Source organism: Fistularia commersonii, chromosome 3 (assembly GCF_037954325.1).
Source record: "Fistularia commersonii isolate RoL2024-O1a breed Wild chromosome 3, RoL_Fcom_v1.0, whole genome shotgun sequence".
Lineage (NCBI taxonomy): Eukaryota > Metazoa > Chordata > Actinopteri > Syngnathiformes > Fistulariidae > Fistularia > Fistularia commersonii.
In genome coordinates, this window is record NC_141286.1 from 3,746,829 (window position 1) to 3,799,649 (window position 52,821).

At 39.9% G+C, this 52,821-nt stretch overlaps 1 protein-coding gene across 1 annotated transcript; it reads right to left on the reverse strand.

Moving 5' to 3' along the window:
- Positions 1–21,368: 21,368 nt before the first annotated feature.
- abhd15a (abhydrolase domain containing 15a) lies at positions 21,369–36,330 on the reverse strand. The gene is made up of 3 exons (XM_086141921.1): positions 35,684–36,330; positions 25,440–25,792; positions 21,369–23,758 (listed from the first exon to the last, which is right to left on the reverse strand). The coding sequence occupies exons 1-3, from the start codon at positions 36,125–36,127 to the stop codon at positions 23,122–23,124; spliced, it is 1,434 nt and encodes a 477-aa protein (XP_085998047.1). The 5' UTR covers positions 36,128–36,330; the 3' UTR covers positions 21,369–23,121.
- Positions 36,331–52,821: the final 16,491 nt, after the last annotated feature.

Sequence of the window (52,821 nt, forward strand, 5' to 3'; positions counted from 1 at the left end):
CTTCATAAAATGATCTTGTTTTACAGCATATCATTTCTGCAACCGGCCAAAGTACTTGTTTCCTCCTCTTGTGTTCCTCTGGGTTTACTTTGTGTCATTTTGTCTTATTTTGAACTTTGACATATTTTGGACTTGGTTCTCCATTTGCTATGTACACGCACATATACATGTGATGTATACTTCTTGTAATATGAGTTCGAAAATGTAATTGAAAGGAAGATATAAAATATGGAAAAAAAAAAAAACATTAAAATTGTACTTGGGGAAACAGGATTTGGATCATTCCTTCACTGACACCAATTAAATCACTTGATCTTATTGATTTGAAAATTGGCTTAATGCTGACATGGATAATTTGTGTTTATAAAGTGGTGACTTTTCCTTTTTCATATTACTAAAAAGCTAAAAAGCTATGTATATGTATATGTATATGTATATGTATATGTATATGTATATGTATATGTATATGTATATGTATATGTATATGTACGCATCTCGCTTTCCAAGTTGGACATTGACTAATATGAAGACAAGAAAATATAAGTATCCTTTAGTGACACTAATATCTATTCTGTCGGCTAAACATGGACTCCTGGCTTTAGCTGACACAGATTTTAAGCCCTTATATTTGTGCTGAAGCGTGAATATCGGTGTTCTATTGCACAAGTGATTGACTCCTGAGTAGGATAAGAGGTAGACAATGGATGGATGGATTAATTCATCCATTAATTATCGCTATACTTCCACACATAAAGAGACAAACAAGAATTCACTTCCTCATCCACATCATCGAGAGACATACAACCCTTCGCATGTCATATACAGAAATAGAACCGTTCACAAATCTGGGAAAAACACTTTGACCTGCAACATATTTTCGGACTGCGGTAGGAAACTGAAGAACCCCACACAGGGAGGCCTTCTGTCGGAATAAAATCAGGGATCTTCCTTTTGCTGCGAGGTGGAAGCGCTAACCACTGCGCCACCGTGCTGCTCCTGCATAAAGATGTGCTAATCGGCTTGATCCATGGTTGTAATAAGGGAACATAAGGAATGACATGTACTGGAAAGTGAAGCGGTGTTTTGGGACAAACTATGAAAAAAAGACGGCAAAATATTGTTTGAAGAAGAACCAAAATATTATTCCACTTGAACACTCATTATGAAAATGTCTTTAAAATAAATGCCCTCTCATAATTAAATAATAACCAGTAATTTATCACTTTTTGTCCTTGGAACTGCCGGGCAGGAGGCCTGGAGGAATACCGAAAGGAGATTTATGGACGGAGTAAAAGAGGACATGAAGTTAGTTTGTGTGAGAGAAAAGGATGCTGAGATGTGGGCAAGATGGAGGACGATGATTGGCTGTGGCGACCCCCTTAGGGGCGCAGCAGAGAGGGTATAAAAAAAATCCCTTTGTTTGCTTAACATTTTTGAAGCTGTCGAGAACATGATACATCCATGGGTCAGGTATTAGCAAGAAAGCGAAGGTTAAGATGTGTTAGATTTCACGCTGATTATGCTTATGGTATTGTAGTGCAGTGAACAGGCGATCGGGGTATTTTTTGCCATTTTACTGTACCAAGCATGGGTAGATCATTACAGCATCAGCGGGAGCTGTCCTTACATCCCCTGAATGACATATTGACAGAGCAATGAACAGCTGCTGGAACTGGAGAGGTTTTGACTTTCGGACTCTCTCTCGTCCCTCGGTCGGCCCAAGAAAATGGCTTCTTGTTGTTCTTTTAGGGAGATAAATTTGTGACAACCGGAGGGGGTGCATTCGTGACTGACCTCCTCTTCTGCAAATAGACTTAAATATATAAAAAAATAAACACAAAATAAATTGTACATTAGAAAAGTGTACACAGCGTAAATGTATTTCATGGATTCACAGGTAGCTTGTTTTCCGGCAACCTAAGTAATGAGTTCTACTTCTCCGCAAAGAAGATTGAAAAATTATGGTGTGAAATTCAGTTATGTTTGATGGCTTCTATGAAATAATTCGTGAAACCTGAGGAAGCCTGAGAACACCTGAGGCCAAAGAAAAAGTTGTTTTATAAAGTTGGTATCAAGTAAACTTGTCTTAAAAATGTAAAATAGTACCGTTCTGTGGTTTGACATTTTGAACAGTTACATCTTGAGGCCAGATTCCTCAAGAATACGAAAAGACCAGAGGGATCAGGGCGCTCATGTGCTTGGGTGCAACCGTACAGGGAGATCCAAAAAGGGTTTCCAGTTTAGCTTAAACGCAACGTATGAGTTCTTACTTTACAGACTCCATATGCAGCTGCATAAATCTCGTCATATACCAGAATCCTATCTTAGATCCAGTGATGTGCGGTGAGGTTCATGACTGGTGAGGCACTGACGTCATCAGTCAGATTTACAAACATATGAACCCTACAGAGTAGCTTATTCACCATTTCATTGGCAGCAATTGACGTGTTTTGTTTGAAATATCATATCAGCATTCTTTACACATACAAACTGTAGCATGGAAAAAAAAGCACATTTAAAAAAAAAAAAACATTGTTATCTCTTACCTTTACTTATAAAATAATGTTTACAGTAGTTTGCTATTGCAAATTCTATTATTCTTTAGCCGAGTAGTAAAAAGGCTCCCTGGGATCACCAGCGCCCCCTACCATGAGGCACCGTCACTGCGTGCCTCACTTGGTGTGTCTTCGCTGCCGCTTTACGATCGCTCGGCACGAGAAACACGTTACAGTTGTTGACGAAAAAAATTACACATCAGCTAAAGTATGGAAATTTAGTTCATATATTAGTGCTTGAATTGTTTGGAAATTTTAATAGCCACATAGCATGGCAGCGCAGTTAGCAGAATCATTGCGCAATCCATAGTGGGCTCCGCTGGCTGCCGTGTCACCGCACGTCTCTTCTTCATATATAAACGCTAAATGTTTAAACGCTAAAAATGGTGAAGTTAGGTGGAAAATAAAACAGAATATTTGGAAAAATGCTTTGAAAAATGAGATAATATAAGATTGTAAAAAGTATTCCTCTGTCTCTTGTTTTCCTGTATCTTGCATCTTCTAAGTGCCTCGCCGACCCCGAACCTCATCGCGCACCGCTGGCCTTTGGCGAATTTTTGATCGAACTATTTCGGCACACTCTACGCACATTCGCGGCGGCGTGAGGATGCTTGTTGGCTACCGTTCGCACTCACGCGCAACTCGATACTACGGTCCAGGCATTTGAAGTTTAGAGATAAATGGCTTCGAGCGCGGAAAAGCGCTATAGAACGGTCACTCGAATTAGAATGGCCAAGCTCTACCCGGCCCAAGTGGCCCGCGCTGCCGACTCAATCGCCCCATTTTCTTTTACAAAACCGCTTATATTCCTCTCCGATCCGGCTCGCCCGCGCTTCCATTTCCCTACGTTTTGTTCCTCGTCTTTCCTTTTCACCTTCTACACCCACCACCTTGCATTTATTTTTGTTCATTATTTTCAGTTTCTTACCTCTGCCCTCCCTCTTGCATCATGTCTCTCCTACCCAGCTGCCTTTCAGTTCCCCAGCTGAGGCTTCTTTCAAAAGCAGAATGGCACCAAAACCGGAGAAACGTGTCAACAACCGTTGTAAGAATGGACCAGTCTATAAAAAAAAAGATTTTTTTATCTTCATACATCTCTGTGTGTGTTAATGCTCCCCGCGAGTGTTTGCGCGCGCATATGTCCATATGCTTTGCGCGTTAGAATACCGGAATAGATTTTAAAAGCAGCCGGCAGACGCTCCCGGCCTGTCGACTAATGTACGTCTGGACCGAACACCGGGACGAGAACCAGCTTCCCGGGCGAAGGCCGTCGACTCCGCCGCCCTTTCCGACAGACGCGAGAGTCTTACATCTCAGAGACACAAAAGGAAAATGACAAAATAGACACAAGGGGGGGAAGACAAAACGTCCTCGGGAGATTAAGGGACTGAAAGGTCATACTGTCCAGGACTGGTGTGCTGCAGATGAGGAGAGAGATGAGCCCTGCGGTGCCCTGGCAGAACACCTGCTGCTCTCCAGCCCTCATCCACTGCTGCTCTGTCATACGACGCACTGCCTGGCAAAAAGACTCCGAGGGCCGTTCAAGGAGAGGCAAGGGGACAGAAGTGTAACTGGGCTGGGGGTGGGTTTATCCGTAAAACATTACGGGTAAAGCCCGGAGGTAAAAAGAAACACAAAAAAATATCCAAATATGGACATACCCTGATCTATAGAAGTACCATTAAATTATTTATTCATTTATTTTTTTCATAGCTTTCGTTTAAGCTACATTGATCTGAAATATTCCAAACCCTTGTCATGCACAGAGGTGTGTTTTTGCGCTACACATATATATATATATATATATATATATATATTTTTTTTTGTGTCTTATTCAAGAGAGATTTTTCTGAATGGTAACGCAGATTACTGGAAAGAACAAAATAGAACCGTGTTGGTGAGTCTTGTCTTGTACTCTTCTCTTCATGCTTCGCTTTTTGTCACAAAGGGTATTTGGTGTTTGTGCAGAGACAGTTGGGAGGACCGGGCTAACTGTCATGTTGCATTAGATCCTCCTGTATTAGCTGACTCTTATTTTCCCCGAAGGTGAAGTGGCTACCTACCAGCAACCTCGAATTGTGCAGGACATGCACACACATGCAATGATTCCCCACACGCACACTCCTATCCTGCACCCAGATGCATGTACCTCAACCAGGTTAACACTTGTAAAACGTTAATACAAGGGTTCACTGTGTAACGTACACAACAAAATAGGAACATGTTTCTATTGGCAGGAAGGGAGAAAAATTACTAAAATGCGATAGACAGAAAAACGTTCACCTCAACATACTACAAATACGAAATGAATTTATGTAATTTGTTCACACATTCCCTATAATGCTTATTCTCCAGTCAATCACAGCACCACATATTGAGACATAAAATCATTCGATCTTCGATAAACCTATCGCGTGTTTTTTGGACGGTGGGAGGAAATAAAAGAAACTGCAGACTCCCTGCAGAAAAGCTTCCTGTCGGATTTGAACCGGGAACCTTCGTGCTGTGAGGCGGAAGCGCTCACTGCTGTGAAAAAAAAGAAATTTAAACAAAAAGTTGATGACTTCAGCTTTGGGGTTAACAGAGCCGTGGACTGCGGAGGGCTCAAGTGTTATTTAAAATAAGGGAAGTAAAATAAAACAGAAAGCAACCATTGAAACGTCTATCACACCAGGTGTGCACCAATACGTCGAACGCGATCTATCGGTCGATCGCAAAGATAGTGTGCGTAGATCGCATGGCGTTAAAACGTAGACGTCAGCCTATCGTCCTCGATATGAAATTTGTCACTTGACTGACAGTCGTTCTGTCCAATCTGACCTTTTCTGACACAGGCGTCACATGTGCACATAACGGCGCGTTCGAGCAAGCTAGCGAGTTAGCCTTCGATTTATGTCTTCTAAACTTATAAAAATGAGTGGGTGAGCTGGACAGAGTAAAAAGACTAAAACGTATCACTTCCATACGGAATAGGAGGACATTTTTTTTTTTTTACGATGTCATTTTCAAAGTGTGTTTGCCTCATCTGCCGGTCTGCCACTGCTATACCGAAAAAGGGAAATGCGGGGCGGCGTTTTCAGAGCGTTCATAAAAACTACGACGCCGACTTCCCTCCGAAAAGTGAGCTGAGAAGGAGAAAGGAGAAGGAACTAAAATCCCAGCACTAATTTTTCTCACAGCTAACTTCAACTGTGCTACTGACTCCATTCAAGTCGTCATAATATAGTATTTACCAAAAAAGCCCTCAGTTGTAGTGTGCCATAAGGGTTCATGCAGTTATGCAAGATCCACAAACATTTATTGTGTTACGTATACTCAGTAGATATATCAATAAATATATATTTAGCATATTTAGTGGAGGTAGATCATTTTCACATGGTCATTTGAAAAGTAGCTCACAAGGCGAAAAAGCGTGGGCACCCCTGTATTACAACTTAATAATTAAAAGGTACTTTACCACTAACTGCAAAAAAGTGTAACGTACAATATGTTTCTATTTCCATCATCCATATCTCTGCCTTTTATTGCAGATTGTGATTACTCCCTCTTGCACGCCAGGCAGCCAGGCTTTCCGGCACGTGAGATCCGCGGAGAAAAGACAAAGGGTGACTATTGTGTTCGTGGCAGCCAATCAGTGACGGCTCTTCCCCGTCATTCTTTGTGAGCCGCCTCACAGGGATGACTTCAAAATCTACGAGAGGAAGCTCAAAGGTATCCAGGGTGGCAACTGAACTCCTCTGCATTTCGAGCTGCACTCTCTCAGCACGACTTTCTTTGGTTGGATGTACAACCGCCTCTGTTAACTTTTGACTTGAATTAATGGTTAATGGTCTACTCTTATATAACGCTTTCACACCTTGACCTAGATTGCATTCACGCTGCCGTGCGAGGGTCTAACCGGGCCGTCGGTAGCCTGGCGAGCGACGCCGGTCATGAAGACATCGGCGTCTTGTCCGAGGCCGTTGTGACGTGCGGACAGAAGGAGCCGGGAATCTAACCGCCGACCTTGCAATTGGAGGTCGTCTGCCGCGCCAACGCGATGCAACGATTTTTTTCCAGTAGGAGAAATCAGCAAGAAAATGTTTCTATTTATTCTTCTTTCATTCATCATCTAACGTTTATCCAGAGGGTCACCCTGATCGGTCGATCACAGGACCACATACAGAGACGTGCTACTTTTTACGGTTCCATTATTTAGCGGGCAATTTTTTCCAATAACCCTCTGCACACGAAGGAGAACACGCAAACTCCACACAAAAAGGCCGCACCACCATGCCTCTCTGTGTGCCTATTTAGTGAAAGGCAATATTTTTCTGTAATATATTTCTGTAATGTACAGAAATCGTGCAGCTTTGGTACTTCGGATGGCATCAAATCCGTCCTTTTGTTGTCAACCCATAAATCATTGACGGAATAGGAAACAATAGCATCTTTCAGGCTGTAGGATCCTTTTCAGGATATGGGCCGCCTCTTGGTGCATTTAGAGAGAATAGCAACTTGGGGCGATGGACTATTTTCGCGCCTACTTTGATGCCGGACCTTTTTTTTTGTAACTTTTCTGCACAGGAACTGATATGATGTAGACGCCCAGTGATTGGTAGTCAGCTGTTTTTCTTGCTACTTTCAGGCATAATGGACAGAACCTGCAAGAAACAGAACAACAAAGAGGTCCAAGCTCTTCTGAAAGAACATAAACAGTTTCACCCCAACGAAGCATGGAGTTAGCTTAAGGCAGAGTATTTCACGTGAAGCAGTGCAAGGAGAAAATACACTTTTACCCATTTTAAAGCGCGTGGTTACTGCGGAACACAAATGGCGTAACAACTTTATTTTTTCTTTGAGTGTGGCGCTTGAACTAACTTGACAGATGCTGGCGTCACCGCGGTCCCTACCGCGCTCCCTTACCGCCAAACTAAAAAGTTCCCCTGAGAAAAAGTAGTTCCTAGACAGAAATTCAAATGTTCATATGTTCTTAGAGCCGACTGATGCGTAAGACACATAGGCACTGCGTAAAAATGAAACAATCCCGAGATTTTTCTCACCCTGTCACACCAACACGCCCAATACATCAACAGCAGTGGTCCGTTGACGCGCAGTAGAACTCGTAAATTCCTTTTCGTGTTGTTTTTTTTTTTTATCCCCGTCCCGCCCATGCCTGCTCCGTCGTTCCTGCCACAGGTAACAAGATGATAGATGCAAGAAGCCAAAGTGCTCCGTGCACGTAGAAAGTGGCCCCACCTGGTTTGTAACATGACAGCTGAGAAATTTGCTGCAGGCAAACCACAAATACTTGCCGCCTCAGCCCAACATATTTGAACATTACTCATGGAGTGAATTATGGGAATACGGTGAGCCAGAGATGTCAGGATGCTCAGGACGGTTGTCAGCATGTTTAGCCTGGCGAGTGCTCAAATAAATGTTTCTAATTTCTCAAATAGTTTGGCATCAATTTAAACATTTATACACATGTCTTGGGTTGGGCTGTTTTCCATTTGAATTCAAAACAAAATCGACCAAACAGGAAATTCCGTGAACGGTACAAAAGGAAATAGAAACGAGTCTCCGGCTGCCTATAAGTAGTTTTAAGCCTCTGCGACCAATTGTGAAGGAAATAAAATAAAGTTTAACCAGGAGTTGAACCCGTTTAGAAAGGAAAGAAATGTAAATGAAAAAGTTGTTTCTAGGATACTCTGGCTGGTTTCCCAATCAATTTTTGGACACCATAATAAGTCAAGCCTGTGGACATCCCAGAGGCGAAAACTGGACTTCTCACACGCCGTTAAAGAAATGGAAAAATCAGTCATTGAGATTCCGCAATCTTTGCGGTCTTATTTTGGGACGCAAACGTCCGTAAGAATTTTTGAGTGCGTGCCTCCGCCGAGGGCGGTGTTTGTGGAATGGACGGGTTTCATAATTTAATATAATGCCGTTTTTGGCTCATGCTCCACCCCTTCCCGCGGGATTAATTTAAATCGACAGGTAGATGAAACTCGCTGACAGACAATCGAAAAAGTGGCGGTTAAAAAAATAGAGGTTAGATGGGAAATGTTTTTTTTACCCAGCGGCATGGCGGCGCACCGGTTAGCGCTTCCGCCTCCCTGCGAGAAGGTTCAAACGTGTAGCGTTTGCACATTTTCCCCGTGTCTGCGTGGCTTTCTATCGCTACAGAACGAACGAAAACCTTGAATGACAGACTTTTTCCAGTTTAGTAGACCCATGTTCTGCAATTAACTTAAAATGTTAACAGAGAACACAATACCACACATGAGATTTTCCCCTCCCGTGCCATTAACTGATACTTGTTTAATAATTTACATCATATTACTGCCACATTTTCCCAATGATGGGAACTCAGCACGACATGTGTTTTTCATTTGAGAGTCATGGATTCATTTATTGGAGCGATACTGCTTTTACACACATGGCTTTATTCAGGCCGTCATCCGCGTATTGATTTTCTGGCCCGAACACAGACACAATATGAGTAATTCCGATAAAATGCCGTTTTTACGCTCATTCAAATATGAGGAGTTCATACATCATTAAACGCAACGTAGGGGACTCGAGCGCGGGGGGAATTTGCTGAATTCTAAAAAGGCAGGAGTTTCTTTGTCTCGGTCGAGCAGGGGCCGAGGTCGGGCAAAGGGGCCGAGATGACCGGGGTTTGGGAAACGGAGAAGAAGGGGGGAAGTTGCAGATTCAGAAGCTTTCCTCTTGGCAGGCCGGGGACGGAGTGGAGGTAGGAGTCAGGCCAGGGATGGAGGAGATGAAGTCCAGCTGAAGTGATTGTGATTCCATTCCTGCAAAGAAAGCACACACATCCCCTTTTCCCACCGGTGGGGAGCCGCGTCCGCAGCCTCAGCGTTTATGCCTCAAAGTAAATAGATATGAATCAGAAGGACTTTTTGACAATTGCAAGAGATTCGGTCACTCCCGTGCTTTATAAAAAAAAGATAAAACTCCGTTTGTCCGTTGTGCATTGTGCATAAGATGACACGGCAGCCAAGATTCTACGAATTCTTAACATGAACCAGCACAAATTTGCTAAGAAAACAGCTGCCAAGGGACAGGAGGGGGAGAGGAAACAGTCACTTGTTGAGACTCAACTCTTAAAGGAAAAGAGTGTTTCTGGTACGTGAGCGCATGAGCGGCAAAGAGAGCTCACAATAACCTTTGAATAAACCCAAAATAAGCTGTCATCGGGTTTTCATGGGAGCTTCAAGACACCGGGGCCTTGAGAAATTTAAATGAAGCCAAATGAGCAGTATGGAGGCATTTCATCTTTGTCACTAAGGTTTTTGTAATTAAAATGAGCTCCCGTCTGCCTTACGTACTCTGGAGGAAACTTCAGTGTTGCTTTTCATGTATAGTAGGTTTTGTAGATGCCTTCTCGGCGTGAATGAGATGAGCGCAATCAAATATGTTTTCCAAGGCTTTCTGCAAAGAATAAAAAAAAGGAAAAAAAAGAAAAAAAATGTCATAATTTTAAAGACAGATGCAAACGGTAAAAAACATATTTTTATTTTTATTTTTATTTTTATTTTTATTTTTATTTTTATTTTTATTTTTATTTTTATTTTTATTTTTATTTTTATTTAATTTTATTTTTATTTTTATTTTTATAAAATATATAAAATATTTATGTTTAAAGAATGTAAGCCATTCATACCATGGCATTAGCTGATAAACCTTATCTCTTACCCAATTATCCGAAGGCGTTTCAGACGTCCAACGGGAGTTTCAGGTCTTTGTATCCTGAGAGGAAATTGATTGTAAAGAAACATGATTCCAGGAGTCATTAACACCTGGAGGAGCAGGTTTGGTCACCTGGGTGAGGGTTTGACCGGGAGTCGTCAGGGTCGCCGCAGTCGTTGACCCTCCCCGTCGTCATGTGGGTTGTTCAGGTCACAAGGGGTCAAAGGGCAAGTAGTTGTTAATCTGCTTTGGAAGTGATCTAAGAACCGCGCTGCATGGTGGTGCGGAAGAATGTCTGCTTTGTGGAGCAACGGCATTTCCAGTTTGACAAATATTCGGAAAAATGTTTTGCTAAAAACTATTAATGAAACAAGCCTCTCTGCATGTTGTGCCGTTTTATGTTTCAGAACTTTGAATAAACCAAACATCAGTGAAAGTTGTGACAATTAACATCTCAGTTGCATTTACTGACACGAAGCTCAAAGAAATCGATGACCAAGGCTTGATAGCCACCTAATTTCTCAGCCAATCAGGTGACGTATGGAGTTTTCCATTATCATATCTGTAACCGATCATTAAGCTGGTTGAATTCCTAATACAACTTAAAATCAATTTTAGCAAATGGTGCGCTCACCCAAAAGTATAAAACATATATATTTAAAATCAAATGAGCGTGTGTGTATATTAGGTGTTATATACGTGTATAGCTGTATTAATACCTGTTGTTTTTTTTTTTTTGTTTGTTTTTTTTTGTTTTTAAACAAACAAACGCATCTGTCAATGCAGATTAAATTTGTGTGCTTTGAAAACCATTTTGTATCAACTTCTTCCAAAAATGCTACAAAGAAACTGCTGACTCATGGTTAACATATGACTTACCGTCAACATTTTGACTTGCTCCCAATGTGCAAGGAATCAGTTCAGGACACAGTAATAAGGATATAATATGAGGGGGAAAATGCCAAATTATTTACCATAATTCAAAAATTCATACTGAATGCATTAATTCACACGCACATATCACGTTGGCTTTCTCAAATACTTTTATTTGACTCGCAGTCGGTGGCTGGTTTTCGTCATTCCTTCACAGTCAGTAGAAGAAATTGCAATGCAATTTGCAGCTCACTCACCTATAATGCTTCGATTGCTTTATATTTTCCTTTATTTGAAATATGAATAAAGAAATATATCAAGTAGAGCGAGATGTATTTGTCTAACGTGATGCATATTGAATAATTCGGACTTTATGGAAAAGAGCCGTAGAGAATGAAATAGCTGGACTGACTTGAACATGACACAGATAAATACATAAAAAACATCAAAATATGCACTGTTTGTGGGTACCAGATTACATTGCATGCATTCATAGCATTCATTCATTCCTCCATTCATTATCTTTACCGCTTATCTTGCACTCGTTGTTGCAGGGATGCTGGAAACTATCCCGGCTGTCGTCGGCGTTAGCGAGATACACTTCGGACCCGTCGCCAATCGATCCCAGGGCCGAGCGGCGAGACATTTAACCGTGCACTTTCTCATCGACACGTTTGGGCAATTTGGGGTCTTGATTTAGACTTTTGTTTTCTGACTATGGGAGGAAACCCTTGCAGACATAGGCAGAGCACGCAAACTCCGCACAGAATAACCTTCCCGCTGGAAACGAGCCAGGAACCTTCTTGCTGTGAGATGGAAGCGCTAACACTGCACCAGCGTGCACCAGCGTGCACCAGCGTGCACCAGCGTGCACCAGCGTGCACCAGCGTGCACGGCTCGCTTATAGCTGATATAGTATAAGCTTGCAGAGCAGGCAGATGCAAGGAAGGATGCAAGGAAATGAATTATGGTGTGAAATTACTGCTTTGGACTTCTCAGGTGTCTTTAAAAGAGGACGTGATTCTCTACATCATCAAGCAGACTTGGGGAAAACTGTTATCATGCAATGCATTCACCAGTTATTCAGCGGACGAATGTCGCTCCATGATAAGATAAAGGGATATCAACAACATCTGCTATCGCTGCTGAGTTTTCCACGGCCCAAGGTGTGCTACGGTTTGTATTGCCACATGTCAAATATTTGGGGTTATCTAAAAAGTCAGCTGCAGAAAAGGACAACCAGCTTGAGCAAAGTTCCAAAGCCCGTGTCGGTGATGGGGCGGGGCGTGTCGTTTGCACCCGCGCCGGAAAAGCACTATTAATGCTGAAAAGAACAACCGGGATTTGGAACGATCTGTTCTGCCGTTCAGACAGAGTCTCTCTCGGGGATGTCCTTGCTCATTCCAGCAAGGAGTGCCAAGCAACGCTCTGCATTACGGCTATTGGTTTGGCCCTCCCTGCATTGTAGATGTGTCGCTTGCTGAAAATGTATGGCTTCTTATGAAACAGCGAAGGATAGCGCGAGACTGCTGAGCAGCTGGAGTCAAAAATAAAACTAGAATGAGGAAGAACTCCGCTTTCCCCAAGTCTTTTTAATTCCTCTTCCTTCAGCCGAAGGGAATATTCAAATCTTTGTACTTTTTAAGACCTTAAAACACTATATAGCCTTGACTTTGACACTTAATAGTTTTATATGTATTTCTGATTCTCCCTCCCTCCTACTATTATTTATTATTGTTATGTTTTACTTGAAACTCTGGCACAACGATTTCCTTCGGGATAAATAAAGTTGTTCTTATTCTTATTCTTATTCTTATTCTTATTCTTATTCTTATTCTTATTCTTATTCTCATTCTTATTCTTATTCTTATTCTTATTCTTATTCTTATTCTTATTCTTATTCTTATTCTTATTCTTATTCTTATTCTTATTCTTATTCTTATTCTTATTCTTATTCTTATTCTTATTCAAAGCTCCAACAGTCATCTTTTGCTGCTCAAATATTTCCTTATTTTGTGTGTGAGAACTAAGGAGAAAACATAACACGGCATACAACTAATGTAATCTCTGACTTTTTCGGAAACTTAAGATTCAGAATGGCTGTATTTTTAAAATAAAATAAAATAAAATAAAATAAAATAAAATAAAATAAAACAACAACAAAAATAATGATGATAATAATAACAACAGTGACAGCAGCAACAAAAATAAAAACTTGTATTAGTATTATTATTACACTATATCTTTTAAAATATAAGCAAATACATAAAAAAGGACACAGCGCAGTAGAGGCTGAAATTCTATCTCACCACGGGTCAACTAAGAATAGTTGTCTTGGTGGATGTCCAGGTTCTGCCCAGGTTTCCCAGATTCTTCAAACAGATCAAAACACACATTCGCTTTATTGTGGACATTAAATCGAATGTCAGATTGAAGGAATGTGAAATGTTGTATGTCTATATTCACATAAGTCTCTACCTCCCAAGAACGCTGTGTGTGGTATAGGTGGTGTTGAAATGCAAAAATTTACCAAATAAATCAGCATATAATTGTTTTAGCATCAGTTATGTGTTCAATCGAATGGAGTGTTGGGAGGATTTGCAAAACATCGCATTCTGATTTTGTTTTTATTTGTGCCACAACTATGTTTGATTATGCATTGTATAAGACGGAATTTTGTGAGGTTGCGACAAAAATTGAATTTGTGCAAAAAGCAAAAAAAAAGGCTATGGGAATGTTTGAATTCTAATATCACAAGTAGAAATACATTGCATTCAATTGTTTGCATTTTTTTATGTGCGACTTCTCCCTCACTTTTTTTTTACACTATTCATGTGCACGCATGCCAATTGTGACTCAGCAGATATCTATTTACCCCTCCGGCTAAATATATTCCCCATGTGTTGAGCTCTAATTTTAAACAAGGTGCTAAATATACATATAGTTTCCAAGCCAAAAGCAGAGAGAGCTGCGTCATGGTGTCCATCAGAGTGGAGTAAAACCCCCGAAGAGTTTGGTGCATGGAGCAATAAGGGGGGGGGGGAACGCTTGTTGCTGCTGCCATCTGCTGGATCCTGCAGCAGAGGAGGCGGTTGTGGTGGTGAGGGTGTGTGTCTCCATAGTGACATGAGATGTCACGGTTGGGTAATTTGGCTGTGCATCTAGGTCGAGTGATCTTGATAAAGGCGTCATTATGAAACCAGGTCACGGTGAGGCGGAGAACCCGACTTACTCTCAAAGGTTACGAGTATAAAGCTTCTCTGAGTAATGATGTGATCGGGAACAACAGGGCACCTCATTCTGAACACACACAGTGTGTGCGTTCAGCTCGCTTTGGCCTATTTGGGGTTGCAATGTGTGTGTGTGAGTGCATATCAAGCTTAAAGCATATATATATATATGTATATATACATATATATATATAAAAAGTTAAACTAGCTATATTTTTGCAGAGTACATACTTCTACTTGCTGTTTTTGCACTTTTTACATGCAACCTGTCTCAATTTGTATTTTATTATCCAATGCACTCAATTCTTATGTTGCACTAGACCACATCCTATTTTGTCCACATTTAAAGCGGATGGTAGTTTGCGTGCATCAAAACTATTCTTTAATGTGTTCTTTAAGTTTGACATTTTATCATTATTTCATTCATCGATTTATTTGTTTTCTACATAGCTTATCCTGCAGCTGTCACTGGGTTAGGGTTAGTCAGTTGCATGGCTGTATAAAGAGACATATCACCATTCACTGTCTCAATCACATGAAATAAAGACATATCATTCAAAGACAACCATTCATTCACTCTCTCTATTACAATTTCATCGATTTAGAGTGTCCACTGTAGCTTCTGCATGTTTTTGGACTGTGGAAAACAACCGCATATCATCATTTACCGATTTTTTGGTTTCTTTTTCATAAGGGAAGCAGGTCAAATTTTACAGTGTCTGATTCGGCATCCTGCGTTTCCGTATCGTCACTGAGATCAAATGTCACATGATTTGCGGTGTTAAAATGTAAGTTTCAAACTGAGACGGTCTGCGATTTTCGCGTGACTGTTCTATTAATTGCAGTCATTTTTAAAAGTCAACATTTTACTTGACTGGAAGTCACAATGAAGCTTAAAAAAATAAGTCTCCTTTCAACGGCTGGCCTTTTTACGCGAGCCACAACACAATGAATTATTAAGGCGCATTACGAGACAACAGAGGGAGAATTGTGACAGAAACCACAGCCCATTTTTCAGTTCTTTAAGATTAAGTTATATGGCCCGCAATTAAATTCATATTTAACTCATATTACTCGCGTTTAACATGATTCACTTTCATTCATACAAGCAAAAAACAATTCCACATTGTTCCTATTCTGGAGATAAATTACATTTTCCACCTCATTAAATTTGGAAAGAATATTCCCTTTCACTTTCCAAAATGTATTTATTCAGGGTTTTTTTTTTTTTTTTACTTGTTTTTTAAATGTATTATCATTGGTTTACTGTGTATTCTGTAATGATTAGGTTGACGTAATAGTTCAAGGATCACTTTGACTAGAAGTCATGGTAAAACAGACGTAGAATACCCTATGCAGTGTGCACATGGTTGCTTCAGTAAAAACAAGCAAAAATAGAACAACCAAAAAAAGGTAAGTACTTGTCCCGGGGGTCTTAACAAGCAAATTTTATTTTTTATTTTTCCCTGCAGCTATTTTTAGTTTCTTAGGCCTTGTATCTGGTCCCTGTTGTGTTGTCAGTATAGTTTTGTGCTTCACTCTAAGGCAGAGTGAGCATAACATACATAATTTACACCAAATATATTCAGTTCTTATACTTGCTCTCTTCCACCTGAAAATGTGATACTTTAAACAGTAAAGAGATGTGTTTTTGGAGTAACTCTTGGATACCTGAAAAGGCAGTGCTATAGTCTGTTGTGTATTTGTCTGCCTCAAATACACAGTACATTGATATTCTTTTTTATTCAAGAATTTCCATCAATGGTTGAACACATCACACCTTTAAGTGGAATTATATTTGCATCACAATAGTCAGTAATACAGTTATAGAGGACATGATTGCTAAACATTTAGTTATGAATTTAAATTTGACAATTAAATGATTGTCAGCAGCTTCCTATGTTGTAATTGCTGACAATTATTGCCCCTAAACATGCCTTCTATTTGGTGCAAATAAGGTACAACTGATTCTCCTTTTGTAATTTATCGATTGATATATTACAATATTACAACCACTATTTCAGGCTGATCTTATTTAAGATCTATAAATTGAGCATTAAATGAAAAAAAACAAAACATATTGATAGACGAACAAAACACAAACATACATACATGTGTATGTATATGTATATATGTATATAAATATATTTTGTTAGGTATATCATACCACCTAAACAGAAAGACGGCATATAAAAAAAAAACATGAAATAAAGTGAGGGAGAAATGCATCTAATCTATCACAATTTTCAAACTATTTCAAAGTTATTTAAAAGAAATGTTTTTTTTGTTATTTTCAGCACATTTTGCAGCACTCAGAATGTGATATTTCCGTGTCATTTTAGAAGTCAGCATTTTGAAGGAGTTATCTTTGGCTTCTGGGGAAAATTGCGCTTCATTTTCAGTCAACCATTGAAATTATTCATAAAAACAACTATTAAAACTTTACATTTGCAGTCTTAGAGTATTCGGTCACATTTAAAAACTGAACCAGTGTAACATATATTATAAATTGCGCTCCAACCTGAATCATATAAATAGGGAAAAACACCACGTCAGTCACAGGATACCAATTATTTCCGAAGTAGGAATAAAACTTGGATTATATTCCCCAAAAAAGCACATCTCTGTGCTATTTAATCAAAGGCAAACATCAAAATGTGTATTTTGTGAGCATCAATAGATTCTAAATGTCAAAAAAAGTAAATTGTATCAAACTGCAGTTTAAAGGCTGGAGATCTGCCAGGGTGTGCGAGCATTTTTCAAAACAGACAGTTTTCACATTGATAGCATCCTTGTGTGTTTTGAATCAGCTGCAGAGGGTTTAGAAATGGACACACAAGTAAAGATATAAAACTCTATGAACAGGGATAAGGCAAATCCAGAGACCAAGCAGGTTTGATTGACACCTTTTCAATCACACACTTTGATTTATAGGTTGCAATCCTGCATTCCTTATTTCAAAGAAGCATCCTTGAACCCTGCGCTTTAGACCGTTTCTTTATTGAAAACTGGTGAAAATGCAATTGAGGCACAAACGTGCAAAGTCACACTTGAATAACTGCATGGAACATGCATGAGGTATTATTATTATCATTATTATTGTTGTTGTTGTTGTTGTTGCTGTTGTTGCTGTTGTTATTATTATTATTATTATTATTATTATTATTATTATTATTATTATTATTATTATAGAGGATATGAAGGTAGTTGGTGTTAAAAAGGAGGATGGAAAGAAAGATGGAAAAGGTTGACTCCCTGTGGCGAAAAGAATTATTGTTATTATTATTATCATTATTATTGTTGTTGTTGTTGTTGTTTTTGTTGTTATTGTTTTTGTTGTAATTCATTTTTGTCATCCCAGTTTTAATATAGAAAATATGTGGTAAAGAGACATGATTTGGTCTGTTCAAATTGTTTGAATAAAGGGGTTGAGAGGACACACATAATCACAAAGATCGTACTCCACAATGGAAAAGAAATGTAATTTTTTGATATATCTGCAACACCAAATCCTCTCTGGTGTCTGTGTCAAGGCGATTTGACAAGTTTATCCCTGATCTGTAATTCTTATTGATTTACAGAATAGCCTTTTCTATGGTATGAATATTTTAACCATGAGAGAATGTCTTTTGGAGATGACGCACAACTTTTCAAGATTTGATTCAACATTTCCCCAAATGTTATAAATCACGAACAAAATGTAATTTAGGATGGCAATTAGCACATAAACAGTGGGTCAGTAATGTTACATGTATGTTATTTTGTTTTTGTTTGGATTTGCTGTAAACAGAGCGACCACAATACAGGCAACTTCAAGACAATCAATCTTTCAGTTTCTTCTCTTCCAGACCCCGATCCTTCCCGTGAAATGATCCTGAGTCTCCGTGGGGTTGGAGGCCCTGCTGTGGCCGCCACAATGGCTGCAAATGAGGTCATTTATATGGGTTGTTTTCCCATTTTGACAATTTTTGAGGTACTTTAGTGAGGGAAAAGGGACAAAAAAAATAACAAACTGCTGATAGAGGCTTTGCATATGAAAATGACTACAAAAATTTGAGAGAAAAATACAAAATAACACTAACGTATGCAGTATTCCCTTCTCTGATTGTCAGTGACAGAAAAGAACAAGTGGTGTCGGGAAATACGAACTTGAACTTTACTTGACTATTTCTGTTATTTCTGACTATTCTTTTGATTTCACCACATTTCGAGGGGAAATATTGTGCTTTCTTCTGCCCCGCAACTCTCTTATATTAAAATGCTCTGACATATTTATCAGTGATAAAACATATTTATTTACTGGCTTATAAGAGAACATATTCAACCTAATGAGTACCTTTAACTTTAATAAGTTGGAGACCTTCATTGGAGACCTCTAGCACTACAGGGTGTAGGCATAATAGAGAAAAAGTGAATTAATGAATAACTTCTGGATTTTCATTGTGTCCTACTCACTTCCAGTTTCTTGTACTGTGTACTTCATTCCCATCCATTTTGTTGTCTTTTCAGCTGCTCCCTTCAGGGGTCGCCAAAAGCGAATCAACTTCCTCCATTCTCCTTTCTCATGCCAACCAGCTTCATGTCCTCTTTCACTAGTACATAAATCTTCTTCCCCTCTAGGCCTCCTGACTGGCAGTTCCAATCTCAGCATCCTTCTACCAACATATTCACTGTCAAACCACTTGGTCCAAAACATCTAGGATGTGCTGTCCTTCTGATGGACTCATTCCTGATGCTTTCCATCCTCCTTACTTCTCAAGTCAACATCTTCATCACTGCTACCTTCAGCTCTGCTTCCTGTCTTTCCCTAAATACCTTACAGATTGCTGGTCCCTCCACTGTCTGGTACATCTTTCCTTCGGAATCCCCCCCAACACCTTCCTCCATCCATTCCAACCTTCTTGCATATGTTTCTTCACGTCTTTTCCACAATCTGTTGCAATCGACTTAAAATCCATCATTTTAATCTCCACTCCCTGCAGCCTCATTGATTAATTTTGGTCCCTCTCATTCACTCACATATATTCTGTCTTGCTGCTGCTAATCTTCACTCCTCTCCTTTCCAGAGCATACCTCCACCTTTCTAGATCTTTCACCTGTTCCCTGCTCTCACTACAGATCACATCTGCAAACATCATGGTCCATGGAGATTCCTATCTCATCTCATCTGTCAGTCAACACTGTCAGAAAGGGCTCAGAGCTGATCCCTGATGAAGTCCCACCTCCAGCTTGAACTTCTCTGTTACACTTACAGCCCAACTTACCATTGTCTCACACCGAGCATACATGTCTTGCACCAGTCTAACATACTTCTCCACTTCAGGCTTCCTTATACAGTACCATAGTCCTCTCTAGGCACCCTGTCGTAGGCTTTTTCAAGATCTACAAAGGCACAATGCAGCTCCTCTGACCTTCTCTGTACTTCTGAACCAGCCATCTTAAAGCAAATCCTGTATCTGTAGTACTCTTTCCAGACGTGAAGCCATACTGCTGTTCACAAATGCTGACTTCTGCTCACAGTCGAGCTTCCACTACTCTTTCCTATAACTACATTGTATGGCTCATCAACTTTATCCCTCTATAGTTTCTGCAATTCTGCACATCCCTACTATTCTTAAAAATGGAATTTATCATACCTCTTCTCCCTCACTCTGCCATCCTCTCACTCTCAAAGATCCTGTTGAAAACTCTAACCGGAAAAATCAGCTGCCACCTCTTCTAGACACTTTCTTACCTCCACAGGTAAATCATCAGAACAAACTGTCTTTCCAAACTATACTACACATGATTAGTGAATGGGTTCATCCTTTAACAAAATATATGTGTCAATGTTTGCATGAACCTATTTAGTTTCATATGAATGGTCCCCAATGGTTAATTTCTTGAGACAGAAAAGCAACAACAATCTTTTCCCCGAATGACCCTAAATCGAATCGTCAAATACTAAACAGAGCACGCGCTTCATTTCAGAGGACTGTTTTTTATTAAATGGAAAGATATGTCAATGTTGCGTTCTTTTTCAATTCAACATCAGGTCATTGTAATTAAATCAGCGTCTGATAGGCCGAGTTTGTGTCTCAATTGAATAAGTGAAGAAGGAAAAACCAATCCGACTTAATTTGCTGGAGGTCAGTGGAAGCCAGTTTATTGGGTGGAAGCGGGTCCACTTTTAGTAATATATGATGACATTAACTATAGCAGAAGGACAAAACTGAATAAAGCACTGCTGTTCTTCTGCCATGTATTTTTTTAGACTTGCTTTATCTTTGTTTTAAAGACAAAAGACTGGCCAAGGTTAATTTCAACAGCTGAACAGCTGTCATTTCCATGGTTCATCATGTAGCTTTAATATATATGTATGTACCCCATCTGTAATTACAATAGTAATTATTATACTCTATCAGTGAGTTTTGGGGATTACATTAAACGCTACTGAATTTTGACTTAATCTTAAAGGTTTATAAGCCACAAAATTATGAGTGGTGAACAACAAAAGGGCCCAAAAATTAAATGTTATGATGATTATCATAAAAATACAGCAGGACTTTGATTTTACATTCACACATTTTCACCCACAGAGAAAGTTGTTAATTATTTTTACTAATATTTTACATGAAATCATAAATGTTTCATGTGCCTCTACAAGTTATGTAATGAAAGATAAATATCACAGGCGTCAATAACTTGATGTGATTCTGCAAATTCCCATTCTCTGCAGCTGCATGTATCCTGCACATACATTTGCACGTGCTAATTCATGCATGTGTGTCACATGTTGACAATGCATCCGCCGGCAAACTTTTTTTTTTTTTTTCTTTTTATGCGTCTGTGTGCACACTGCTGTATCCCAGCTGACTGATTGGATAAGACCCAGTGGGTGTACTAGAACTCCCTGCAAATGTCACAAAACACACACATTCAAAACACACACACAGTATGAAATGGCCGAGGGGCACACCGATCTTCTAACGAATATTTGTGAATATCAAAGATGAGAAAGAAGACGAGCAACATGTCGGGAAGAAACTGCATTATAATATTCATAAAATGTGTACGTGACAAGTGTGTATCATCCTTTGTTTGTTAAAACTGTATTTTCACGGTAACATCTTGTAATGGAATAATTATAACCATAAGATGATACTCAGCAGTCTTGCCTCCAATTTTCAGTTCTCTTCCGTATTATTAGAATAAGTTGCATTGTTAGAGAATGTTTTTCCACTATCTTTAGATATTTATGTAAATGAGACAACCTAAATTATAACATTTGCATAAAACATGAACACTAAATTTGCAGAAGTATATTTCACACGTTTTTATTCTACTGTATCTTGAGTTCGGCATCATCCAGGTGCACTCATGCTTGCGGGCGGAGGAGGACTAGGTGGTAATTCTAGCCTCCAGTCTAGTTTTATTACAAAAGTTACCTGTGTTTTTTGAACCCTGACTATTGCATAAAAACATCAAGTTCCTAACAAGGTATTTCTCAATATATGTACCAAAATATGTGTGTGAATAAGTACTCAGGGTCAACAGTCCAGCTGGACGGGAAAAGCCGAAAGGAAAAGAAAAAGATTGCTTTTACTTCTATTTAGCATGTTGTAAAATACCTGAATTAAATACCTGTATTCAAGTAGTGTTGTGAATACTAGGGTAGTGAACGTAGTTATTATAATTTGGTGTATGTCTGGTGCAATTCTTCTAATTTGCACTTGTTTGCAATCAAACCCTGACAAGTTTTCATCTCCTGAATCTTGTTTGAGGCCCACTAAAGTTAAATCTTTAATGAGCCTAGAGAATAAAACCACATAAAAAAATAATAAAATAGATATACACACACAGACACAGACATACAAACACACACCCATATATACACAAATATGTGATATTAAAGATATAAGATTTTGAAATGAAATAATTAAAAAAATAAGTGCATGTGACAACTGCCGTGCAGAAGCTACAAATATATAAAGCATTAAAACTTTCAAACAGCACCGTTTGATACTCAAGCGGTTAAAAAGTAAAAGGCAGATTGAGGCAGAGGATTCGCCATGGCGACCTCTGAAGGGAACATTGGAAAGGAAAAGAAACAAAAGACAGTCTAAGACTAAAAAGCAGTCATTGAATGTAATTAAATTTGAAAAAGCGAACAATGATTCCTATAATAATCATTATTCATCATAGTAATGCATTTTTTTACAGTTTATTATCTGTATTGTTATATTTACCGGATAATAATAACCAAAGCCACTTACATGGTGAATTAATAAATTATCGCAAGAAAAGAATTAAAAATCTGCAGTGACACTGCTGTAAATATATTACAGCACTGGCCAGCAATAACATCATCACTTTTTATTCCATCTCTGGCTTGTACAAATATCCTCAGGTCAGACTCATTGAGCTCAGAGAATCAACGCTTCGAATAAAAAAAAACAAAAGATGAAAAAAAAAAAAAAAAACGAAAATTTCAACATCTGATAAACACCTATATCTCACTGATGGAGCTGCTCATAACTGTGTAAAAAGTCAAAAGTAAGCGTGTACACAAAAGTGTTTTCACGCCAACAAGCCTGTTGCAGACTCGGGTTTAAGATACTTGTAGCAAAAAAAAAAAAAAAAAAAGTAAATAAAAAATATGAAATTAGATACCTCATCACAACAGTTTACTCTTGACTGAGAAAAATCCCATTTATGACGGCAACACTCGTTCCTATCGCGGCCCGGCAATGTCGAAAATTGTCCCGTCGACTCCCGGTGAAGTTGGCTCAGCGTGTATAGGACCTCTGCCAGTTATAAATGGCGTGGATGTTATGGGAACACGCTGGCATTCGCTTGTACGTACTGACGCTGCGGTGGCGGAAAACCCTCCCGGCGGTGCCTCCCCCGAGCCCCCTCCTCCTGGCGGTGAGCAGTTTCACTCTCTCTTCCGCGGCGAAAAAGTCTGTGGTCGCCCTGAAGAATTCCAGCAGGGCCCTGTGGCTCCAGTTGGTCCCGTGGCTCGCCAGCCTGCTGCTCGGCGCGGCCGTGCCGCATCCGCCGCCGGAACCGGGTTCGGGCCGGCACGAGAAGCCGCAGTGACCGCCCCGGGTTGTGAGGAGGAGAAAAAAATGCGGGTTGGTCTCGAAGAGTTCCAAGGGTATGGTGGATTGGGTTTCGCCGCGGACGGGGTCGTCCCGAGCGCACACGCTCAGAACAGGAATAGCCACCTCGTCCACGTCCCTCAAGGGTTCGTTGTGTTCCCAGTATGAATCCCAGGCGCTGGGGATACCGCCGCCGCCGCCGCCGCCGCCGCCGCCGCCAGTCTGATGCGACTGACAGAAGAGCACCTCCTCCAGGTCACGCAAGGAACAAGAGGAAAACAGGGAGTCTGTGTGTATGGTTTCTCCAAGCACTGTCCTGTATCTGCACAAACACACACACCAGAATGAGATAGAGTCGCAAAAACAGACCAGAGGAAATCGGTGAATCGATACTGGAGGGGAAAAAAAAAAAAGGCACGTCTTCTATTGATCGGAGAAAATTTCTCCCGCCGTCACGACGCCTCTCGGAAACACCGACTTGATCCTGAGCAGAGCGCGTGTTGCCGGGTTTACTCTCGAAAAGCAGAATCTGAATACTTTATTGATTCCCCCGGGGGGGGAAATTGCTTTTTGTTGAAAGGAGCTCCTGCTAGAGTCAAGTGGGGAAGAATCAGAATTGAACTTTAGATAAAAATAAGAATAAAATTAAGGAATAAAAAGAACAGTAAAAATCAAAATAAATAATGTAAAAATATATCAAATGTATATACAAGTACATGAATATGATTATATGTAATCATTTTGGGTAGGGGTTGTTGTTTCATGATGTCAAGAGCTGCATTTTGAGAACTCATGAAAAGTACTTCTTTGACTTATTTGAACCTGGCAAAAGAGCAAATATCTGTTTGTTTCCAGGATTTCATTTGGGTCTAAACTCCTAAATTCATTGTATTTTTTGAATTTTCAATACACTTTTCAGATGATTTGCCTTTTTCTGACAGCTTTTTTTTTTTTTTTTACAAAATTTCCTTGATGTTTTCAGCTAGCAAGCTATCTACTTCTATGAAATTGCAACACATATTATATATTGAAATTTTGAGCGTTCTTTATTGATTTTGTTTTCTCTGCAGCAGGTTCTGAAAGAAAGAGATACTATATGTGACAGCTGCAAAGCCTTTCCGTATTGCTGAATAACTCCGAAAAGATGACATGGCTGGAGCATGAATGGACCTGAGCTATCTGTGTCTAATGAAGAAACTAAACAGGAAACTAATTTGATATTTTCACATCTCACTTCAAATAAGTACTTTTTATGTGCAAGTCTCAAAATGCGGCTCTAAATTTCCTTTCTTCGGGATAGCAGTGAGGGGCTAAAAGATGGCGCGAACGGATCCGCCCCCCCCCCGACTCATTTTTAGACCCTTTCTCAAGTCGAGAAAGTTGCATGGCCTGCTGATCTGCGTGTTAAGAAAAAAAAAAAAAAATCATGTCAAACTGGCTGCCCTGGATGTCAGTCAAACAAAGGTCAGATGATTGCCCATCATCCTAGATAATGGCATAGCACTCCCTCATTTTCCTAGGGGGTAATACAGCGGTCACGCCAGGCACCCACCATTATTTCTTTTGTGAATATTAACACTTATTGTATCCTACCGGTGATTACGTGCAACTGTTAGCGCCACTGTTATTAGTGGTAAGAGATCTCATTTTTCTATCCCGACCTGTCGAGGTAGAGGGCCACATTGAGCTCGGATCCGTTTGAGGATTCTACCCGGCAACAGGCGATTTTTACGTGCAACTGTAGGAATACACGGGGTTTTGCCATAATAGAAATGAATGATTATCAATAATAAATTATATAAATTAAATCTGACTTTACTTGAGTTGAAAATATGATAAAATCGACAAGTCCACCTAATCTCAATAATTCGTCAGCTTCAAGTGTGTATTGTATTGGAATTTCAATGTATTCAATGTGCCGTATTGCATTGTAACACCCAGAACAGTGACACGACACCTATATTTCAAAAATCCCGCATTTCCCCGTCGTCCTACTTCCATACCTGCTGAGGCACGTCTTCTGGTAGAGCACCAGCGCCCACTGGAGCGGCCAGCAGAGACCCGTCTCAAACCAGCTCTGGCAGCGGAACACTGGCGAGAGGCAAACCGCTGCCGTCACGTAGCTGGAAGATCCGCACTCCCCGAGGTACGACAGGAGCAGGCCCGACCCGGTGCTCTCGCTCACGGCGTACAGTCGTCCTGCCGGCTGACGATAGCGGATGTAGCGCACGGCTTCGCGCAGATCTGCCGGGTCACCGAACTGCTGCAGTTTGATGGTGGTGAGAGGAGTGCCGTTATGACTCCTGCGGTTGAAAACCACAGGGAGGTACCCTTGGGACAAGGCTGTTTCACACAACTGTGAAGAGACAATTTGAGCGCATTATGGGATTTGGAAGCAGAATAACATCGTTATACAGCAGTGTGTATCTGGTATCTGTCCATCAAATGTCGTATTACGGAAAGGGACATTAAATGGTCGAAAATTCTTGCAGTTTCAGGTCAATAGATGGGGGATCGTATAGATTGAGAATGACAAAACGTACACAAGTTGACATTACAAACTGTTAAAACCAAACTATATGTTGTGATGTGCTGTTTATTTTCCTTACACATTGCTAGGGTGAAAAAAAAAAAATGAAACAACAGAGTGTAAATTAAAGAAAAAAAAAAGAGTGAAAATCAAAAAAAAAAAAAAAAAGAACAAAAAAAATACAAAATACAAAGTAAAATAAAGAAATAAACCTAGAAAAGAGAATACAATCATAAAAAAAAATGAATAAAATTCACTCACTGACCAATCTTGCAGTCTTGTTGCAGTATCACAAAATGCACTTTCGGTCTTTATAATTATTTGATGTAAAAAAATTTAAAAAAATGCTATGGTTGCTAACATGCTAAGTCGTCTTTGATATGAATCTAACCTCTGATTAAAAGTGAAGGATAATATAAATCCCACAAATAAGCTTGTCATAAGATATTCAGTATTTTGTGTAATATATTCTAGTATTAAAAGTCATGGATAATTTTCACCCTTACAATTTATAGAGATTTATGGTTTCTTTGCTGACAAAATACTAAAACATAATAATAAAACCTACATAGTTGTATTTGTGTTGTTTGTCAGCAGTAATTTTGCATGTTTAAAAAAAAAATCCTGATGTAAAAAAAAAAACAAAACAAGACATTCCTGTTCTGTCCCTCCAGATATTTTTACCAAAGAAAAGTTAGAACACAATCAAGCTGCAACCGGGCTGGAGTTTAATTTCTTGAGGACTTTTCAGCTCCTTCAGCTCTGCCAGACTGCAGGGACTTAAACTGCTGGGGTTTGGGTCGGACATCGGTCCAAGTAAAAATAGCTTGTTTCCTTAATGAGTGAGTTGCTGCGCAGCAATCTGAGGTTGAATGGGGTTGCTATGTTAATGTGTACGTCACGATGTGTGTGTGTGTCGTTCTGGGAACAAAGGTAAGAATTCGGGGGCCTCAGCTAAGAAGAAATCTGAAAGGTTAGTCGTAAGGTTGATGTTTAGATCGTGTAAAACAAAAGACATCTGTTAGTTGACTCGGGCTGAGGTTGGGACGGGAGTTGGAAGGGCCTGGTTTGGGTGCTTGATCTGTTTGACTGAGTTGAAGACTGTTAGAACTGAAGAATTCTCTTGGATGAGAGGAAAACCGTCTGCAAGGAGAGAGACTAAGTACAGAAGAGTGATGATTGACCGAGACCGAGCCTGGCTGTCAATGGCCGGTTCCCCCCGGACCGGCCGCCGACCAATCACAGGGCTTCATATAGAGACAGACAACCATTCACACGTCTGGGCAATTTATGGTCTCCTAGTGAACCGACTGCAAGTTTTTGGGAAACCGGAGGAAACCCAGGGCGCGGCGAGAACATACAAACTCCACGCATACAAAATTCTCAGCTGGGAATCAAACCAGGAAACAAGCCGCTACGAGGCTGAAGCACTAAACACTGCGACGCTGTGCTGCCCACTAATAATAACAATAATAGCGATAATAATGATAATAATGATAATAAAAATGAAGTGATTTTGAGAAAAATCTAAAAAAAATTGACAATATAAACTTGATCAGGGTGAAAGACTTAAATGTGATGTTGAAACACAAATTGATCTAATTTGTTATGCTTTCCAAAAAAAAAAAAAAAAAAGTATCATGACGTGATGAATACACACACACACACACATATTGTGTGTGAGGAAGCAGACTGGCACACTGTGACTCATCCTAACGACTACCTTATTAAACCAACATAATCATATCTCATATCTCAAAACAATGGCGAGACATTCAGAAGGGGGAGGTGTTGCCATGGATACATGATTAAAAAAGTTATGTTTGCTCATTAGTCTAATTATTCACTGCTTGACACGTCCCTCTGCAAATTTGAGCATCTTTCATCTAACACTTCATTTGGACCTGAAATATCTGCGGACATTTTGAATGCATCACAACCAACATTAATGGTGAATCCTGGTGCGCAAAATCCCTAACCAAGTTCATGCCTTATCCAAACTATATATAAATATTTATATTGCAATGAAACTGGTGTTTGTATTACATTTGGCATCAAGTGGTCATAAAAGTCCCCTTACAAACACACACAGCAATGCGGATGATGAATTGTTTCACTTTCCCCACCCTCGGGTAGGTTAACTTTCACAGGGGGTCGTGAAAAGTCCAAAATAAAACGGTTTGGTTTGAAAGTAACAGGGCAGACGGTTTGAGACTAAAATAAACAAAAAAAACATAAACCCCTCAAAATACGTCCCTGGGCTTTATCTCAAATCGCGCTGCTTATCATCTGGAGAATATGGGACATTTGAGAGTCACACATTCTTCGGCAAGACAATAAAACAGACGTTCTGAAGCGCTGAGCTCTTCGTCGAAATGGCTTGCCGTTTGCAAGAGTCAGTCGGGAAATCAGGAAAATAAAATAAAATGTTTGCACACATTTACGGTTAGTTGATAGGACAAGAGAGCAGTCGTTCAGCCCATATCGGATTTACTTCCTGTTTTCACACCAATCTGAACAAATGCCAACAGTGGGGTAAATACTCTCATGTACACACACACACAATTTTGACTCACTCAAATCACTACATATGACGACTGTAGGTAGATATGGAAAATAACAGTGATTAAAAAAAGGTAAAAATGTTTAATCACTCTGCTTACTCATTTGAGGGACATTTGGAGACAAACTATCATTGTTGTGTTATTTATTTTTTTTCAATCTCCACACTGCAGAAAGCATTTTTCAAGTTACACCACATTTATTCATTCATGCACATGTTCAACCTTCAGTGCCTTCAACTTTCTTATCTGGGAGTTCCACAATAAACAAAAACAGTATTTCCACTTAAAGTTCAAGAGTTTACAGAGCCATGTCAGCAGTGGGAACTGGGAAAATATTTTGTTTCACAGGTTCATGAGACGGCATATAAAAAGAACCGAAGCAGTTATTTTCCAGAGTAAAACATGGAATTGTAAATTTAAACTGAAGACGAATCAGTTCAAAATCAATATATTGATATGATTTCAAACTCAAATACACAGCGGGCCAAAATTAAAAAAAAAAAAACGGTACATGTCTGACTGGTTCAAATAACTTATTGCACTGACCATATACACATATTGAACCTATAACTAAAAAAGCTTAAGTAATATTTTTTTTACTTTTATACTTTATCCCTTGCAGGAAATTCATCCCTGCTTTTAACCCATCATGGATGAACCATGAGTGGTTCAAATCTGCAAGGTTCAGTTCCAGGGACAACTGCCTAGCGCCACATTGCCCCAGTTGATAATAAAATATCAAATTAAATAAAAAAAGCAAACGAAATCAGTTGCATTTATCTCTTATGGCATGTCAAAACAAATGCCCTTTGTCACTGATTCTGTTCATAACTTGTAGGCAGAATTTCCCCCTGGGCGTCGAGGGGATCCGGTTTGGTGGCCAAAGGATCAAGTCTCTGCTTTTTGCAGATGATGTGGTTCTCAAAATCTGAATTGCTTTATTCGCTAAGTAATTTTGCAACCGCAAGGAATTTGCTTTGACGGTGCTTAACAGTCAACATTTAACAGGCATTAAATAAGTGAAAACAAAAGCGAGATCAGGACGATCGTGGTTGGTTGTGCAAAGCAGCGCATTAGCGGGGTTGGTACAGTGTCAGTGGGGGATCGGGGCTTTATTTATGAGGCGGGAAGAAGAAATTCTGTCTGCTTCATCGGTCCACGATTTCCACGTCTCACTGGAACGGTTCTTAGCTGAATGTGAAGCAGCCAGGATGAGGATCAGCACCTCCAAAATCAGAAAAAGGTGGAGCGCCAGCGTCCTGCCCCAAGTGGAAGAGTTCAAGTATCTCGGGGTTTTGTTCATGAGCGAGAGATGGACGGGCGGATGCCGACTCCGTACGGGTCTGTTGTGGTGAAGAAGCTCTCAATTTACCCGTCGATCTACGTTCCAACCATCACGAGCTGCGAGAAGTGACCGAAAGCACGAGATCATGGATACAAGCGTCCCGAAATGAGTTTTCAGGGGGAGCTCAGGGAAGAGATGCCGTTCCTCCGTATAGAGGAGTCAGATGAGGCGTCTCGGGCATCTGGGCAGGAGATCATGGGGAAGATCCAGGACACGTTGGAGAGACGATGTCTCCAGGCTGACCTGGGAACGACTTGGGATCCCCCAGAAGATCTGGACCATGTTGCTGGGGAGAAGGAAGAAGTCTGGAAGTCTCTCTGCTCCGGGTCGCTGCCCGGCGACCCCCGAGATGAAGACGGAAGATGGATGGATGGAAATTCAAGTGAAAACATTTTTCTACAGGCAAAGAGCCAAAAAAATATTTTCTTTCAGGGAAAAAAAAAAAACAAACTTGTAATAGCAAAAGAAAAATGTACAACTGCGACTGCATTACAAACTGAAGGTGTGTCGCTATTATTTCATTAAAACCGCACTGTCTCCGCATAGACGACACAATTTTACCCTTTCGCACGTACTCTGCTTCCAACCTGCCCTGAGAACCCTTGTTTTCATGGCAATTTTCGGGGTAGTTGAAAGTAGACACAGGTGAGTAGCTCCATCAGGCTAGTGATGAACAAATCGGGTACGGACTCGCAGTTTTTGGCCCGTGATTGGCCTGCCAATGCCAATCGTATTATGGTGGTACACGCAATATGCTAGAGAAAAAAAAAAAAAAAAAAAATCTACAGCCCAGTTAGGGGCGGGCGCTGGATGAAAAAAGGTTGCCTGAAAAGAGGTTTGAACAACTACATGTTAGAAATGCGCTCAAATGTCCCTGTGAGTTAGCATGTGTAAAAAACAAAATATACAACCAAGAGTGTAAACGCCATCCTTTTAAAATGGGAAATGGTCTGGATATACACGCTGCGAACACCAATGAGGAATTTGATATTAAACTTTTTCTATTGTTGCCATTGTCTTCCGTTTGTCTAGCTCTTCCCCTCTTGTATTTAGTCACTATATATTGTATGCTGAAACCCTTCCATCAAAAATGTTTAGTTTCCGTATCTGAACATATGTTGGGGGGAAAAAAAAAAAAAAAAAAAAAAAAGATGTTAATTACATGATAGATCTAACAAGAGGCGCAAACAATACATGTTTAACACGTTCCTGGTGAGCATGTGAGAAAGAGCCTACATTTGCTCGAAACGTCATGTGAGAGTCCGTTTTATGTACAATACGTAAAAATTATTTTTGGGGTACATGGAATACACGAGCAGGTCGAAGATAAATTGGCCTCGAAAAATTACAAAAGTTTCTGATACATAAAGCCCTGAAACCGCTTTTTTTACAATATAACTTTTATGCCATTCATTCAACACATTGCATTGTGGTTTAATCTCAGCAGAAATAAATTAACGCATCACGAATCCTCTTCACATGGTCCAACTACATTTCTTGCCCTGCTCGTATTGATGTGAAACCCGCAGTCGTCAAAGAGGCGAACTCTCCGACCCCAGCGTGCTGGTGCAGTGGTGTAAAATTCACAAATGGATGATTAAACTGGGGGGAAAAAAAAAAAAAAAAAAAAAAAAATCTAGATTCCAGAGGCAGATCTTTGAGTTTGGCATTGTTTTGTAATGCATGGTCATTTTCTCAATCACTGATTAGGTTTTGCAACTGTACAACTGTACAACTGTACAGCAATTAAAAAAAAAAAAAGTTTCACTTTTTATGTGTTATTTGTTATTATTCTACCGGAAAAAGAATTTGGAAAAGTACAATGGAACTCTCAGCAATCTGAGATTAGTGGGGAACATGTGGGCATGAAGGGGCAAATTACACATGATTACCAGATTACATCCGAAAAAATGTGCAAAAGGACGGCTGTATTTTGAATTGACTAATCTCAGTTTGAACAAATCATATGGATAACTACCTATAATCAGTGAACATGTAATCAATCTCATTCAAATTGTTCAAAAATATCTGTATACTCTAAATCTAACGTGCAGATCCACGTGTCCAAAAGCACTTTTGCTCTCCCAGCTGTCACGGGGGGCTGTCGCCCCTCAATTGCAGAGCATTGACTTAAATTCAGATTTTTTTTTTTTTTTAATTATCCCTCTATAGTTAAAAATAGTCTGATGATTGACATTTTCCATAAAGGGACTTGAAATACTGAGTGCAAATGAAAAGAAAATAAGACTTTACAGCATTATAACGGTGCCATTCCAGTCAAATCTTATTGGATTGGCAACACGTGTGTGTGTGTGTGTGTGTGTGTGTGTATACGGTATTTGTATGCTTTAGTCTCCGATGTAACCAAGTACAGAATATTCAAAGAAGTTCCCTTCATTTCAACCCTCTAGTGAGAGTTATAATCTCAATCCTGCCTGCTAGTTGAAAAATGCACACAATTGCATTTTGTTTTCAGCTAATTGCAAGACACGCTAAACTATGAGCAAAAAATAAAAAAAAAAACATTGAAAATTTCTTTCATGCACCCGGCAAATCACTTTCATCGTCTTCAGTAAAGCAGATTTCTCATGATTCCGGAGGTGAAGCCTGACCCAAACGCAAAAGACACTCAGGAAGTAAAAGGTTTTAAGCGGTTTTATTTTACAAGGGCGGTGAATGGAGAGCTGCGTCTCAGTAGCGAGGAAGGAAGGTAAGGGAGAGGCGACGGGCGAGGCGTCGACGCCTCTGGATCTCGGAAGCCTGGTCAGGTCAAAACGAGCGATTCATGAATGAAAATGGATCTTACTTTGGGGATGAAGGTCACGGCGGAGAAGACGGCTCACCAGGATGGGACAAAGGGAACCCGGTAGAGGGGTCCGTGCAGCGGTACCCACTCAAGACACCCTTCCGGGCCCAAAGGGCCGGCGGCGAGCCGCTCTTAAGATCGGCCTGATGAAGCCTCATGATCCGCAGGTGTGTGTTGCATCCCAGCTGAAATCATTTTCCTGCTCAATCAGGCTCATTGGTGAAGGACTGAGGTGGAAGGAGCTGCATGCAGACACGTTACCCACGGGTTCCAACAGATTTACCTTGAGGATCTAGACGCTTCCCCTGAACTTTGGGGGGTCTTTCTGGAAAAAAAGAAAAAATCTACGGCTGCTTCTACCCATCAGAAAGGTAAGACTGTCTTACTTTTACTAGGGAGTCTTGCACTTTTACAAAAAAGTTTTTTTTTTTTTAGTAATTTGCTTTTATGACTGGATTCCTGTGTAAATGGCAATAAAGTAGGCAAAAAAAGTGAATAAATAAAAAGCAGTTTTGTGGCCAAAATGAGCTTTGCAACAACAACAACAACTGAAGTATGAGAAATTAATTCGGCTTTTCGTTACGTCTGTCATCGTTATTTCCTTACATGACACATCGCAAATAAAACCAAATAGATCGGCAACCGTGTTTCAATAACTCATGGAGATTGTACGAAATAAGAGACTCTCAGAAAAGAGTGTAAAAATATGAATGATTAAAGATGATTTGGCTTATAAATTCATGAGTTCCTGAAACCTGCAGGCCAACATGAGACCCAAACAGACACACACACACATGAATGCACACACACATACACAGTCCCAACACACATCTACATTTCTTCCCTCCGCCCTGCATCAACTATAGACCCGCCTGCATGCACGCATCTCGTCTTTCTCTGTAACACACACACACACAGGCGTGCGTACACACACCCTCTCAGGGCTGTGCTAAAAGAAAGCACGGTTTTAATTTCTCTCAATCCCTCAGTGCTTCATCTTCAAACCCTCCCAAGCATCACATATGGCAGGTCCCCAAAACAAGAAACACACACACACACACACACACACATCCATCATGTTGCTGTCTCCTGTATGCTTGAATCTTCACTTTTTTTTTTCCTTTTTTTTTTGGCTTTAATAGTTTCCAATTCCCTCGCTCCCCCTCTCACAATCTCCAAACAGAAAACCAGCTTCAGATTACATTGAGGTCTTGGATTAATATTTCATACTAACATCCATGTATCTGGACGGAAGGCGCCGGGTTTTCGCGGCGCGAAACCGTAAAGTGGCAGGTGCGCAACTTTGCGGGGCCAAGAGCCGTCAAAAGTTGAACGTCGGCCCCTTCGGTCACGCGATTCTTCGTCTCCTCCAACTCGATCCCATCCGGTTGCTGAATGGCGCCGTCTGCTCTTATTATCCCTCTGCCGCGTCTTAAACTCCAGCGATTATCTCGCTAAACGGTCATTGATTTGCGCGGCGATCCTTTCCTCCTGAGACGTTATTTCTGCGCTTCAGGTACTCTTAATCTCACATCTTACGCTGTCATTATTAATATTTTCAGGGGGGGATTGGGATCGGGGACTGTATTTTATTCAATCTGTGAAAAAGGTCAAGGCGCAAATGACCTCAGTGGAGATGAGGGGGAAAAAATAAAACGCAAACAAACAACAGACTATCACAAGGTTATTTTTTTTTTCGATATTAATCTATTATCATGCCGGCGCTGAAAGGCCAAATCGCCTCGGCATCCATCGATTCCCTACAGGTTTCCGAGGCCGGGGTTTGGCGGAGAACAGCTCCAGACCGAACATCCCCGCGGACGCTGATTGGCAAGCGACCAAACACCATTTAAAGTAAAAGAATACAGGAGGCAACGATCGGTCACGGTACAAGAATGCACCATGTCGCTCGGGATGTAAACAGACGCAATTCTGCAACTAACCGTGATCAACCAGCGCATTTCTGCAAAAGATAAACCGTCCCGCTCCTTCAATCCACTTGCTCGATGTTTGTCATCTTGTTTTTAAACCCTCGGAGATATTGGCCGGTCTCCCTCACAAGGTGTCTGAGCGGGATTGTCCAGGCAGCTACTATCTGATGGACAATACGTAAACATACCAGAAATATACGTTTTTGGAAAAATCAAAATGACCTAATTCGGAGACTTGACCCGTAATCATCAGTTCATATATAAATGCGTGCTTCGGCTTAGTTTTTCTTAAACAAGGTCTAATTTTTTTTTTTTTCTTTTTTAAGACTTTAACTTTTCAGCGGCATTCCCTGTTAATATTCCAGATATTTTCTTTTATTAATGAATAATTTTTATTACCTTTCATGGTGCTTATTCTCATTCACAAGGCAATGTAGTTACAAATGTACATACATGTTCTATTTCATTCAGCAAACCCTTGCGGAACTTTGCAGAAAGAAAATTACATAATGGTAAATCGCTTATTTATTTGGATGTGGTTTTAAATGTGTCGGGAAACGTTCATTTATTAAGTCTCTCAGCAGAAAAGAACAGGGTAAAAAAGTTTGTCCAAGCAGTTGTGAACAGATTGTACCCCAAATTTTGATAACCTTCTCCTTTGGCCTTTTCCCTTCATATCCTCTCTCACTACGTCCTAATTTTGATAATAATAATGCTAATTATTGGGGAAAAAAAAAACATTACGGTTGATCCACGGGTCTGCGTAACCCTCTCCTTCAATAGTTTGCCATCCAGCTGCTTATCGAGTCTCTGAAATTCATTCATTTTGTATTTTCGCTGCTTAAAAGTGTCAGGTTTGTTGCAGAAAATGCATGTATATAGATGGCATCACATTTTCCAAAACGTCTACCGCTACGCCAACTACTTATAAAAATAACACAAAAACAAACAATATGGTTGACACATTGTCTTGTACCTTGGAATTTTTTTTTTTTTTTTTTTTTTATTCTAGATGATAATTCCAGAATTATAATCCACAAAAATTTCAATGAGACGGTCGGTGCGTCTTACCTCCAGTATATTCCTGGTGATCTTTCCGAAAGAGTTGGGGATGATGAGGAGCACCGGGCTGCTGGAGTGGCTGGAGGTCCTCCGTCGTTTCTGGTAGGAAGGAAGCGCCCAGTCCAAGGCCACCAGCCCGTCGTCGCTCAGCTGCAGGTTGTCCCGCACAAACCGCACGGGGCTCCGGTAGGGCCAACACGCCTCGTACGCGCTCAGGAGGAAGGCGCTGGCCCGCCACGTCCACCCCATGCGGGGGTAGAAGTCGCGGAAGGTCCTGCAGTTGTGCAGGAGGTAGTTGGCCAGCGCGGACGGCTTGCAGACCAGCGCCACGGTGCGCGTCTCCGCGTCTCCGCCGGACCCCACGGGGAGACCCCACGGGGCGTGAAGTTGAGATCCGGGCCAGAACGCGAGCACCAGGATGAGAACGACCAGCGCCACCAGCCATTCCAGCATTGGCGCGGTTTGGTGTGTGTGTGTGGGTGGGTGGGTGGGTGTGTGTCGCGTACTGATCCACGCGGCGAGACGTCGAAGTTCTCAGGGAAGCCGAGGAGGAGGAGGTGGGAGGAGAGTGGGGTCCGAAAGATGAAGAGATGGAAAACAAAAAGCCTCCCAAGTCTCCGATGGTGAGCAGGTTCTCTTTGCGCGGGATCATCTGTTGTCACACACGAACACCCTCTCGCTCTCTGTCTCCCTCTCTCTCTCTCTCACACACACACACACACGCAAAACACGCAAAACACGCATTCACCGGCGAGCCCTTACGTGCGCAAAACCGGAAACAATGTGAGTGAGCGGATATCACATCCCGTTTTTTTTAATGTATGTATATAACCACCAAAAACAATTAATACATAAACAAAATAATAATTAGTAAACACACATATGTGCTGTGTGTGTGTGTGTGCGCGCGCGCACATACATACACACATATATAAACACAAATAAACATGCATTTACATGTACACGTATAAGCGTTTATATTTACTAATTTATGAACATAAATGCATTTATATTGCATATATATGCAATATATACACACATATGTATATATACATACATATGCAAATGTCAAAAAATGATATTAAAAAAACATATCTATATATATACACACACACATATCTATATAAACATACAGGACTGTCTCAGAAAATTAGAATATTGTGTTAAAGTTCTTTATCTTCTGTAATGCAATTACAAAAACTAAAATATCATACATTCTGGATTCATTACAAATCAACTGAAATATTGCAAGCCTTTTATTATTTTGATATTGCTGATTATGAATTACATCTTAAGAAAACTCAAAAATCCTATCTCAAAATACTAGAATATCATGAAAAAGTAAATTGTTTTTTTTAATCGCATTACAGAAGATAAAACACTTTATCACAATATTCTAATTTTCTGAGACAGTCCTGTACATAAATAAACACACACTCATATATTAATATTATTAAACATATATAGGCATATATGTATATTCACAGACAAAAAAACACACACACATATATATAGAAATATATATAGAAATGATATGTAAGATTCAAACCCACATACTTGCATATTTAAATTGTATGTTTATATGTATATAAATATGTGTATACATATATGCACACACACACACACACACATCTATTCTGATTATTATTTTTTTCCCTCTCTCATTCTTGGGTCATTATATAACAAGACAACTCCGTTTGGGTTCAGAAGAGGAAACTTGTCCACGGGAGGGAGTGTAATAAAAAAAATGAAGGTTTCGTCCAGGTTTTGATGCTTAAAGGGCGGCATTGGAGGCGCACAGATGCAGTCGGAGTCAAGCTGATTACATTTATATAACTTGATATCCTCCTCCGCTGTCCCTTCCATTTACATTACGCTTGGAATCTAGATAAGAAACAACCTCACAGATGGAATAACCATTCATGACAAAAGGAAGGGGGGCGGGAGGGTATAAATTTAATGTGCCGGAGGGAGATAAAACAAAGATTTCCGAGTCGTTTTTGTGTTTCAAGTAACCCCCCGCCCCCTCTTACTTTAAATCAAATTACAGCCAGATTCGCATTCTCATTATCTGTCCTCTCTTTTTTTTTTTTTTCATTTTCCAGAGAAATTCAATTATGAATTCCCTGCCCCAATAAGCCCAAACGGGTGCTTAGTGCGTCGACTCATGCAAGTCAGAAAAGCAAACCGCGGAGAGCTCTGACATCTGTTGCTTTAGGAACATGTTGTTTTGGACACTGATTTAACTGATGGCAGCCAAACAGAGCCCTGCAGCCTGCACATAAATCAATGTCAGTTTGGGGATGAGCAGAGTGTGAAAGGAAATAAAACACACAGTTAAATGGACGGTGACTTACTGTGCACGCCGTTCATGTAGATTGACCAGGCATTATGAGAAGAACCCAAGAGATATTTCGGTTTATATGTTTCGCCGCTCAATATGTGGCTTTTAAGAGCATCAGTTTTGGATTTCCCGTGACGTTTGCAGATTCATATTTCATATGGGAAAGATCCGATCTGTTTATTGTATCTGTATCCCCTGCACGACACCCATGCTATTTGGACAAAAATGCTATTTTGTTTTGATACTGACAAAAATATAAACTAACAAAAATCCACTGGCTCATCCAACACTTTTTAATAATGGGATTTTGTGTCTAACACTTGACATATCTAAACACTTTAAACACAATTTATTACCATTCTGGGGCATGAAAGGAAATAAAAATGTGAAAAAATGTCATAATCTATGGAGCCTACAAAAAAGAAAATTGTAAGATGATGTAATCATCATTGACGCTGTTGACGACTTTCTTGCAATTGGATGTTTCATAGTATGTTAAATAATATTAGGTTGCTGTATCACCGCTCAAATAGACAATAAGACATGAAATATAATACCGACTGTGATTTTGATACTTTTGACAGTAAAAGTACAAATATCTTCTGCCTCTTGTTCACACCCAGAGATGATCCTCCGGTCTGCAGATCGAAGGCTCGATCTCTGGAAGCTGCCATTAACGTGGCAAAAATGCGCTTAAGTGAGACTGATTCTTGACGTTTTCCCAAAGGCCAGGCGAGCCTTTTACATGGCACAGAAACATATTAGCAGCCTCCCTTCTTAGGTCTAGAGATTAACACAATCAAATTTGGTCTATAAAACAGATTCATCACTAAATATAACAGCACCTTCCTTCTTGAAGCCCGTTGGGGCAAATGATTTCCCCCCCCCCCTCCTTTTTTTAATTTCCTTACTGATTTAGCAATTCACTTGCCAAGATTCCTGAAAGTAATCAATTTCCAGGCAAGATAAAACGTCCAGTAACTTCAGCAAAGGAAAAACAGTTGCGTCCTGAAGAAGTACATTGATAATGGCAGATAATATTTCATTTGCTTATCTTATGTTTTCACAGATAACAAGGCATCTGAGAACCATTCGGATGTGGATTTTATTGTTTTCATTCACTTTCGACAGGCTCTCACTTTGTCTGAGTTTTTTTTTTGGCAAATCCAAAGAAAAACAGAAGAAGTAAATAGTTGTTTTTTTTTTCAACGATTTATGGCAGGAAGGTATATCATTATGTTATTACTTACAGCCCCTTATGAAAATACAGTACAGTAAGGATGAAATAAGGATGAAATTATGTGGATACCTTTAGTAAATGCACCACACACACACACACCCACACACACACATGCGGCGTCCACATTGCACATGCTTGTATAGGTACCCTTATAAGAATATTGCATTGACTGCCACCATTCTTGGCAAACCTAACGCACAGGCTTGTTTTGTTTTTTCAAATCATTCATTTTGGGCGGCACACAGTGATGGACACCTGAGCTTTTTAGGAATGTCACCTTTCTGCTGGAGGGAGAGCCAGACCACGTGTGGAGCAGTACCAGATAGAAATAATTGGACTTTCCCCAATTGTTGCACAGGAAGATCTCCTTAGTCGGCCTCATCCACGCTGTCCTACAATGAGTTTTTGATGAGGGCTGTCCGTTGTGGGACCTCTTGCGGCTCAATATTGATCCATATATAAGGCGCGCTGCATTATAAGGCGCACTGTTGGTTTTTGAGAAGATTATTGGCTTTTAGGTGCCCCTTATAGTGCGGAAAATACGGTACCAATATATCCACTATCCCTTCTCTGTACAAGACCCAACCATCTCAGAACTTCTCTCCAAACCATCTAACACGGGGTGTCCCTCAGGGTGCATTGCATCTCTCTGTAGTTCGTCTTGTTGTACTACCAGGCATTCATTTCTTCAGCCAGTTCCTGTGGATCGTGTCAAGAAGGTCAGGTGATGTCCAACGCTCTGTATCTGATACCCTGTCTTAGATGTCTGCTGCTGAAATGGTCACCGGGTCTCGTTCTGACAGATTGTTTTGGTCTCCTCTTCGATCTCCTTCTCGCTAAGGCATCGGCGTTATGCGACGTTTCCTTTTCCCACGTGCTCCTGCAGTGCTGGTGGATCTGGTTGCATTTCATTAGGAGTGTACTTTGGATGGTTCAGCGGAGGAAATCTTATTTATTCTCAGACTGTCTGCATCTCTTGAGTCGGGTAACCAAAACTTTAAGTCTTTGAAATAATACATAAGGATATGGATTTAAACATCACAAAGTTGACCGTGTGAGATTACTGATGGAAGGTCGATTGGGTGTCGGAAGTTGATGGTGGACATAACAAAAGCGAGGTTGTGTTGGCTTAAGTTAATGAGTTAGTAGAATTACAGCGGTTCTTTCTTTCTTCGTTTTTAACGTGGCAAGTAAAGAACTGGCAAAGCAGGTGAGGCAGACCCACAATTTTGTTTTAGCCATCATGCTGCAGAGAAAGAATTTTCACACTGTCTATTTTTGTCCGGCAAAAATCAAGAAGCAGTTTCTTTAGATGTTTGTCCATGTTCATATTACATATTTAATATAGAGAGCATTTTCCAAGGGGTCCTTTACTGAGACATTAGTAAGATGTAATTGAATCAGGTTTTTGTGGACCATTATGATGTCACAATGAAAGTGACCTGAAAGCACATTTAGGAACACACAATCATTACATCCTCATTTAATGCCATTATGCAGTTATGGGATAGTTATGGCCGATTTCATGCTCTGCGAGGTTGGAGTGACATTTCAACACCAACATCCCATCAGTCTTTTGGTTTGCCGAAAAAAAACAAAAAAACATGCCAACTTTAACCAGATAAAGATTAACTAAATTAACATCCCAAGTGATCCCAATGATACTTTTAACTATTGTATACATTTAGCATACGTTTATTCTTGCCGTTGCAGTTTCTGGGACAAGCTACATGTTGGACCATTGATTCCAGTTTTTCAAAATAAGGCTGACTGAGATCGACTTCTGTTGCATCATCGACGAAGGATCGAGATGCTGAGCCAATGACGTTCAGCCATGATCTATTTGTGAATCTGTCGATAGGCGTTATCTGAAGCTCAGTTAGTCGGCCAAAAAGACTATTCAATACGCATCCTTATGTTGATTAAATTCCTATTTTGACAGGTAACCAAGGAAATATGACAAGCATCAGGTCTGAAGGGACACATTTTATGTTATTTGAGAGGGTTCTGTTATGTTTTTTTTTTTTTTTTTTTTTTTTCAGTTTTATTGTTTTTTTTATCCACCTCCTTCCACTAAATGTCCACCGAGATGAATCGATGATTTCTCTCCAGTATTTATTAACATATTTCACACTTTACAACCACTGCTGACTAATGTAAAATCTCAACCGGAGACCAAATTAAGGGTTTCATCTCATGCCATTGTGCAAATTTCCAGTCCAGATGAGCAGCTTCCTGGGCCTCCCATCTGACTATATTGAAATCAGCGACCGCTTTTGGAATTAGGACAATTGGTCGCAAATGGTGGCTGATAATCTTTTGTTTTTGAACGAGTCTTGGATCAATTCACCTTATTTTGTGCCTTCATTCAAAGCAGGTGAGCAATTATTTTGGCTGGTGGGCCACATTTTTTATTTATTCTTTATGTGTGGGTCAACTAGGTGTCATGAAAATTGAACAAAATGAAAATTGCAATTTAAATATTTACATTTTTTTGGCATTTTATTTCCATTTTAAAATCATTAATGACCATAGATATGTACCAACATTATTTAGTATGTTATCATCCATACAAAATTAAACAAAAGGAAAAAATAAGGAGTTTCCAAAGAGTTTCTAAGGCGTGTCACATTTCTTATTTATTTTTTATGTGTGGGTCAACTAGGTGTCATGAAAATTGAACAAAATGAAAATGACAATTTAAATATTTACATTTTTTGGCATTTTATTTCAATTTTAAAATCAATAAGGATCATATATATGTACCAATATTATTTTGTATGTTATCATCCATACAAAATTAAACAAAAGGAAAAAATAGTTTCCAAATTCAATATTGATTTCAAATACTTAGTTAAAAATAAAATAAAATAAAATAGTTTTGCGGGCAGGTCAAAAAAGCAAAAGGGGCCGGATGTGACGCGCGGGCCGTAAAATGCCCAGGTCTGATTTAAAGGGTCGTCTGATGGAAGTTGCTGCCATAAGAGGGTCATAAATAATACACATTTGCGCCACCGTTGTGAGAAGAAAACGTGAGATAACTGTGAGGAACCATCATAATATTTATTTTGTTGTGAAGAGGAGGAGAAAGTTTGTGATCTTCTTTAAAACAAGCCTAAGAAGGGTCAAAATGAAGAAGAGCAGCTCATGGTAAATTGATTATTTAATAGTGATAAGGCTTGGTACACATAATCTTTTTTTTTTTTTTTTTTTGGACTGTAGCTTGCAGACCGCTTTGATAAAATGAAAATCTACTTTTTGGATGGCTTAACAAAGACAGTCATCGTGACGCTGATCAAAAAGAACAGTCTTTATTTGAAAGTACTTGAGCCTCGGGACAATGCAGAGTCACTGCTGAGTGATGGCTTATTAAAAAACATAGACTGTGACGGAGCAGCACTTGCTGCAGACACTCCTGGCTCAGCAACATTTTTTTTGGCAGATTCATGACAAACGTGTCCAGATAGAAAAATCAAATCTTTCTATGTGATCTCATAACCATATCTGTTTTTGATAAACTGTTTTGCCATGACTTGACCAAAGTCACATTACATATCCATTTCAAACAAATCCAGAATGGCGTCTCAACTGTCATTCAGAGATTTTCAATAATGCTCCCGGGCATAAAATGATTTATTTATTATCAAGTATAGTGTATCAAGTGAAGGGAGTTGATATATTGATCACGGAAAAGCGTATTCGGATTTAAAATAAGGATACAGATACAGGTCACTTGCATTAAGCTGAAATCACTGAAGCCACAAAATGAAATCCACACCATATTCAAGACTTTGGCTTAAAAATGCTATTTTAATTGTGACTTTTTCAAATTTCTATGAAGGTGTTTCAACTTTTATTGTAAAGCACATGACAAATAAGGGTCTCCTTACTAACCGCCAATAAAATTAGGAGGCTGAAACATCCTCTGGTATGACCCGTGCTGTTTTACATATCGCAATCCCAAAGAAATCAACGGATGCAGGCAGAGACATTTTTATTTTTGGGAAAATAAACCCACCGGCAACTCACTGTTTGATCAACATACCTAAAAGAGACCGGCATTGTTTTTTCTTCTAAGGTTAGAAAACCTCTGTTACTTAATGTGGAAGACTGTAGAGATATCATTCAAGGTAAACACCATTGACGTGAGAGAGGCGGTCTGGAAGGCATGTTTTCGTACAAGCAATTTTGAAAATGTCACGGGACTGTAAACACAGGTGTAACTGATAACAGTCTTTTTTTTTTTTTAAGTATTTTCTATTGGGGTTGGCAAGGGACGTGGTATTGTGCGCGTTGGCTCGCTAAAATGGCTCTTAAACCGAGTAGAATGGGGCCATAATTCATTTCATGAGTTGCACATGTGTTCACCCTGCCATGACCTGTCAAGGTACTAAAACTAACTCAGGAGAGATGTTAGTCCCAGAGGCTTTCTGTTAGAAAGGCTTTCTGACAGAAGAGCTATAAATACTGGATTAATGTCAAGGCTTTTCCATTTTCAATTGACTCAAGCCCCGATCTTCTCTAAACATTAGGAGTAGGTATATTCTGTTTGACCAAAAAAAAGCTCGCCCTTTTACTTTCCACCTGAAAATACCTCAAACTCAACTGAACATTTGGTTTGTAATTACACACCAGGATTTGTTGCCTCTATCCCATTTATTCTGGCCAGTTGACACCATTGTGGCACATCTACAAGTAGAGGTATCTCTCGAAAACCACTTGTAGACTGACTGCTGAAACTCATGAGGAAGTAAACAATCTGATACCAAAACAAAAGACGTTGAAAATGTAGGTGCATTCATGTTTCCTGCAGTGAAGCGTACAGTAGATCTGGGGATTATGCACTGGCTTTTTATTTTATTTTATTTTATTTTATTTTATTTTATTTTATTTTATTTTATTTTATTTGAGGGCTGTGAAATGTATGCTACATGAAAATGGAAAAATGCCAGCCTGATTTTTGTCCTTGTATTATTTCTTATGTCATTATTTAAACCCTTTAATGTGTATTGGAAGCAAATGAACAATTAACATGTTTTTGGCAGTCAGCGCTTTCTTCTAAAACCTCAAAGGCCCAAAGCACAATGAATGACTAGAGGAATGATTAGTTTAATTCCAGTTCTCAAATATTACAGGAATTATGAGTAAATTAGATGAAATGGCCGCCAAGTTATACAGAAGCATTCGATAAATATGAAACACATATCACCCACTCTAATCTCTTGGAATAGCTTCTTCCTATTGGTCATGCAATTCAGGAGATCCAGATGTTCACATGTGGATGAAATTGAGGGGAGGTTAACTGTTTCCCGGATACATGTCAAATGGGATGTAAAACAACTATTTTGCTGTAATAAATAAATATGCAAACACTTGTAGGAAGGAAAACAGCATGATGTTGCCTGTCGCACACCAGTGGAGTCATCAAAATGATCTATCAATATAAAACAAATGCTTATAAATGCATTGAAATGCTAAACATAGATATATATGTACTGGGTATACGTTACATTCATAACACCATGAACATGTATGCCATGATACAAATCTGTAGATTTTGGCCAATACTTTACTCCAATTTGGCCATTACTTGACTCTGACGACGTAGTACTTTGGAGAGTTGATGAATGAGGAAAATGAAAGAGAGGGAAGGGTAGAAGAGGTGACTATTGTGGACCATGAAGTAGCAGGGATTAGTAAAGGTAAGCTGAGGAAGGCATCGAAGAGGTAGAAAAGGGGAAAAGCAGTTGGTCCTGATGATATACCCGTGATGGGATGGACATGTCTTGGAGAGGCAGCAGTAGAGTTTTTGGTTTAATCTTTCAACAGGATCTTAAGGAGTTGGCGGATGCCTGAGGAATGGAGAAGAAGTGTGATGGTGCCTAATTTTAAAAATAAGGGAGATGTGCAGAATGGTGGTAACTATAGAGGAATAAAGTTGATGAGCCATACAGTGAAGTTATGGGAAATAATATTTGAAAGTAGACTGAGAGCAGGAGTCAGCATTTATGAGCAACAGTATGGTTTCGTGCCTAAAAAGACTACTACAAATGCAATATTTTACTTAAGAATGCTGGTAGAGCTGTACAGAGAAGGTCAGAGGGAGCTGCAATGTGCCTTTGTAGATCTAGAAAAAGCATATGACAGGGTGCCAATAGTGGGTGACAGAGAAGTATGTTAGACTGGTGCAGGACATGTATGCAGGCTTTGGGTTTTGGTTGGGGTGACAGAGAAGGTCAAGGTAAACCTGACTACACCTGACTACATCAGGTGTCAGCTCTTATTTGTAGTGGTGATGGACAGCCGGTATTGTATGAGGGAGTCTGGAGTGGTAGACGGCTATGTTAGACTGGTGCAGGACATGTATGCTTGCTGTGAGACAGTGGTGAGGTGTGCTGTAGGTGTGATGGAGAACTTCAAGGTAATGGTGGGACTTCATCAGGGATCAGCTTTGAGCCCCTTCCTATTTGCAGTGGTGATGAACAGACTGACAGATGAGGTTAGACAGGAATCTCCATGGACCATGATGTTTGTAGATGACATTGTGATCTGTAGTTAGAGCAGGGAACAGGTGGAGAAAATCTAGAGATGTGGAGGTATGCTCTGGAAAGTAGAGGAATGACAGTTAGTCGCAGAAAGACAGATGTGTCTGAAGAGAGGGACTCAAGTGGAGTGGTGAGGCTGCGGGAAGTAGAGATAAAGAAGGTCGAGTTTTTTAAGTACTTAGGGTCAACAGCCAGACTGAGATGGTTTGGACATGTACAGAGGAGGAATCATGAATCTATTGGTAGACGGATGCTGAAATTGGAGCTGCCAGGCAGGCGGTCTAGAGGACGACCAAAGAAAAGATTTATGGATGTAGTGAAAGAAGACATGAAGTTAGGTGGTGTGAGAGAATAAGGTTAGATGTAGAAGGGAAGTAAATTTGGAGCAAGAGAAGAGGATATAGAGAATAGGGTTAGGTGGCGGAGGTTGATTCTCTCTCGCCGGGAAGTGAAAAACGGAAAGAAAAAGCAGAAGAGTTTTACTCTAATGACATCTAGCACCAAATGGAATGGTTGCATAGTCCGCACAGTAGATGCTGGCAGCCAGTCTCTAACAGATTTCCAGATGATCATCAGTCGTGTTGGCATGGTATTTGGATAGAGATTGAGACTGGCCGTAATGTATGCCAGTCAAGTCCCAAATGCCACAATGGGGATAGATGATAGACTCACAACTATGTTTTTAATGGCATGCGATCTATGTACACTAACTGTACTGTAGTTCTGTCTATGACCTGCAGTTCACTCTTTTTACGTAACGCCGTCTCCTGTGTAGGGTACCGTTTTAATTTTGCATCGCACATAGACATTCACATTGAAAGGTAAGATGTGAGAGAGAACACGAAGAAGCTAAATTGCAATGCAACTAATATGTTAATGTCTAGGAGTTGAAGGCAGAACAGGGTAAGTCTCATCTTGAAGCCAGTTTAAGATTCTATGCTGACTTGATACTGTAGATTGTAGTAGATGTACCAGTAGCCATATGGTAGCCATGTGGCTTGACATTCCAACACACTGATGGAAACAAACGGTTTGATCATATCAAGAAGGTCCCTGGTTCAATTCTGACAGGGCAGCCTTTCTGTGCAGAGTTTTCATGCTGCATGTATCTGCTTTGGTTTCCTCGCCTTTTCTTTTTTTTTGGTTTCCTCCCACAGTCCAAAAACATGCAGCGGGTGCACTGAACACACCACATTGTGTGCATTGAGAGAGTGAGCGGTTGCACGTCTCTGTATTTGACCCTGTAATCGATCCAGGGTGAACCCTACTTTCAGCCCAACAACCGCTGGGAAAGGCTTCACCCCGACTCCCCACTCACATTCCCCTCCCGACCCCCCCACCCTGAGTGCGGGTAAGCGGTATAGATAATGAATGGAATATGGAAACCAGTTGAAAATATCCATAGGTGTGTTGAACATTCTCACTGTTCATGTATTTTAATTCAGACCCACCTCGTCGACTTAATTCCCAAACAACCATAACCCAAACCCATTTGATGTTAATCACTTATGACAAAAAATGATATAAAAAAAAACATATACATATATGTATACACACACATATCTAATTAAACATACAGGACTGTCTCAGAAAATAAGAATATCGTGATAAAGTTCTTTATCTTCTGTAATCCAATTCCAAAAACAAAAATTTCATACATTCTGTATTCCTTACAAATCAACTGAAATATTGCAAACCTTTTATTATTTAAATATTGCTGATTATGGCTTACATCTTAAGAAAACTCAAAAATCCTATCTCAAAATATTAGAATATCATGAAAAAGTATTCTTAGTTTTTTTAATTGCATTACAGAAGATAAAGAACTTTATCACAATATTCTAATTTTCTGAGACAGTCCTGTATATGTATATGTATATGTATATGTATATGTATATGTGTGTATATATCTATATACATATGTGTGTGTATATGTATATGCATATATATATATGTGTGCATGCATATGTATATGCATATGTGTGTATATTTGTGTGTATAAATGTATATGCATATGCATATGCATATATATGTGTGTGTGTATGCATATATATATATATATATGTATATGCATATGTGTATGTGTATGCACATGCATATGTATATGCATATGCATATGCATATGCATATGCATATGCATATGCATATGCATATTAATATATGAATAAATAAGCTTCTCTCAAGACTGAAAGAGAGCGAGGAGGACTGTGCCAAACTGACAATAAAGATGAAAGTGGCTGAATACAGATGGACCTCAGCTGAACCTAATCCTGCTGCAGAACGCGACGTGCTCGGGGTCCACAGGGTCTGAGATCACCTCAGCTGCTCCAAACATCCACTTCAATGGGTTCCAAAAGCAGAGAAGCTCGTGAACAGGAAATGAAACCACTTCATTAATAAACTAAGGAATTATTTTGAAAAGAAACATGCTATTCAGCAGTTTAATGTTATAAGAAATTGAGTATAAAGACAGAGGTCCTTGGATTTTAGCAATGATTAGATTAGAAATGACTAGATAGGGATCGATGAGCGGATAATGCAGATTCCAAGAGGACAATAGATGCTTTACAGCTGGAGAGTTGGAAGACAGGAATAAAAAAAATATCATCAAGGCAACCAAATCTAAAAATCGGTGCCATGTGAGTGAAGGAGAGTTTTTTTTGAAAGGAATACAACAAGAGAAGACATGGTTCAGATAGGAAGATAAGAGAAGCCTAAATCAATAGTAGAGAGAATAAAAGAGACGAGGAAGGCTTTCCTTTTGGAAAAGGATGTGAAAAAGGGAAACTAAATATCAACCATTGAATTCATGGCAGCATATTTGAAGAGAGTTGTTATGGATGAAGATGGAAAATGAAAATATTAAGAGAGGGCAGCTGAACAAAATCAAGACTAAACAGAATAGTTTTGATGATTGGGACCTCAAAGTGCAGCGAACTGAAGATGGTGAATGTTTTTTGCTAAAAGACATTTAGATTGTACATTTTGTGTCAAACTATCAGCCCAATGTTTTTCTCAGATCCATAAGGGCAAAATCGACAGGAGCCCTAATTCTGCATGCAACTGACCGTTAATACGCAGAAGCGAGCAAAATGAAAGAAAAGGAGAGCGCCGTGAAGAGCCGAGGCCAATGAGAAGCCGTTGGACTAATGGTTTTATTTTTGCCAAATAACCGCTTTTTTCTTTAAATACCATTTTCCTTGAGATGAACAACCATTTAGTTGGGAAATCCAGAGATCTACTATTCAGATTCGAAAGTTGTCTTACTTGCCTGACATCGATGTGATGCCATCCGTTCGTCCTTTTCTCTTTGCCATTTACGCGTTTTCACAACGGTGAAGCCGCCCCTTCCCATTCCAAACAAACAGTAACTATATATTACTGTATTATGGAGCGCTGGAATAGGAACTGGAAATTGTTGGCTCTTGGTTAACATGTGGTTGTTAGTTTCAGGGGAGAACACACTATATCTGAACATTGGAACATATGAAATTACACATGATTTTTTTTTTTATTTTTATATATATATATATTCTGGGCTGTTTAAGTTGGCACCGATGTTTCCACGGCACCGACGTCTATTTATGTAGTTATGTAGCACATGTCCTTCCACTGAACCCAAACCGTGACGTTGGTCTCCTGATGCCTGCACAGTCATGGTATCCAACATCAAACAGATGTTTCCACTTTTTTTTTTGTGAATATTTACTGAGCTACAGTCAGGGAATAATGATAATAAAGCTCAAATTGCCTTTTTTTTTTACATCCATTCTTGGTACTATGGTAACATACTAGACTGTCTCACACAGTCCGTCCTCTGCAGAAGTCACAAAGACAAACACATTAAGTCAACAGCACCTTGGCTGCATCTGACGGTGCACGACCACTTCCTCAAAAGTGTGTTTCATGCGCTTATCAAATTTCCTGTGGCACGGCCGAAGTGAACGTTTGCATTTGAGGAGAGGCTCAAAAGCAACAAGTGCAAGTTTTCTAAGAGTCTCTCGGTTTACGAGGGGAAGTAGCTGATTAAACATTCAGTCGGCAGTTGTGAAAACCCTCCCTGTGAGATTGAATTTTCTCATTTTGAACCTTGGACGTTTCCCAGTTGAAAAAAACAACAAAAGGCCAACAGGTATTATTACTTCCTAAATACCGAGGAGTTTCCTTGTTGAAAAATTAACTGGATGGCGATTAACTCGCCGACATTTGGTATTAACATTAGTGTTTTGTCGAGCTACCGTCAACAGGGCGTGCCTGGCCATTTGACCCTAGACGGTGTTAAATGCAATGTGCTTGCTCAAAATGATTCAATCTGAACATACAATGAACAATTTGTTCATTGTATGTGTGTGCATGTTTGTGTGTGTGAGTGTGTGTTGTGGTTAGACCGGACCGAATTCACCGAACAGGCATACATGAATGGCAAATGCTCTCCACTTATTTTGTACTTTCACACCTTGTGGTTTAAAAGCACCAGAGACCATCCACCTGCTCACACACACACACACACACACACACACACACACACACACACACACACACACACACACACACACACCGCACACTGATGGCAGTGATAGCATGCGAGGCAGCTCATGAGACGATCAGGAGTTAATGGGGTTCAACATCTTCTCCAAGGACACTTCAGTGTGCAAAAAGACCAAATCTAACGTCTGGCAATAATTGACTGTCACGTACGGTTGAGAGACTTTAAGTGTATCATATACACACTATATTTGACATATATATTTGAAGCACTATTTTTATTTCTCCCAAAAAATACATGAAATAAAGTAAACTACCTATCAAATGTAGTAAAATAGTAGTAATGTCTCTGGAATACCTGTCTTGGATCCAGCTAATATGAATATAAAGATTTTTATCTGAAAAAAAAAAAAATGTTATTTTGTTTCATATTAACTTTATGGATAAAAAGTTTTCCAACATAGCTGCCGCGGCTTCTCCTCCTCTCATTGCAACCTTAACTCCCACCATAGGTGGAATAAATCATGTCGGTAAATATCTTTGTTTTGTTTTTAAGGGACTTATATGTACACCCAACTTGTGACATTGCATGCTTTCTTTTTTTTCAGATTCCCCAATGATGATGTTTATCCCACCCATAAATCAACTTTGTAGATCAGCAATAACACATTCTTATGAAAGAGCTACTAAGATATAAAAGGCCCTTGGATTCCTATCCATTTATTGAGTTTTAGGCTACTTTTTTTCTCACCCATTACACTGCTGGTATATTTTATTTTCCCATTATAGGTCTTTTATATGGGCTAATGTGAAGTTTATCAAACTGCCCCATTTAACATTATAGCAAGTTATCCCTGCTAGATCATCTCAAAGAATCACAAGCTAGTCTCTGGAAGGCTAAAAGTACAGCTGATGGGATGTTTATTCTGTTCATAGTTGATTTATAGATGGAAAAGTCTTGTGATGCCGACTCCTGCAACAATTTCAGTTTTCTTGGCCCACTGGTTGTATTTGTTGCTGGAGACAGTGAACGTAATCCTTCAAAATTGATAAGCCCGTGTAAAATGTTGTCATTTGTTAACATCAAATACAAGGTTCGTAATCCATGCATGAAAAAAAAATTGACGACTGTCTGCAACCTGTTCTGCATTTTTCAAACTGTTTAAATCATAGCATCTTCTTCTTTCTTCTTTTCCTTTCAGCTTTTGCCTTCAGGGGTCGCCACTTCTCTTTTGTCTTTCTCTAGACCTCCTGCCTGGAAGTTCCAATCCCAGCTTCCATCTACAGATATCTTCACTATCCCTCCTCTGTACATGAGCAAACCACCTCAGTCTGGCTTCTCTGACCTTCTCTCCAAATCATCTCCCCTGATGGACACATCCCTGATCCTGTCCATCCTCGTCACTCCCAGAGAGAACCTCAACATCTTCATCTCTGCAACCTGCAGCTCTGCTTCCTGTATTTTGTTCAGTATCACTGTTTCTAAACCATGCATCGTCACTGGTCACCACTGTCTAGGGTGTCACTGACCTACTTAAAATCCTTCTTTATCTGTTCTCCTTGTAGCCTCACCAGTCCACTTGGTTCCCTCACTTCACACACATATATTCTGTCTTGCTGTGACTTACCTTCATTCCTCTTCTTTCCAGAGCATACCTCCACATCTCTAGATTTTCCTCCACTTCAACCCCTGCTCTCACAATGTCATTTGCAAACATCATGGTCCATGAAGATTCCTGTCTAACCTCATCTGTCAGTCTTTCCATCACCACTGCAAATAAGAAGGGGCTCAGAGCTGATCCCTGATGAAGTCCCACCAATACCTTGAAGTTCTCCATCACACCTACAGCACACCTCACGACTGTCTCACAGCAAGCATACATGTCCTGCACCAGTCTAACATACCCTCTACCTCTCCAGACTGCCCATACCTACCACTCCAGACTGCCCATACCAACCACTCCAGACTGCCCATACCTACCACTCCAGACTGTCCATCACACCTACAGCACACCTCACCAATGTCTCACAGCAAGCATACATGTCCTGCACCAGTCTAAGATACCCCTCTACCACTCCAGACTCCCACATACAATGCCATTGCCATCTTAGTCTACTTATTCAAATTATACTTTACATTTATCTGGGGTTTTATGTGCATGAGTGCAGAGTTGGCCTGCCAATGTGGCACCCTGGGTGAGATTCATATGGTGCCCTCCTTCCAAAAATCCAATAGCATTGTTTTTCCACTGTCTTGAATTCAAATAATATGTCATCAAATCTACATGCTTAACATATAACAAATGAATTCAAAAAATATGAAATACAAGATGAAAACTGTCACCCCGAAATGAAAATCTTTGTAAATGAGTGAATAATTACTAATACGGCAAAAAATTATGAATACAGCAGGGAGCCACATCCATGAATAAACCCCTCACCCAAAGAGAGCAACAGGTACCAATCAGCAAGAGAGAGAATTTGGCATTGCATTTTAATCAATGTGAGCTTTTCCACGTTAAGAGTCAATAGT

What these genes read in the sequence shown, in the direction of transcription:
- abhd15a (XM_086141921.1), bottom strand. Translation starts at nt 36,127, where the DNA reads ATGCTGGAATGGCTGGTGGCGCTGGTCGTTCTCATCCTGGTGCTCGCG. An exon ending in TCACCAGGAATATACTGGAG is followed by an intron (nt 25,793 to 35,683) that starts GTAAGACGCACC and finishes GTCTCTTCACAG; the next exon opens with TTGTGTGAAACAGCCTTGTC. An exon ending in CAGAAGACGTGCCTCAGCAG is followed by an intron (nt 23,759 to 25,439) that starts GTATGGAAGTAG and finishes GTGTTTGTGCAG; the next exon opens with ATACAGGACAGTGCTTGGAG.